The sequence below is a fragment of the Lathyrus oleraceus genome, chromosome 7 (genome assembly GCF_024323335.1).
Source record: "Lathyrus oleraceus cultivar Zhongwan6 chromosome 7, CAAS_Psat_ZW6_1.0, whole genome shotgun sequence".
NCBI lineage: Eukaryota > Viridiplantae > Streptophyta > Magnoliopsida > Fabales > Fabaceae > Lathyrus > Lathyrus oleraceus.
The window spans coordinates 466,181,510-466,253,598 of record NC_066585.1 but is presented as its reverse complement, the minus strand read 5'-3'; the positions used below and the strand labels follow the sequence as shown (position 1 = coordinate 466,253,598).

At 37.0% G+C, this 72,089-nt stretch overlaps 1 non-coding gene across 1 annotated transcript; it reads right to left on the bottom strand.

Moving 5' to 3' along the window:
- Positions 1–56,952: 56,952 nt before the first annotated feature.
- On the bottom strand, positions 56,953–57,059 carry LOC127109826 (small nucleolar RNA R71). Its single transcript, XR_007797076.1, has one exon. It is a non-coding gene; the product is annotated as a small nucleolar RNA R71 (small nucleolar RNA).
- Between the last annotated feature and the right edge of the window lie 15,030 nt (positions 57,060–72,089).

Sequence of the window (72,089 nt, the reverse complement as noted above, 5' to 3'; positions counted from 1 at the left end):
ATTGTGAGCATGACCATGATGGTTGTACAATTTGCAGTGTTAACCCTTGAGGTTGTGTGGTTGTGAAGAGAGACATCCAGAGGTTGATGGATGAGGGTATGGTCTAGATTCTTTAGTCCCGTCACTTGGGTGACGATGTGAATGTAATAGTTCCTGTGTTCAAGACACCAGAGAGAGTGGTGATTCAATTTGACAGCAACAGCAGTAACAATGTCAGCAATAGATCGGTATCCCTGTTGGTTATACGGTTAACGGGTCCCGTCCCATACACATCCGATAAGGTTGTTCTGTACCAGTATAATGCGACTATGTTGGAGAGTGGTCAAGAGGTTCCTTTGCCTACGACCAGTTATATTGTGAGCATTGCTGATGTTACAAAGGTGACCCATAGCGGTCGAGTTTTTGGGCCGGTGTTCCCAAAGAATATAGAAGACATATCTGTCAGTAAGAAAGTTGAAGTACCTGCAGTTGATTCGGTTAGCGCTCCAAAGTGTTAGTCTGGTGAATCCAATAGTTTGAGGCCTAATGATGATGATGAGGTACTCTGGTTGATCAAGAAGAGCGAGTTTAATGTGGTGGAGTAGTTGCTCCAAACTCCCTCCAAAATTTCAGCATTGTCTCTGCTTATGAACGCTGAGGCACACAGAGAAGCATTGCAAAAGGTGTTGGAGCAAGCTTATGTAGAGCATGATGTTACAGTGGATCAGTATGATCATATTGTGGCTAACATCACCTCCTGTAACAATTTGAGCTTTTATGACGAAGAACTTCCTGAAGAAGGTAGGAATCACAATCTGGTGTTGCACATTTCAATAAACTGTAAGGAGGATGCTATGTCGAATGTGTTGGTTGACACCGGCTTTTCATTGCATGTTCTTCCTAAATAAATTCTTTCTAGATTGACGTATCAAGGAGCTCCGATGAGATATATTGGCGTGATTGTCAAGGCATTTGATGGTTCTCCCAAGACTATGCTTGGTGAAGTGGACCTTCCTGTGAAGATAGGTCCGAGTGATTTCCAAATTACTTTCCAGGTAATGGATATCCACCCGACCTATAGCTGCTTGTTGGGAAGGCCATAGATACATGAAGCTGGAGCCGTTACGTCAACGCTACATCAGAAGTTGAAGTTTGTTAAGAATGGAAAACTTGTTATCGTCGGTGGGGAGAAGGCTTTGTTGAAAATCCATCTGTCGTATTTCTCTTATGTAGAAGCTGAGGATTAGGTTGGAACTCCGTTCCAAGCTCTATCTATTGCTGAGGAAAAGAGAGTTGGGGAACCCATGTCCTCCTTCAAAGACACTCTGAAGATTGTTGAAGGCGGTATTTCTGATCAGTGGGGTCGGATGGTAGAGGTCACTGAGAACAAGAGCAAAGCCGGTTTGGGATTCCAACGAGGCTCATCTGAGATTAGAGTTGAAGACGTGCAACCCAGTTTCCGTAGCGGAGGGTTCATTCATGGTAATGAACAACACTTAGCTGTTGTGATCAAGGGAGATGAAGATGAAGACTGCACCAATTTTGTGACGCATGGAAAAGCTTGCAACAATTGGACTGCTATCGATGTTCTTGTTATTATGCATCATTCTAAGTATTTGCTTTTATTATTTTTGAAACTCCTTCTCCTATGCATAAGGGTGAAGTGAACATTGTTGGCATTTTCAAATTTGATCATTAATAAAATTCAATTCTATTCATCCACATCTATGATGTTTTATTTTACCTTTTTTTCTTTTTCTGAAAATGGTAATAAAAAGAACATAAATAAAATATAATTTGTCCATCTGTATAATATTTGGTCACAATTCACTTCTCTTAAATCAAAATATCAAATCATTATGCAGGTTGGTTTCTAAACCCATTGAATATAATGATCCTACTCCTTCGCCAAATTTTGAATTCCCTGTGTTTGAGGCCGAGGAACTGTAACACCCTTCTACCCCAACCGACATATTTAATTAGATTATCAGAGTACAACATGTAGAAGAGTTTACATTTCTTAAAACATAACACTTATCGCATCACAACATAAATCATATTATTTATTTTATTAAAACTTCGCAGCGGACAACAACATAAATGTTATAAAAATGTTTCAACATTATCTCAACAAATTAGTCATCATAAACAACGTAAATAATTAATAATTTAGCTATCGAATCCCATAATTCCCGGTGTCACATGACCAGAGCATTTGACTCGACTCTGTAGAATAACTCTACACTTATTCTTCGATCCTCAACAATAGTTACTCCACTTTATCTGCACATTGCTCATCAGAGATGAACATAAACACATGCAGAAGGGGTGAGAATTACATTATTAAATAATAATATAACGACAGAAATATAAACATAAATATATTTCACATATGCCAACACAATTCATCATAATCATCATAATCCATAAACTCATGAACATCAACAACACAACACAGCAAATGCAATGCACACACCCATGCATGACTCAACACGACTCGGTATACCCATTTTGTGACCAACTACAGGATCACTACTCCCAGATTCATCACCATAGAATCCGAGTTCCCCACAAGGAACCAAGCCTCTCAACAAGCCCGGAGTCAACAACATCATTGGAACTCAGTCCGTTCATCACTAGGCATCGGCCTTTCATGAATGCATGCACATCAAACATGCATCATAATCAACATAGCAACAACAACATCATATAGTCATGTTATCATCATCATTAACACATAACATAGCAACAACAACATCATATAGTCATGTTATCATCATCATTAACACATTCTATCACAAAAGCATATCACATCATGCCACACGATCAAACACAGTATTAGCACGTTCTACTAGTATCTATACCATTCAAAGCAACGGGAAATGATCCCTCGTATACCATGCATCAGCTAAGTTACCTCGCTCAGCCTAAACAACCAAAAACTGCACAACAACAGCCCAGGAGGACCACAAGTCTGCCCATACGCGTATTGCTTATGCCCATACGCGTATTGCCCACGCCTGGCCAAATCCATACGCGTATTGGCCATTCCCATACGCGTATGCTACGCGTATCACTTCCCCATACGCGTACCACCAGAGACCATTTCACGTTCAAAATTCCATCTTCCTCATCCATACGCGTATTGCCTAGCGCCATACGCGTACCAGCCATCTCATACGCGTATTGCCTAGTGCCATACGCGTATGACCAGAGACCAGATTTCCAGATCTGCAATGGCCTTCTCTGCTACGAGATCTATCCAAATTCATCCTTCCATAGTCCAAATTTCGCACAAACTCACTCATATCATCTAATACAATTAGTCTCCTATTCGATTTCACAAATCCTAACATCATTGCATATAATTTCTACGAATTCCTTCGATTAAAATCCCAATTTCGTTCATCTAACATTTCACCATTTTCAGCATATTATTAGTTAATAAGGTTCAGACCCCTTACCTCTTTGGATTGAAGGAAGCTCTGAGCAATCTTTGGCCTTTTCCTCTTCCTTCTTTTTCTCTTCCGCGTTTCCCTTTCCCTCTGACTCTGAGACACAATACGTGAAAAACCAACTCTGAGTTCTCCCTTTGGCCTCTTATCAAATTTCCACTTTTACCCTTCCACTCTTCATATTCCATTTATTTTATTATTTAATTATTATTAAAATAAATAACACTTATAATAATAATAATAATAATTCCCAATATTATTTAGTAATTCCTTTTTACCTTCAAATAATCATATTAAATAATATTTAAATTATTCTAACGATAATCGGGGTGTTACAACTCTCCCCCACTAAAAGAGTTTTCGTCCTCGAAAACATACCTCAAGCAAATAGAGTCGGATACGACTCCTTCATCTGATCTTCACGCTCCCAAGTCAAGCTCTCACCCGCTGGACCTCCCCAAACAACTTTCACTAGAGCAATCTTCTTACCTCTCAGGGTCTTCTCTTCTCGGTCATCTATCCGAATTGGCAACACCTCAACGGTCAAATTATCCCTCACCTGGATATCATCCAACTGAACAACATGCGAAGGATCCGCAATATATTTTCTCAACTGAGATACATGAAACACATCATGCAGATTCGAAAGCGACGGCGGTAAAGCTATCCGATACGCCACTTCCCCAACCCTCTTCAAAATCTGATACGGACCCACAAACCTCGGAGTAAGCTTTTTAGACTTTAAAGCTCTACCCACACCTGTCGTCGGAGTAACTCTCAAGAACACATGATCTCCCTCTTGGAACTCAAGTGCCTTTCTCCTCTTATCATGATAACTCTTCTGACGACTCTGAGAAATCTTCATTTTCTCCTGAATCATCTTAACCCTTTCAGTCGTTTGCTGTACAATCTCAGGTCCGAGTACAACACTCTCACCTGAGTCATACCAACACAATGGAGTTCTACACCTCCTACCATACAATGCTTCATATGGGGCCATACCGATACTAGCATGAAAACTATTATTATAAGTAAACTCCACCAACGGCAAATAACTATCCCAAGAACCACTTTGCTCCAACACACAAGCTCTCAACAAATCCTCCAAGGATTGGATAGTTCTTTCAGTCTGACCATCAGTCTGAGGATGATAAGTTGAACTCAACCTCAACTTAGTCCCCAACGCTTTCTGCAAACTTTCCCAAAATCTAGAAGTAAATCTGGGATCTCTATCAGACACAATACTGGAAGGAATACCATGCAGCCTCACTATCTCCTCGATATACAACTCTGCCAACTTCTCTAAGGAGTGATTAATCTTCATCGGCAAGAAATGCGCTGACTTAGTCAACCGATCCACAATCACCCAAATAGAATCATTACCTTTCACCGTCCTCGGCAATCCCGTCACAAAATCCATGGAAATGCTATCCCACTTCCATTCAGGAATCTTCAAAGGTTGCATCATACCTGTCGGTTTCTGATGTTCAATCTTTGACTTCTGACAAGTCAAACAGGCATACACAAACTTAGCAACATCTCTTTTCATACCAGCCCACCAAAACAACTTCTTCAAATCTTGATACATTTTAGTTGCACCTGGATGGATACTCAATCCACTCCTATGGCCCTCTTCAAGAATACTCTTTTTCAATTCAGACACTTCAGGAACACAAACTCTACCTTTAAATCGCAGGATGCCATTCTCATCAATCTCAAAATTACCACCATTACCTTGGTTAACCATAGTAATATGATCAACTAGGGCGACATCAACTTGCTGACCATTCCGAATATCTTCCAGAATTTCACTAGTCAACTTCAGCATACCCAACTTTACACTATTGGCGGAAACTTCACAACCCAAACTCATATCACGGAACTGTTCAATTAACTCAAGCTCCCGAACCATCATCATAGACATATGTAGAGACTTTCTACTCAGCGCATCTGCAACTACATTAGCCTTACCGGGATGATAACTCAATTCAAAGTCAAAATCCTTCAGTAATTCTAGCCACCTTCTCTGCCTCATATTTAACTCTTTCTGATCAAACAGATACTTCAGACTCTTGTGATCACTGAACACTTCGAATCTGGAACCATACAGATGATGCCTCCACATTTTCAACACAAATACAACAGCTGCAAGTTCTAGATCATGCGTAGGATAATTCCTCTCATGAACTTTCAACTGTCTAGAAGCATAAGCTACAACTTTACCGTTCTGCATCAAAACACCACCAAGACCCATCAAGGAAGCATCACAGTAAACAACGAAGGGCTCACCAGGATTAGGCAAGATCAACACTGGAGCACTGGTCAACCGCCTCTTCAACTCAACAAAACTCGCTTCACAAGCTGCATCCCACACATACACATGACCCTTCTTAGTCAACTGCGTCAACGGCAATGCCAACTTAGAGAAGCCCTCAATAAATCTGCGATAATAACCAGCTAACCCCAGAAAACTGCGTATCTCAGTAGCAGACTTCGGAGTCTCCCATTGTAATACAGCATCAACTTTAGCCGGATCAACAGAAATTCCACCACTCGAAATCACATGGCCAAGGAAACTCACTTCCTTCAACCAGAACTCACATTTAGATAACTTTGCATATAATTTCTTTTCTCTTAACACCTGCAAAACAATTCTCAGATGTCCTGCATGCTCTTCTTCCGTCTTAGAATATATCAGTATATCATCTATGAACACCACAACAAAATTATCAAGGTATGGATGAAATATACGATTCATATATTCCATAAACACACCTGGAGCATTAGACACACCGAACGGCATCACAGTGTATTCATAATGACCATACCTCGTACGGAAAGCAGTCTTCGCAATATCATCTGACTTCACTCGGATCTGATGATAACCCGACCGCAAATCAATCTTACTGAAAACATGAGCTCCAACCAACTGGTCCATCAAATCATCAATCCTCGGCAATGGATACCGATTCTTGATAGTCACCTTATTCAACTGCCGATAATCGACACACAACCTCATCGTACCTTCTTTCTTCTTCACTAACAATACTGGTGCACCCCAAGGAGAAACACTTGGACGCACAAACTTCTTCTCAAGCAATTCCTCAAGTTGCTTCTTCAATTCAACTAATTCAGTTGCCGACATTCTATAAGGAGACATCGACACCGGACTCGTACCTGGTACTAAGTCAATGGCAAATTCGACTTCACGTTCTGGAGGTAATTCACTTACATCCTCCGGAAACACATCCTGAAATTCACAGACAACAGGCAAATCTACACTCACCACTTTCTTATCCGTTTGCAGAGACGCAAATAAAGCGAATATCTGAGCTTCATCTTTCACAAATTCCCCCACCTGCTTAGCAGATAGAAATCTTGCCTCATCATTCTCACCAACTTCAGAAAATTGCACCGTCTTCCTATAGCAGTTGATAAACACGCCATAGCATTCTAGCCAATTCATTCCCAGAATAATATCAATTTGGTGCAAGGGCAAGCACACCAAATCAACCACGAACTCTCTCTCAAAGATCGTCAAATGACAACCTCGACAGACAACAGAAGTTTTCACAGAACCATTAGCAGGTGTATCTATCACCATACTTCCGCCTAGGGACGACATAATCACACCAATCCTGGTCGCACACTCATACGAAATAAACGAATGAGTAGCACCAGTATCAACAATGGCAAGCAATTCAACATTATTAATCAAGCAAGTACCTTTAATCAGATTATCTTCTTTAGGAGTTTCAGTCCCACTCAGAGCAAACACCCTACCAGTAGTATGAGCTGCAGTAGCCGCCTTCTTCGGTTTCGAGCACTGCGAACTGATATGGCCTTTCTCGCCACAATTAAAACATGTCGGACCAGCATCCTTACATTCAGTAACTCTATGACCAGCCTGACCACATCGGAAACATCTCAGCACTTTCTTGGTACAGCTATCAGCACGGTGGCCTGGCTCGCCACACTTGAAACATTTACCAGCTATGGGAGATCCTCCCCCACCTGGCTTCTTCTCATCTACCACTTTCTGCTTACCTTTACCATTCGGAGATGCATAAGGACTACCACGATCCTTATTCTTCTTCTCACTAAGACTCTTGTAATGAGCAGTCCTAGCCTTGCTATCTTCATCAAATATCCTGCACTTATTAACCAGTGTAGGAAACCTACGGATCTCCTGGTAACCAATGCCTTGTTTGATTTCGGGACGCAACCCGTTCTCAAACTTGACACACTTGGATTCCTCAGCATCAGCATTATTATAATGAGGACAATACTGCACCAGCTCCTCAAACTTCGAAGCGTAATCAGCAACAGACAGGTTACCCTGCTTCAGTTCTAGAAATTCCATTTCCTTCTTACATCGCACATCCGCAGGAAAATATTTCTCCAGAAAGGCCGTCTTGAACCTTTCCCAAGTCATCTCAGCACCTGGTACTGCAATTCTCTGGCGAGTGTTATCCCACCAGTTTTCAGCCTCTTCAGATAACATATGCGTACCAAACTGCACCTTCTGTGCTTCAGTACACGTCATCACCCGGAAAATCTTCTCAATTTCCTTCAGCCAAATCTGAGCACCATCTGGATCATAGCGCCCTTTGAATGTAGGAGGGTTATTTTTCAGAAACCTTCCCAAATTCCTAAACTCGTCGACTGGCGGATTCTGCTGCGCCTGCATAGCCTGCGCCATAGCAGTCAAAGCCTCAGCAATCGCACGGTCATTTTCTCCAGCCATACTCTGCACAACACAACCACAACCGTTAAATATCGACAGTGTCATTTGCACTAATCGACCAACAGGGAAAACCTCACATTATGACTCGACTGGACTGACCATGCTCTGATACCACTAATGTAACACCCTTCTACCCCAACCGACATATTTAATTAGATTATCAGAGTACAACATGTAGAAGAGTTTACATTTCTTAAAGCATAACACTTATCGCATCACAACATAAATCATATTATTTATTTTATTAAAACTTCGCAGCGGACAACAACATAAATGTTATAAAAATGTTTCAACATTATCTCAACAAATTAGTCATCATAAACAACGTAAATAATTAATAATTTAGCTATCGAATCCCATAATTCCCGGTGTCACATGACCAGAGCATTTGACTCGACTCTGTAGAATAACTCTACACTTATTCTTCGATCCTCAACAATAGTTACTCCACTTTATCTGCACATTGCTCATCAGAGATGAACATAAACACATGCAGAAGGGGTGAGAATTACATTATTAAATAATAATATAACGACAGAAATATAAACATAAATATATTTCACATATGCCAACACAATTCATCATAATCATCATAATCCATAAACTCATGAACATCAACAACACAACACAGCAAATGCAATGCACACACCCATGCATGACTCAACACGACTCGGTATACCCATTTTGTGACCAACTACAGGATCACTACTCCCAGATTCATCACCATAGAATCCGAGTTCCCCACAAGGAACCAAGCCTCTCAACAAGCCCGGAGTCAACAACATCATTGGAACTCAGTCCGTTCATCACTAGGCATCGGCCTTTCATGAATGCATGCACATCAAACATGCATCATAATCAACATAGCAACAACAACATCATATAGTCATGTTATCATCATCATTAACACATAACATAGCAACAACAACATCATATAGTCATGTTATCATCATCATTAACACATTCTATCACAAAAGCATATCACATCATGCCACACGATCAAACACAGTATTAGCACGTTCTACTAGTATCTATACCATTCAAAGCAACGGGAAATGATCCCTCGTATACCATGCATCAGCTAAGTTACCTCGCTCAGCCTAAACAACCAAAAACTGCACAACAACAGCCCAGGAGGACCACAAGTCTGCCCATACGCGTATTGCTTATGCCCATACGCGTATTGCCCACGCCTGGCCAAATCCATACGCGTATTGGCCATTCCCATACGCGTATGCTACGCGTATCACTTCCCCATACGCGTACCACCAGAGACCATTTCACGTTCAAAATTCCATCTTCCTCATCCATACGCGTATTGCCTAGCGCCATACGCGTACCAGCCATCTCATACGCGTATTGCCTAGTGCCATACGCGTATGACCAGAGACCAGATTTCCAGATCTGCAATGGCCTTCTCTGCTACGAGATCTATCCAAATTCATCCTTCCATAGTCCAAATTTCGCACAAACTCACTCATATCATCTAATACAATTAGTCTCCTATTCGATTTCACAAATCCTAACATCATTGCATATAATTTCTACGAATTCCTTCGATTAAAATCCCAATTTCGTTCATCTAACATTTCACCATTTTCAGCATATTATTAGTTAATAAGGTTCAGACCCCTTACCTCTTTGGATTGAAGGAAGCTCTGAGCAATCTTTGGCCTTTTCCTCTTCCTTCTTTTTCTCTTCCGCGTTTCCCTTTCCCTCTGACTCTGAGACACAATACGTGAAAAACCAACTCTGAGTTCTCCCTTTGGCCTCTTATCAAATTTCCACTTTTACCCTTCCACTCTTCATATTCCATTTATTTTATTATTTAATTATTATTAAAATAAATAACACTTATAATAATAATAATAATAATTCCCAATATTATTTAGTAATTCCTTTTTACCTTCAAATAATCATATTAAATAATATTTAAATTATTCTAACGATAATCGGGGTGTTACAGGAACGAAGTGATGAAGAAGTATCTGATGATTTGTGTTGTCTACTTGAGCACGAGGAAAAAGCCATTCAACCTTTCGAAGAGTAGATTGAGTCAGTCAACTTGGGTTCCGAGGATGATGTGAAGGAAGTCAAGATTGGGTCTCGACTTTGTCCAGGAGTTAAGAAGGGGTTGATTGATCTTCTCCGAGAATATTCAGATGTGTTTTCTTGGTCCTATCAAGACATGCCTGGTTTGGATTCTGAGATTGTGGAGCATAGATTGTCGTTGAAGCCAGAATGCCCGACAGTCAAGCAAAAATTGAGAAGGACTCATCCTGATATGGTAGTAAAGATCAAATAAGAAGTACATAAGCAGATTGATGTTGGTTTCCTTGTTACCGTTGAGTATTCGCAATGGGTGGCCAACATTGTACCTGTTCCAAAGAAGGATGGAAAAGTCCGTATGTGTGTTGATTATAGAGGTTTGAATAAAGCTAGCCCGAAAGATTATATGTTGGTAGACAACACAGCTAAATTCAAAGTCTTTTCGTTTATGGACGGATTTTCCGGATATAATCAGATCAAGATGGCACTCGAGGATATGGAGAAGACCACATTCATTACACCCTGGGGAACATTCTGTTATAGAGTGATGCCTTTCGGTTTAAAGAATGCCGGTGCAACCTACTAGAGAGCTATGACCACTCTTTTTCATGATATGATGCACAAAGAGATCGAAGTCTGTGTTGATGATATGATTGCTAAATCAAGTGATAAAGAAGAACATGTTGAGCATTTGTTGAAGTTATTCCAGCATTTGAGGAAGTACAAACTCCACTTGAATCCCAATAAGTGTACTTTTGGTGTTGGTTTTGGTAAGTTTTTGGGCTTTATTGTAAGAGAAAAGGGTATTGAGGTTGATCCTGCCAAGGTCAAAGCAATACAAGAGATGCTTGCGCCCAAAACTGAGAAGCAAGTCAGAGGTTTTCTCGGTCGCTTGAACTATATCTCCAGATTCATTTTGCATATGTCTGCCATATGTGTGCCTATATTCAAGCTTCTTCGGAAAGATTAGTCTTGTGATTGGACCGAAGACTTCCAGAAAGCTTTTGATAGTATCAAAGAGTATCTGCTTGAGCCTCCGATTTTGTCTCCTCCTGTTGAAGGAAGACCGTTGATCATGTATTTTACTGTGCTTGAAGAGAGTATGGGTTGTGTTCTAGGTCAGCAAGAGAAATTGGAAAGAAAGAATATGCTATTTACTACCTGAGTAAGAAATTTACCGACTGTGAGACCCGTTATTCTATGCTAGAAAAGACTTGTTGTGCATTGGCTTGGGCTGCTAAGCGTCTGCGTCAGTATATGTTGAATCATACCACTTGGTTAATATCCAAAATGGATCTAATCAAGTACATTTTTGAAAAGCCTGCTTTAACTGGGAGGATCTCCCGTTAGCAGAAGTTGTTATCATAGTATGATATTGAATATCGGTCTCAAAAAGCGATCAAAGGTAGTGTTTTGGATGACCATTTAGGTCACCAACCAATTGAAGATTACCAGTCAGTGCAATATGATTTTCCTGACAAATATATCTTGTACTTGAAGATGAAAGATTGCGATGAACCATAGCTTGAAGAAGGGCCAGAACCTGGTTCCCGCTGGGGCATGGTATTTGATGGAGTTGTTAATCAGTATGGTAATGGCATTAGGGCAGTAATCATTACTCCTCAAGGAACTCATTTTCCGTTTATTGCTAGATTGACTTTCAAGTGTACAAATAATATGACTGAGTATGAAGCTTGCATTATGGGGCTTGAAAAGGCCATTGATCTCAGAATCAAGTATTTGGACGTCTATGGAGATTCAACTTTGGTTGTGAATCAGATCAAAGGTGAATGGGAGACGAATCAACCCGGTTTGATACCATATAGAGATTATGCGAGGAGGATTTCAAATTTCTTTACAAAGATTGAGTTTCATCATATCCCTCGAGATGAAAACCGGATGGCAGACGCTCTTGCAACGTTGGCTTCTATGATTATGGTGAAGTATTGGAATGAGGTTTCCAATCTGACCGTGATACGTCTTGATCAGCCAGCTCATGTGTTTGTTGTTGAAGAGATCAAGGATGAGAAGCCGTGGTATTTTGATATCAAATGTTTTCTCCAAAGTCAGATTTGCCCGCCTGGGGCATCTTTGAAAGAAAAGAAGACTTTTAGGTGATTAGCTGGAAATTTCTATCTAAATGATAAGGTGCTGTATAAGAGAAACTTTGATATGGTTCTGCTCAGATGCGTGGATAGACACGAAGCAGACTTATTAATGACTGAAGTCCACGAAGGTTCCTTTGGTACTCTTTTCAATGGACATGCTATGGAAAAAAATATGTTATGAGCAGGTTACTATTGGCTGACAATGGAATCTGATTATTGCAAGTTTGTGAAGAAATGCCATAAGTGTCAAATTTATGCGGATAAGATCCATATTCCTCCGACACTATTAAATGTCATTTCCTCTCCATGGCCCATCTCCATGTGGGGAATTGATATGATTGGCATGACTGAGCCCAAAGCTTAGAATGGACATCGTTTCATTCTTGTAGTTATTGACTACTTCACAAAGTGGGTTGAAGCGGCATCATTTGCGAATGTAACCAAGCAAGTTGTTGTGAGGTTTATCAAAAATCAGATTATATGCTGGTATGGTGTGCCAAGTAAGATCATTACTGATAATGGATCGAACTTGAATAATAACATGGTGGAAGCTCTTTTTAAAGACTTCAAGATTGCATATCATAATTCTTCTCCCTACAGACCTAAGATGAATGGGGTTGTTGAAGCTGCAAACAAGAATATCAAGAAGATTATTAGAAGATGGTTGTAACATATAAGGATTGGCATGAGATGCTCCAATTTGCTTTGCATGGGTATCATACATCCATCCTCACTTCAATAGGGGAAACCCCTTTCTCACTTGTTTATGGCATGGAAGATGTGCTCCCAGTAGAGGTTGAGATCCCATCATTGCATGTGCTGATGGAAGCCAAGTTAACTGAGGCTGAATGGTGTCAGACCAGGTATGATCAGCTGAATTTGATTGAAGAAAAGAGGTTAACTGCCATGTGTCATGGTCAATTATATCAGAAGAGAATGAAGAAAGCTTTTGACAAGAAGGTCAGACCTCGTGTGTTCAGAGAAGGTGACCTTGTGCTCAAGAAAATTCTATATTTCAAACCATATTCTAGGGGAAAATGGACTCTTAATTATGAAGGCCCATATGTTGTTAAGAGAGCCTTTTCAGGCGGTGCTTTGATCCTTACAACTATGGATGGTGAAGAGTTCACTCATCATGTGAACGCAAATGCAGTCAAGAAATACTTCGCCTAAAAAGAAAAGAACAACTCGCTAAGTTGAAAACCTGAAAGGGCGGTTTAGGCAAAAATGAGCGTCTCGGTGGATTAAAACCCGAAAGGGTGATCCAGGCAAAAATTAGAAACATAAAACAGAAAAATTTATCCCGATAAATCTAGTACCCCACCTTGGGGCAATTTATGCAAAAATTAGGGATTATGGCAAGTAACTGCATCATACTAATCTTCGGTTTTGAAGACATTCTTGAGCAAATCGGTCAAATTCTGATTCATCATCTCCAGTCGACGCCCAGAGCACAGTGGATATCAAAAGTTGGTAGAAGAATTATTGGTCATTGTACTCAATGTAGCCCTTTTCCACGTAAATTACCATTTTTCCACTTTTGTAAAGATCTATGGAGTCTTGTCCTTTACAGACTACCATCCTATTAAATAAAGTTGAGCTTTTTATCCAATTGTTTCTACTCGTGTTTATTTCAGCCAAATAGATTTAAATTTTATTATGATCATTTTTGAAATAAAACTTTAAAATCAAAGTTGTGTTTTCTTAAATATATAAAGCAGTTATTTTAAGCAATCGATATCATTTAAAGGAATACCAACAGCGGTTTGAAAAGCGGGAAGCCCTAAATGCGGAGCATTATTGATTCTCCCAAAGCAGTGGGCATGATCCCTATTTCATCCCCGATAGCTTTTCAGTAACCAAGTTTTGTTGGTTTCCCCAGCTGAGTTTGTTGGCCTCCCTTGAGTTGTAGGATTGTCTCCCATTCGATATGGTGTTGACCTAAAAATTCCCCGCAGAGTTTGTAGCAGTTTCCTCAGCAGACTCTCTCCTTGTGCTTTCCCCAGCCAAGATTGAGCCTTCAAGATGTTTGATTCTCTCCAGCATTTGTTTCCCTCCTATGAGGATTGGCTAGGAGTTGTATCGATGATTCAAACCAGTGACACTCGTATCCTTTATGATCGTTTTGTCAGCATAATCATCATATATACATATACATATACATATACATATACACTCATATAATTTTATTATTGCATTATTTCACTTTTTGATTCTCTCTGATCCTCTGCCATGGTGGTATACTTTTCCCCTATGCAGATTTGGTTTGTCTGTCCTCTTTCAATTAAAGAGTGTCAGCCAATTAAGCAGAAAGACTTTAACCTTTCTCTTTCCCCACTGAGTTATTTCCTCATGGATGGTTATTATTTCAGTTTTCTCCCCAGTTGATAGTCTGGATGGAATCATTCTCCTTGAGTTATATCCTCATTGGGCTGAGTCTTTGATTGACCTTTCTTTCTAGATCTTGCCTAGATAAATGCTTTTGGTCCTCTGAGAGCCTATTACCCAGTAACTGGTAATGTTCCTCTCATGTTTTCACTTTTGCCCAATACCCGGCAAGAGCAACTTTTTCTCCCCGACAGATTCGTTTTCATGTTTCCCCAGGAAGTTTATCCTTGATATGTTCATCCTAACCGATGACGGATATTTTCTTCCCTTACTTGAGTCTATCCTTGATATGTTCATCTTAACCGATGATAGATATTCTCTCTTTGGTATTCTACCCAGTAACCAGGTAGTTGTAATCCCTATTTTGTTCCCCAGAGAGTTAATCCTTGATATGTTCATCCTTACCGGTGACAGATTTCCTTCTCTTTGCGGTCTTCTGCCCAGTAACCGGTAGTTGTAAATCCTGCTTGCTCCCCTTTTGCAGAGTCTATCCTTGATATGTCTATCCTAACCGATGACGGATATTCTCTTTTTGGTATTCTATCCAGTAACCGATAGATGTAATTCCTATTTATCCCCTCTGAGTTTATCTTTGATATGTTCATCCTAACCGATGAAGGATATTCTCTTTTTGGTATTCTATCCGGTATTCGATAGATATAATCCCTACTTTTCCAGGAAGTTTATCCTTGATATGTTCATCCTAACCGGTGACGGATATCCTTCCTAATTTCCCCAGGCAAGTCTATCCTTGATATGTTCATCCTAACCGATGACAAATTTTCTTTCCTTTGAGTCTATCCTTGATATGTTCACTTCAACCAGTGATGGATACTCTCTCTTTGGTCTTCTGCCCAGTAACTAGTAGTTGTAAATCCTATTTTGGCTTTTCCCAACAGTTTATTCTTACCCAGTAACTGGTAATGAGTACATCTCCTGGTTGCCTTCAGCAAGTCATCCTTGATATGTTTACCATAACCGGTAACGGATGTCCTCCCTGTCAGATTTTTGTTATCTCCTTACCCAATAACCGATAATGGATAATAGATTTCTACTCCTTCGGTGTTGAAGATCTTTTCTTCCTCAGTTGAGTTTGAGTGTGTATTTCCTCAGTGAAATCGATGTTTCTTGTTTGCTTTGAGTATTTCAGCTTTGTTCTAATCTACCTGTTTCCCCTGCAGGTGTTCCTTTTATTCCCCGACTGAGTCTTTCCGTTGATTTTTTTCATGGAATCCCTCGAGTCCCCCAGTTGTTTTTAAGTCGTAGCCTAGCCTACGCACGACCCTTTACTCCCCCCAGAGTCTTTATCTCCCCAGTAGTTTTCCTTACGGAATGCATTATACTCCTGCGGAGTTTCGGTCTCTCCGGATTCTTTTCCTTTGTGGAAACATTTTCCCCATAAAGATTATTTTCAACAATCATATCATATGCATCACGAGGTCTCTTAGGGACCAAAATTTGTTTCTGTATGTTGTTATTTAAGTCCATTCTACTGAGTCGATGCGAAGATTTTAACCTTCATCTTCTCAGCTAGAACAACCTTAAATAGGGGCAGCTGTAAGACCCCAATTTTTACCCAAAGATCCCTCATGCTCTTCTCATCATATGCATTAGCATTGGGATCACATCTTGGCATTCTCCTTACCCCTCATTCATTCGGTTTGCATTGGGAGAGATCACCAAGCACCATTTGATTGTATCATACTTTGTATTTTATCATGTTTACTATCCAAAATACCAAAAATATGCCATTGTATAGTTTAACTCTTTTGTAGGTAGGGCACATGCTCACCTTTGATTTATCAAGCTCACATCTAGGGTTTAAGACCCTCAGTGCAAGGAGTTCAATCAAGAATTGGTTTACTATGGCTCTAAGAATCATATATGGATCCCCATGATCTTCACATGTTATTTTGATCAAGAATTCATCAAGATTTTGGAGTTTGTTTGCCTTGGAAACCCTAATTCATCTGGGTATCTTGTGTAACTTCTTCAATAAGTTTCTTCAACAATTGATCAAATATTTCAAGGGATACTTCAAATTTCATTATCTTATGCATATATGATCATCCATGAGTCCCAAAAGTCAAGAGAGTAGCAAGCTAGCAAGTTGGTTGATGGTGGTTGACCAGAGGAAGTCAACTGATCAAAACTGGGGTTCCCTAGACCCTATCCCCTACAATTTTTGTCATATGAAAATGATTACAAGATAAATGTTACTCTAAATGACATTCCAAACAACTTTCATGTTTAGGTAAAGATCTAGTTTTGCTTGGAAAGTCATTTTTTATGGTGAACGATTATAGGTCATTTTGTCTAAACCCTAATTTGAAGGTCAACTTCCCAAGACCATCACATGCTCAATGTTTCTGAGATGAAATCTATTTAAGGTGCACAATCAAATTCAAGATGTATACTTCAACTTTGATGTTTGGAGGAAGAGAAAATTCAACTTTTAAATGCATGTGATATGAGGATACATTATAGGTTATTTTGGACCCATGCCATTGAACAAGTGATTTTCCTCAACTGCAAAAATGCATAACTCCTTCATGATAAATCTAAATGAGGTCAAATTTGTGACCATTTTGAAGGACTTTGAGAGAGCTACAACTTTAATGAAGGAGATTTTCTCATTTGAAGCTCAAATAAAATTTTTTCCAAGGTGGAAGAAGTGAACATATGGCTTGACACCTAGAAAAAATTTGATATGTTTGATTTTTCCAACTTCCACCTCAAAATTCATCATGATCCAAGCTTCAAATGAAAAAGTGTTCAACATGAAAGTTGTTCCTATTGATCTAACCTTTCCAAAAGGCCCAATTTCATCCCATTTGGACAAGGTATGAGTGACTTGAACATGGCTTGAACTTGGATCACCATTTGGCATAAGTGAACTTGAATCTTCCATACACAAATACATGGCCTTTCCACATGACTTCAGCAATGTTTGTACTCAATTTTGGACCTGAAGGAATGATTACATGGGCCTATCACATGCCCATTCATCCATGCAAGCAAGTTACTATTTTTGAAAATTTGAATCAAGTGTGCAATTAGCAATGCCTTGGCTATAAATAGAGACCCTTGCCTTCAGAATTGAGGATCCATGCGCGCCAGCTTTGAATCCCTAGCTCCAAACCCTCTCAGTCAAAGGATAACCTTGAGGATTTCCATGGGAAATCGAGTTTGAATCTCCACTATTTTGAGATTCAAATCTCCAAGAGTCCTGCTTCCTTTTTGATTCAGTTCCATTCCATCAAGTGTCCAGAGCAAGGCCAAGAGCAATTGGAAGCAAGATCGTGTTCATCCAGACCTGCAGTGAAGGTGAATTTCTCAATTTTTCATCTCTTCGATTCTCACTCAATTCTCCATAATTCTTCCTGATTTTTGGTTGTCTGAAGTCCTACCAATGTAAGCAACAAGATTGAGTTGCTTTGAGGTCAAATCAAAGCAACTCATATCATGATCCTCAAATTTCAACTCCCTGTATCTTTCAATATACTTGGAGTTAGGAGGAATTGAGGTCAGATTCAAACTCTTGAGCATTTTTACTTTATATTCATTTCCTCCTTTTTTATTTTGGTGATGGTTGAAGGTGGACCAGTCCAGTGAGGTCCACCGGAGAAGAAGACCAAAGTTACAGCTCCGGCGATGCGTTGGCGTGTCTCAGAACCATATGATCCATCCATTTTATTTTAATCTTGAGCGTACAAACTGATTACCACGCGTGTGGCACATTGACCAGGGTCCATCATGGAACGCACGCTCTGATCCACTTGATCTTCCACCTCAATTTTAATGAGGCAGATCAAGTGGTCCACATTTTTTGCTATTTTTTGATTTTTGATTTAATTGACTTATTTTCATTAATTCATATTAATTTTAATATTGATCCAAAAAATATGAGACTTTCACCAAAAAAAATTAACTAAATTCCTCTTTCATTTTCTGAATTAAAATTAATTTTTGGATCATTAATATTTTTCATGATTTAATTGTTTTTGCGAATATTTTTAATGGTTTAAAAATACTTTTAAGTTTCCAAAAATTATGAAATTTTTTCTCCAAGGTCCTTTGACCTTATTTGACCTATGATAAATCTCATGGCCATATATTTGGTGTTTTTATGAGGTTTTAGGATTTTGACCAAACATAATTTGATTTAATGCATTTTTTAATTGATTTTAATTGTTTAATTGCAAAATAAATTGTGTTATGCTTTTGATATTGACTTGTTGAGTTTGACTTGTGTTGTTGGGCCTTGGTCAAGGTTGATTTAACTTTTTTGAGTTAAAATCATTGGATTTAGGGGATTGATGAAATGTACATTTCATCTCCTAAAATGAATGAATGATTTTAATTTGATAAAAGTCCTCCTTCGACCAATTTGTGTTGATTCTATTTCCCCTCCCTCTTCATGTTAATCCCTTTCTCTTCTCATTCATTTTATGGATCTATGATATCTCTGTATCCTAATGCTAGTTGATTGCAAAATCAACCTAAGTATGGATGAGATTAGGTCCACCCCTTTTGCATTTTCTTTTAAGTGTGATATGTTTTAGGAGTATGGTTCATAATACCATATCTCTAACATGTATTAACACTAAAATTTCTATTGCCCGACCTCAAATAGTTGTGACTTCTACATAAGTCCAATTACGATTGCTTAACATAACACTAAATTTTGACACAAAGGCATACCATTCTAGTAAATGAGATTGTAAGTCTCCCCTCTTTCATGGTATTGTATGGAAACTTGGCCTTTTTTCCTTCCTTTAGAAGATGTCTTAGTTCAAGGATCCATGCTTATGAATAGTAGGTTGAGTGTTCTTTAAAGAATGCCTTAAACAAAAGCAAAAGCAATACTAACTTCTAATCAACTAACAATTAAAATTTAATTTCAAGCCATTTACTTTTATGCACTTTAATTTTAAGTCTTTATTCATTTGCCATTATTCATACCATTTAACTTGTTTACTTTAATGTCATTTTCACTTTGCTCACTTGAGCCATACTTTGTGATTATATTGTGATTGTATATACTTGTTTGTATTTGTGGTCCTTTGACTTAAATTTACATAATACAACAAAAACTCTAAAAGACATTTGTGTGGACTATTGGACTTGATCTGAGACATTGGACTTAGAATTAGGCAACACACTCCATGCAAAAAGGACTTGGCCAATGCCAACTTCCATAAAACCAAGTGCTTGTGAATTGAAACTTCATATGAAGCAAATATTGAAGATCCATTTGAGTTCATCTGCTACATGATCTTATTGAAGTTGTTACTTTGAACTTATGCTTAATGCCTATCTCTCAAGTCATCCGATACATGGGAGATTATGAAGAAGACTATGGAATTGCTAAGCTTGGATGTGGCTATCTTTATTTGATGTCTTGATCTTCATCTTGCTATTTGTGTATTGATATTGCTTGATTCTAAAGTCCAAGGGAAAATTGGGTTTCTATATGACATTTTTGTCTATTGGATTGCATCCCATTGGTCAGATCTTTTCAACCCTTAACTCTTAAATTTGTGCTTAGGATTAGTCTCTTCATCTCCTCCCACTTCTTAAATTTCAAATCTCTCCCTCCTTTTAAAATCTGCTTTTGCTTGTGATTTCGAAACTCATACTTGATTGTAAATTAGAAACTTCGGCCTTATGCCATTGCATTTTTAAACTCTTTTCTTAATCAAATTTATAAATGAACTTAAATATACTTGACATAAAATTTCAAAAGACAAAAAGAACTAACACTCATTCAAACCTTTTTGGGCCTTTTGTGCCTTTGTTAAAATTAAATTTTTGTTAAAAGCAATGCATTCACTTCGAAATTGATACCACGAACTACGAGGTTTTGATCCCTAATTTTATGTTTGTACGTAGGCACAAGTCCGAAGGTCTTGTCAAACATAAAAATATAATTAATGAATTCTTTTCTTATCCTGCCACTCCATTTATTGAAAACATCATTTTGTACCAAAACACATATGCACACAAAAAGGGCTCCCTAGGAGTACCTAGGACACTTTGGATGCTAACACCTTCCCTCTGTGTAACCAACCCCTTTACCTGTAATCTATGGCATTTTATTGGTTTTGATTTGAAAAATTCTTATCTTTTGGGTTTTGTTCGTACTTTTCCCTTTTCCCTTGGAAACAATAAAAGCGCGGTGGCGACTCTGGTTTAATTGACGTCTAGTTTATCCATAGCTTGATGGTCATGAAGTTACCGCTACATAAATTAAGTGGCGACCCTGCTGGGGAGTAGTCTCTAGTGGGTTTGGCCTACTTTTTGTGTGTATATAATTGTATATTTGATGTATGTATATTTGTTTGTGTGATATAACCTGCTTGTTGTGCTTGATGGTCTCTGAGTGGTGAGATAAGTTATAACCCGAACTTGAGTGTAATTAAGATAAGAGGAAGGTATAGTCATGTTCGAATTATGTGAAGTAGTCCTTAATAAGTTGGCTTGAGATCCATCTACTCAGTGGAGACCCTTTTGGAGTTATGAATGTCACACAAGTCATTTGTGGTTAGGCATTACTTTCTCTGATTTGGGGTCCGAGAAGCTGAGGACCGTAGAACATTTAACCCCTCTTGGCCTATTTAGGACGTAGTGCGGAGACTGTTCAGGTGTAGGCTTGATAAAATTTGTTACGCGATACTACACTCAGACGAGTTTCTCTTGAGAATATTATGGGTTGATGAGTCAGTCATCCTTACCTGTAATATTCGATAGATAGATTAAGACTCTGGGAACTTTTTAGAACATGATTTATAGGTTTTATACTTAGTACATTATTTTAGGATGGTTCTTACCCAGACCCCATGCTCGTGACTCACAACAAACCCTTGATTCTTGGTTGATCCAATCAAGTCTTGTCAATATCAATGGAACTTGGGTGTTGATAAGGTGAAAATCATAATCCATTGTTTCTCTGATCCTCTACCATTACGGTATCCTTTCCCCCCACGCAGATTTGGTATGTCTGCCCTCTTTCAATTGTAGAGTGTCAGCCCCTTAAGCCGAAAGAATTTAACCTTTCTCATTCCCCACTGAGTTACTTCCTCGTGGATGATCATTATTTCAGTTTCCTCCCTAGTTGATTATCTGGATGGAATCGCTCCCCCTGAGTTATATCCTCATTGGGTTGAGTCTTTGATTGACTGTTTCTTTCAAGATCTTACCTAGATAGATGATTTTGGTCCCCTGAGAGTCTATTACCCAGTAATTGGTAATATTCTTCTCAATTTACAAGTGTTTCAGTTTTTCCCAATACCCAGAAAAAGTAACCCTTTTCTCCCTGGCGGATTCGTTTTCACGTTTCCCAGGAAGTCTATCCTTGATATGTTCATCCTAATCGATGATGGATATTTTCTTCCCCCGCAGTTGAGTTTATCCTTGATATGTTCATCCTAACCGATGACGGATATTCTCTTTTTGGTATTCTACCCAGTAAAAAGGTAGTTGTAATCCCTATTTCCTTTCCCCAAAGAGTTAATCCTGGATATGTTCATCCTAACCGGTGACGGATTTCCTCTTCGTTGTGGTCTTCTGCCCAGTAACCGATAGTTGTAAATCCTGCTTCCCCTCGGAGTTTATCCTTGATATGTTCATCCTAACCAGTGACGGATATCCTCTTTTCGGTATTCTATCCAGTATTAGATAGATATAATCCCTACTTTGTTCAGGCCATTTATCCTTGATATGTTCATCTTAACCGATGACGGATATCCTTCCTAATGTCCCCAGGTGAGTCTATCCTTGATATGTTCATCTTAACCGATGACATATATTCTTCCCCTTTGAGTTTATCCTTGATATGTTCACTTTAATTAGTGACGGATATTCTCTTTCTTTGTAGTCTTTTGCCCGGTAACCGGTAGTTGTAAACCCTATTTGGCTTTTCCCCAGCAGGTTATTCTTACCCAGTAACTGGTAACGAATACATCTCTGGGTTGCCCCCAGCGAGCCGTCCTTGATATGTTTACCCTAACCGGTAACGGATGTCCTCTCTGACAAGACTATGTTATCTCCTTACCCAGTAACCGATAATGGATAATATACTTCTGTTGCTCTTGAAGATCATTTCTTCCCCGATTGAGTTTGAGTGCACATTTCCTCAGTGAAATCGCCATTTTCCTGGCTTGGGTCGAGTATTTCGGCTTTGTTCTGATCTACCTATTTCCCCCGCAGATGTTCCTTTTATCCCCGGCTGAGTCTTTCCATAGATATATTTTCATGGAATACCTCGAGTCCCCCAGCAGTTTTAAAGTCGTAGCCTGGCCTACGCACAACCTTTTTTCCCCCAGAGTCTCTGTCTCCCCAGTGAGTTTTCCTTACGAAATGTGTTATACTCCTGCGGACTTTCGGTCTCTCCGGATTCTTTTCCTTTGTGGCAACATTTCCCCATAGAGATTATTTTAACATTCAATCATATGCATCATGAGGTCTCTTAGGGACCAAAATTTGTTTCTATATGTTATTATTTAAGTCCATCCTACTGAGTCGATTTGAAGATTTTAACTTTCATCTCGTTAGCTAGAACGTCCTTAAATAGGGGCAGCTGTAAGACCCCAATTTTGACCCTAAGATCCCTCATGCTATTCTCAACATATGCATTAACATTGGGATCACACCTTGGCATCCTCCTTACCCCTCATTCATTGGGTTTGCATTGGGAGAGATCACCAGGCATATTTGATTGTATCATACTTCATTTTTTCCTGGTTTACTAACCAAAATACCAAAAATATGTCATTGTATAGTGTAACTCCTTTTGTAGGTAGTGCATATGCTCACCTTTGATCTATCAAGCTCATATCTAGGTTTTAAGACCCTCATTGCATGGAGCTTAATCAAGAAATGGTTTTCTATGGCTCTAAGTATCGTATATGGATCCCCATGATCTTCACATATTATTTTGATCAAGAAATCATCAAGAGTTGGGAGTTGGTTTGACTTGGAAACCCTAATTCATCTGGGTATCTTATGTGACTTCTCCAACAAGTTTCTTCACCACTTGGTCAAATATTTAAAGGGATACTTCAACTTTCATCATCTTATGCATATATGATCCTCCATGAGTCCCAAAAGTCAAGATAATGCAAGCTAGAAAGTTGGTTCATGGTGGTTGGCCAGAAGAATTCAATTGGTCAAAACTGGGGTTCCCTAGACCCTATCACCTACCATGTTTGTAATATGAAAATGATTCCAAGAGCAAAGTTACTACAAATGACATTCCAAACAACTTTCATGTTGAGGTCAAGAGCTAGGTTTGCTTGGAAAGTCATTTTTTATGGTGAAAGATTATAGGTCAATTTGTCTAAACCCTAATTTGGAGGTCAACTTCCCAAGACCATAACTTGCTCAATTTTTATGAGATGAAATCCATTTAAGTTTCATGATCAAACTAAATATGTCTACTTTAACTTTGATGTTTGAAGGAAGTCCAAATTCAACTTGCAAATACATGTGATAAAGGGAAACATTATAGGTCGTTTTGGCCCAATACCATTGAATAAGTGATTTTCCTCAACTTCTAAATGCAAAACTCCTTCATGCTAAATCCAAATGAAGTCAAATGTGTGACAAAATTTAAGGGATTTGGAATATATATAACTTTGATGAAGGAAACTTTCTCATTTGAAGTCCGTAGAAAAAGTTACTCAAGGTGGAAGAAGTGAACATATGGCTTGATACTTAGAATTTGTTTTGATATGTTTAATTTTCCAAACTTCTACCTCAAAATTCATCATGATCCAAGCTTCAAATGAAAATATGTTCAACATGAAAGTTGTTCCTCTTGATCTATCCTTTCCAAAAAGTCCAAATTCATCTCATTTGGATAAAGTATGAATGACTTGCGCATGGCTTAAAGTTGAAGGACCATTTGGAAGATTTGAAGTTCCACTTTTCATACATGATTGCATGGCCTTTCCACATGATTTCGGCATTGCTTACACATAATTTTGGACCCAAGTGCATCATTTGATGGGCCTATCACACGCCCATGCAAGCATGCAAGTGAGATTTCCAACTTTGGCAAAAAATGGAGGTGTGCAATTATCAATCTCCTTGGTTATAAATAGAAGTCCTCTTGCTCAGAATTAACAACCCTAAACTCTCACATTCAAAGGATAAGCTTGAAGATTTTCTTTTAAAATTGAGTTTGAATCTCTCACTGCTTTTGAGATTGATCCTCCAAGAGTCCTTCCTTCTCTTTGATCCATTTCCACTCCATCAAGCATCTGAAGCAAGGCCAAGCATAATTGAGAGCAAGATCGTACCAATCTGAAGCTACATTGAAGGTGATTTTCAGAACTTTTCATCTCTTTGATTCTCACTCAATTCTCAATTATTATTGTTGATTTTTGGTTGTCTGAAGTCCTACCAATGTAGGCAACAAGACTGAGTTGCTTAGAGGTCAAATCGAAGCAACTCAAATCACGATCCTCAAATTTCAACTCCCTGTATCTTTCTATATACTTGGAGTTAGACAAAATTGAGGCCAGATTCGAGCTCCTGAGCATTTTTTCTTTAAATTCATGTCCTCCTTTTTCATTTTGGTGATGGTTGAGGGTGGACCAGTCCGGTGAGGTGCACCGAAGAAGAAGACGAGAGCTCTGGCTCCGGCGATGTGTTGGCATACTTCTGAACCACATGATCTGTTTAAATTGTTTTAATCCTGAGCGTCCAAAGTGATTACCACGCGTGTGGGACATTTGACTAGGGAACATATGGATAGCGCGCTCTGATTCACTTGATATGCCACCTTAATTAATGAGGGAGATCAAGTGGTCCACGTTTTTTGTAATTTCTGATTTTTATTTTAATTGCCTTATTTTCATTAATTCATATTAATTTTAATATTGATCCCAAAAATATGGGACTTTCACCAAAAAATTTCAAATATCTTCCTCTTTCATTTTCTGAATTAAAATTATTTTTTGCATCAATATTAATATTTTTTATGATTTAACTGTTTTTGTGCATATCTTTAATTGTTTAAAAATACTTTTAAGTTTCCAAAAATAATGAAATTTTTTCTCCAAGGTCCTTTGACCTTGTTTGACCTATGATAAATCTCTTGGCAATTTATTTGGTGTTTTGAAGAGGTTTTAGGTTTTTGATCAACCACAATTTAATTTAATGCATTTTTAATTGTTTTTTTTATTGTTTAATTGTGAATAAATTTTGTTGAGCTATTTCCATTGACTTGTTGAGTTTGACTATGTTGTTTGGGCCTTTGTCAAGGTTGATTTTACTTTGTTGGATTAAAATCATTGGATTTAGGGGATTGATGAAATATATATTTCATCTCCCAAAATGAATGAATGATTTTAATTTGATAAAAGTCTTCCCATTACCAATTTATGTTTTTCTCATTTCCCTTCCCTCTTCATCCTCAATCCCCTTCTATCCCATCCATTTCATTGACCTATGATATCTCTATATCCTAAGGCTAATTGGTTCATAAACCAATACAAGTATGGATGAGATTAGGCACACCCTTTTGCCATTTTCTTTTAAGTGTGGAATGTTTTAGGAGTATGGTTCATTATACCATATCTCTAACATGCATTAACACTAAAATTTCTATTTCCCGGCCTCAGATAGTTGTGACTTCTACATAAGTCCAACTACGATTGCTTAACATAACGCTAAATTTTGACCAAAAGCATAGCATTCTAGTAAGTGAGATTGTAAGTCTCCCCCCTTTCATGGTATTATGTGGAAACTTGGCCTTTTTTTCTTCCTTTGGAAGATGTCTTGGTTCAAGGATCCATGCTTGTGAATAGAGGGTTGAGTGTTCTCCAAAGAATGACTTAAACAATTGAAAAGCAAAAACAATACTAACTTCTAATCAACTAACATTTAACTAACTTTTAATTTCAAGTCATTTACTTTTATGCACTTTAAATTCAAGTCTTTTATCATTTGTCATTATTCATACCATTTAACTTGTTTATCTTAATGCCATTTTCACTTTGCTCATTTGTGCCATATATTGTGATTGTATATACTTGTTTGTGTATTTTGTTTGTATTTGTGGTCTTTTGCCCTTAATGTACATAATAACAACAAAAAGCTCTAAAAAAGGATTTATGTGGACTGTTGGATTTGATCTGAGACTTAAATTTAGAATTAGGCAACATTCCCTATGCAAAAGGACTTGGCCAATTCCAAATTTTCTAAAACCAAGTGCTTAAGAATTGAATTTCCATCTGATGCAAGTGTTAAGACCCATTTGAGTTCATCTGCTACATGGTCTTGATGAAGTTGTTACTTTGAACCTATGTCTAATGCCTTATTTTGAGCCATTCAAGGAGTATGTCATCTGATGCATGAGAGATTATGAAGAAGACTATGTAGTTACTTGCTTGGATGTGGCTATCTTTATTTGATGCCTTGCTTTTCATCTTGCTATGTGTGTATTATTATTGCTTGATTCTAAAGTTTAAGGGAAAATTGGGTTTCTATATGACATTCTTGTCTATTGGATTGCATCACATTGGTCAGATCTTTTCAACTCTTAACTTTTAAATTTTTGCTTAGAATTAGTCTCTTCATCTCCTCCCACTTCTTTAATTTCAAATATATCTCTCCTTTTAAAATCTTCTTTGTTTATGATTTCTAAACTTAGACTCGTTATTGCAAATTAGAAACTTTGGCCTTACGCCATTGCATTTTTAAACACTTTTTCTTAATCAAATTTGTAAAGGAATCTAACCATATTGACTTAAAATTTCAAAATACAAAAAGAACTAACACCCATTCAAACTCTTTTAGGCCTTTGGTGCTTCTTTTAAACTTAAAATTTTGTCAAAAGCAACTCACTCACTTTGAAATTGTTATCACGAACTACGAGGTTTTGATCCCTCATTTTTATGTTGGTACGTAGGCATAAGTCTGAAGGTCTTGTCAAACGCAAAAATATAATTAATGAATTCTTTTCTCATCCCCACACTCTAGTTATTGCAAACATCTTTTCATACCAAAACACATGTACACACAAAAAAGGGCTCCCTAGGACACTTTGGGTACTAACACCTTCCCTCTGTGTAACCAACCCCCTTATCTAATGATGCAATTAGTACCAGAAGCTTCGAATATTATTTCCTCCTCTTGTTTTGAAATTTTTCTTTTCAACAGAGTTGTTACTTTCTAAAGAAAATACTTTTTCATTTAGACAGGAAATATCTTTCTCAAGCTCACTGCGAGTTTCAGAAGCAACTAGTTGGACTTTTTTAAGGTCATTGTATTTACTCTGAAGACTCTGGTACATTTCAAGAATTTCAAAGAGACATGATTCAATATTAGAACGAGATAGGTTAGAAAATACCTCTTCAGAATCGGAGTCGGATTCTGATTCTGATAATACCTTGTCTTCTGGTTCTTCAGAACCTTCAGGATCACCTATAGTTGCCATCAATGAAACATTGGATTTTTCTTTGTCATAATCTTCTTCTTCGGATTCTGAGTCATCCCATGTAGCCATTAGCCCCTTCTTACCTTTAGAAAAATTCTTCTTAGGCCTTCTGTCCTTTTTCAGCTTAGCACAATCATTTTTGTAGTGGTCTGGCTCTTTGCACTCAAAGAAAATAACTTCTTTTCCATAACCTTGCTTCTTCTGTCCAGATGAAGAATCAAAGCGACCAACAGTCCTTCTGGCTATTTTGAACCTTTCTTGACCATTTTGCCTGTGTTTCTAGAGTTTGTTGTCTCTCTTAGAAATTAGAGACAGTTCATCTTCATCTACTGAGTCTTCATCAGATCCTTCTGATTTTTCCTCAGATTTATAAGCTCTTGTCTTCTTAGGCCTAGACTTTAGAGCAACAAATTTACCTTGCTTCTGAGGTTCATCTTCCTTGAGCTCAATCTCGTGGCTTCTTAAAGAACTAACAAGTTCTTCAAGACTGATATTGTTTAGATCATTTGCCAACTTCAAAGAAGTTACCATAGGTTTCCATATTTTGGGAAGACTTATGATGATCTTCTTGACGTGGTCAATTGTAGAGTATCCTTTGTCTAGAACTTTCAGTTCTACAACAAGCATCTAAAACCTTGAGAACATAGTCTCATCTGTTTCATCATCTTCCATTTTGAATGCCTCATACTTTTGGATTAAGGCCAAGGCATTTGTCAATATTACTTGAGAATTCCCCTCAAGAGTCATCCTCAGAGAGACACAAAATGGATTTGGCAGAATCTCTGTTTGTTATCTTCTCGTACTCAGTATAAGAGATAACATTTAGCAATATAGTTCTAGCCTTATGATGAGTTTTGAAATCTTTCTTCTGCTGATCATTCATATCAATTCTTGCTATAATATTTCCTTCAACATTAAATGGGTGAACTTAGCCATCAACTACAAGATCCCAAAGATCAACATCGTAACTAAGAAAGAAGCTTTCTAGTCTATCTTTCAACTAATCAAATTTCTCAACGTCAAAGATTGGTGCTTTTGCATTGTGGTGATCTCTTTCATTATTGTTAACAACGACCATTTTTTAGAACTTCTTATAACTGGCGCACAAGTGGATTTGGAACTCATTGTTCAGAAACTAATAACATTGCATGTCAAATACTCAGAATTAGAACTGGTTGTTAAAGCTATACAATAATAAATCATTAGGGTAAAAAAATTGTTCTCAAACAAATAGAACATTGTTATCATCAAAACTCAAGGTATAAATTCATAACCAAATCTTGTTCTAACAGATACATGTTTGACCTAATGATTGCAATTTATTTCAAAGTGACTATATGTCATTAAATATGTGTTCCAACAGTGTTCCCCATGATATAAGAAGAAAGAAACGACTTCTGCCAAAATGTTATGGTATTTTCAAATAACCCAAACATTTAGGTGCATGTGTATAAGAATGTAAAAGATGTAAGAACTTTAAGGTGGCTTGTAGATGGTAGAGTTACCGAGGGAATTCTTTGACATCCTATATATTCTTCTAAATAAACAAAATTTGATAACGATTACCTAAATTTTGGTTAAGAGGCGAGAAACACGAGTCATGCATTGTCTACTAATAGAATAAACATGTATGATATTCAATGTAATTTTCACAGTACATATAGTTGATAATTATGTAGATTTATAGCCTACCGCTATGGCTATAAATAAAGATAGTCCCTCCGTTCCTTTATAAGTGTCACTTTTTTGAAAAAAAATTGTTTCTTTTTAATTGTCACTTGCAAAGTTCAATGTAGTATTAGTTGTACTTTTGTCAAAATTACCCCTATGTAATTATTAGGGAGAGGGAAAAAATAAAATGAATGTAATAAATAAATAAGGGCATTATAGGTCAAAGAAGAATTAATATTTGAAAAGTAACAATAATGATTAACTTTCTTGGTATGTGTAAAAAGTTAAAAAATGACCCTTAAAAAGGAACGGAGTGAATAAAGTTTATCGCATTGACTATGTTAATTTATTGATCCAAGCAACTAATAAATGATATGCACATATACTTTACTCCATTAAATGTGGGACAAACTTAGCCATCGACTACTAGATCCCATAGATCAACATCGTAACTAAGAAAGAAGCTTTATATTCTATCTTTCCTATAATCAAATTTCTCAACATCGAAGATTGGTGGTTTTGTACTGTAGTGATCTCTTTCATTATTGTTAACAATGTTAGCAGCGACCATTGTTTCTCGCACAAACTGGATCAGTACTGAACACGGTGAGGTGTTGATAAATATTTTATCACAATCAGAACCGGAGCTCTGATGCCAACTGAAGGTGTGAAAACACAAGAAATGGGGGTTTGAATTGAGTTTTACAAGCAAAAGATTTTTCCAAAACAAGAATATCACTAACAAGTTAATAACAAAGAGATAAAAACACAAATATTTTTATCCTGGTTCGCTTGAAACTCAAAGCTACTCCAGTTCAACCGCCAAGGTGATTTTTCCTTCTACACAAGGACTTTATCCACTATAACTAACATATTACAATAATCACAAAGAATAACCTTTTTTGTCTTCTCAAGGATCCAACTATACCCTAGTCTCCTTAAGGACTCACAAAAAATAACCTTATTTATCTTCTCAAGTATAACCTCCTCAAGGAATCAAACAAACAATTTGAATAATATTTGTGTGTATTACAAGATGCTTCTATACAAGCAGATTTTACACAAATGATTAAAAAATACTTGAAGAAAAACTGTATAGAAAAATGATAGCTTTTCAAATAAACTTTGTCAAGTTTTTACAGCGCTTCAGTATTCTTATATATGTCTCTTTTCTTCAAGTCTCAAAGTCCCACTTATATAGCATAAGGAGAAGAGCGTTGGAGGGCAAAAAGGGAAAATCTCCTAGAGTGATTGTTCACTGTTGGATGGGAGAGGAATGATACTGGTGTACTGTCCTTCGCCCACAAAATCAGTGATAGGTGTGATGTATAGTACTGTTCTTGCCCATAAAATCAGGTAGTGGAAAGGATATTTGATTTGTACTATGTATTATTTGATCATGTTCCCATTTGATCTTGTCTTCAAGTTCATTCGCTTCTAATGAAAGTTGATTGAAGCATGAAATGAAGAAACATAAAGCTGGATTCATAAACTTCAAAATCTTTGGTCAAAACCTTGATAGCGTCAGTAGTCTGGCTTGAGATCTTTAATATCTTCAGAATCTTTGGAGTCTTCAGAATATTTAGTCATAACCTTGATAACTTCAATCGTATGGCTTGAGATCTTCAGAATCTTCAGCTACGTAATAGAACTTCAGAAGCTTACCATTCTTCAAAAGTTTGGTGATTAGAGTCACGTTCAGAAACATGAATTGAGAGAATATTGCAGCAACAACATAATGTCTCCTCAGAAGCTTCTCGGGAGTGAATCAACCCAGAAGCAAAAAGATCATTGCAACAACAATATTGAACATTTTTAGAAGTTTTTATAACTGCCGTAGAAGTGGATTTGGAACTCACTGTTCAGAAACTAATAACGTTGCATGTCAAATACTCAGAATTAGAACTGGTTGTTAAAGCTATACAATAATAAATCATTAGGGTAAAAAAATTGTTCTCAAACAAATACAACATTGTTATCATCAAAACTCAAGGTATAAATGCATAACCAAATCTTGTTCTAACAGATACATGTTTGACCTAATGATTACAATTTATTTCAAAGTGACTATATGTCATTAAATATGTGTTCCGACAGTGTTCCCCATGATATAAGAAGAAAGAAACGACTTCTGCCAAAATGTTAAGGTATTTTCAAATAACCAAACATTTAGGTGTATGTGTATAAGAATGTAAAAGATGTAAGAAATTTAAGGTGGCTTGTAGATGGTAGAGTTACCGAGGAAATTCTTTGACATCCTATATATTCTTCTAAATAAACAAAATTTGATAACGATTACCTAAATTTTGGTTAAGAGGCGAGAAACACGAGTCATGCATTGTCTACTAATAGAATAAACATGTATGATATTCAATGTAATTCTCACAGTACATATAGTTGATGATTATGTATATTTATAGCCTACCTCTATGACTATACATATAGTTACTCCCTCCATTCCTTTATAAGTGTCACTTTTTGAAAAAAATTGTTTCTTTTTAATTGTCACTTGCAAAGTTCAAGGTAGTATTAGTTGTACTTTTGTCAAAATTACCCCTATGTAATTATTAGGGAGAGGGAAAAAATAAAATGAATGTAATAAATAATTAAGGGCATTATAGATAAAAGAAGAATTATTGTTTGAAAAGTAACAATAATGATTAGCTTTCTTGGTATGTGTAAAAAGTTAAAAAATGACCCTTAAAAAGGAACGGAGTGAATAAAGTTTATCGCATTGACTATGTTAATTTATTGATCCAAGCAACTAATAAATGATATGCACATATACTTTACTCCATTAAATGTGGGACAAACTTAGCCATCGACTACTAGATCCCATAGATCAACATCGTAACTAAGAAAGAAGCTTTATATTCTATCTTTCCTATAATCAAATTTCTCAACATCGAAGATTGGTGGTTTTGTACTGTAGTGATCTCTTTCATTATTGTTAACAATGTTAGCAGCGACCATTGTTTCTCGCACAAACTGGATCAGTACTGAACACGGTGAGGTGTTGATAAATATTTTATCACAATCAGAACCGGAGCTCTGATGCCAACTGAAGGTGTGAAAACACAAGAAATGGGGGTTTGAATTGAGTTTTACAAGCAAAAGATTTTTCCAAAACAAGAATATCACTAACAAGTTAATAACAAAGAGATAAAAACACAAATATTTTTATCCTGGTTCGCTTGAAACTCAAAGCTACTCCAGTTCAACCGCCAAGGTGATTTTTCCTTCTACACAAGGACTTTATCCACTATAACTAACATATTACAATAATCACAAAGAATAACCTTTTTTGTCTTCTCAAGGATCCAACTATACCCTAGTCTCCTTAAGGACTCACAAAAAATAACCTTATTTATCTTCTCAAGTATAACCTCCTCAACGAATCAAACAAACAATTTGAATAATATTTGTGTGTATTACAAGATGCTTCTATACAAGCAGATTTTACACAAATGATTAAAAAATACTTGAAGAAAAACTGTATAGAAAAATGATAGCTTTTCAAATAAACTTTGTCAAGTTTTTACAACGCTTCAGTATTCTTATATATGTCTCTTTTCTTCAAGTCTCAAAGTCCCACTTATATAGCATAAAGAGAAGACCGTTTGAGGGTAAAAAGGGAAAATCTCCTAGAGTGACTGTTCACCGTTGGATGGGAGAGGAGTGATATTGGCGTACTGTCCTTCGCCCATAAAATCAATGACAGGTGTGATGTATAATACTGTTCTTGCCCATAAAATCAGGTAGTGGAAAGGATATTTGATTTGTACTATGTATTATTTGATCATGTTCCCATTTGATCTTGTCTTCAAGTTCATTCGCTTCTAATGAAAGTTGATTGAAGCATGAAATGAAGAAACATAAAGCTGGATTCATAAACTTCAAAATCTTTGGTCAAAACCTTGATAGCGTCAGTAGTCTGGCTTGAGATCTTTAATATCTTCAGAATCTTTGGAGTCTTCAGAATATTTAGTCATAACCTTGATAACTTCAATCGTATGGCTTGAGATCTTCAGAATCTTCAGCTACGTAATAGAACTTCAGAAGCTTACCATTCTTCAAAAGTTTGGTGATTAGAGTCACGTTCAGAAACATGAATTGAGAGAATATTGCAGCAACAACATAATGTCTCCTCAGAAGCTTCTCGGGAGTGAATCAACCCAGAAGCAAAAAGATCATTGCAACAACAATATTGAACATTTTTAGAAGTTTTTATAACTGCCGTAGAAGTGGATTTGGAACTCACTGTTCAGAAACTAATAACGTTGCATGTCAAATACTCAGAATTAGAACTGGTTGTTAAAGCTATACAATAATAAATCATTAGGGTAAAAAAATTGTTCTCAAACAAATACAACATTGTTATCATCAAAACTCAAGGTATAAATGCATAACCAAATCTTGTTCTAACAGATACATGTTTGACCTAATGATTACAATTTATTTCAAAGTGACTATATGTCATTAAATATGTGTTCCGACAGTGTTCCCCATGATATAAGAAGAAAGAAACGACTTCTGCCAAAATGTTAAGGTATTTTCAAATAACCAAACATTTAGGTGTATGTGTATAAGAATGTAAAAGATGTAAGAAATTTAAGGTGGCTTGTAGATGGTAGAGTTACCGAGGAAATTCTTTGACATCCTATATATTCTTCTAAATAAACAAAATTTGATAACGATTACCTAAATTTTGGTTAAGAGGCGAGAAACACGAGTCATGCATTGTCTACTAATAGAATAAACATGTATGATATTCAATGTAATTCTCACAGTACATATAGTTGATGATTATGTATATTTATAGCCTACCTCTATGACTATACATATAGTTACTCCCTCCATTCCTTTATAAGTGTCACTTTTTGAAAAAAATTGTTTCTTTTTAATTGTCACTTGCAAAGTTCAAGGTAGTATTAGTTGTACTTTTGTCAAAATTACCCCTATGTAATTATTAGGGAGAGGGAAAAAATAAAATGAATGTAATAAATAATTAAGGGCATTATAGATAAAAGAAGAATTATTGTTTGAAAAGTAACAATAATGATTAGCTTTCTTGGTATGTGTAAAAAGTTAAAAAATGACCCTTAAAAAGGAACGGAGTGAATAAAGTTTATCGCATTGACTATGTTAATTTATTGATCCAAGCAACTAATAAATGATATGCACATATACTTTACTCCATTAAATGTGGGACAAACTTAGCCATCGACTACTAGATCCCATAGATCAACATCGTAACTAAGAAAGAAGCTTTATATTCTATCTTTCCTATAATCAAATTTCTCAACATCGAAGATTGGTGGTTTTGTACTGTAGTGTTCTCTTTCATTATTGTTAACAATGTTAGCAGCGACCATTGTTTCTCGCACAAACTGGATCAGTACTGAACACGGTGAGGTGTTGATAAATATTTTATCACAATCAGAACCGGAGCTCTGATGCCAACTGAAGGTGTGAAAACACAAGAAATGGGGGTTTGAATTGAGTTTTACAAGCAAAAGATTTTTCCAAAACAAGAATATCACTAACAAGTTAATAACAAAGAGATAAAAACACAAATATTTTTATCCTGGTTCGCTTGAAACTCAAAGCTACTCCAGTTCAACCGCCAAGGTGATTTTTCCTTCTACACAAGGACTTTATCCACTATAACTAACATATTACAATAATCACAAAGAATAACCTTTTTTGTCTTCTCAAGGATCCAACTATACCCTAGTCTCCTTAAGGACTCACAAAAAATAACCTTATTTATCTTCTCAAGTATAACCTCCTCAAGGAATCAAACAAACAATTTGAATAATATTTGTGTGTATTACAAGATGCTTCTATACAAGCAGATTTTACACAAATGATTAAAAAATACTTGAAGAAAAACTGTATAGAAAAATGATAGCTTTTCAAATAAACTTTGTCAAGTTTTTACAACGCTTCAGTATTCTTATATATGTCTCTTTTCTTCAAGTCTCAAAGTCCCACTTATATAGCATAAAGAGAAGACCGTTTGAGGGTAAAAAGGGAAAATCTCCTAGAGTGACTGTTCACCGTTGGATGGGAGAGGAGTGATATTGGCGTACTGTCCTTCGCCCATAAAATCAATGACAAGTGTGATGTATAATACTGTTCTTGCCCATAAAACCAGGTAGTGGAAAGGATATTCGATTTGTATTATGAATTATTTGATCACGTTCCCGTTTGATCTTATCTTCAAGTTTATTCGCTTCTAATGAAAGTTGATTGAAGCATAAAATTAAGAAACATAAAGCTGGATTCATAAACTTCAGAATCTTTGGTCAGAACCTTGACAGCGCCAGTAGTCTGGCTTGAGATCTTCAATATCTTCAGAATCTTTAGAGTCTTCAGAATCTTTAGAGTCTTCAGAATCTTCATCCATAACCTTGATAACTTCAATCGTCTGGCTTGAGATCTTCAGAATTTTCAGCTACGTAACATAACTTCAGAAGCTTGCCATTCTTCAAAAGCTTGGTGATTAAAGTCACGTCCAAAAACATGATTTGAGAGAACATTGCAGCAGCAACATAATGTCTCCTCAGAAGCTTCTCAGGAGTGAATCAACCCAGAAGCAAAAAAATTATTGCAGCAACAATATTGAATATTTTTTTAGAACTTCTTATAACTGGTGCAGAAGTGGATTTGGAACTCATTATTCAGAAACTGATGACGTTGCATGTCATATACTTAAAATCATAACTGGCTGTTAAAGTTATAGAATAACAAGTCATTAGGGTACAAAAATTGTTCTCCCATAAATACAACATTGTTATCATCAAAACTCAAGGTATAAATGCATAACCAAATCTTGTTCTAACAGATACATGTTTGACCTAATGATTGCACTTTATTTCGAAGTGACTATATGTCATTAAATATGTGTTCCCATGATATAATAAGAAAGAACGAATTCTGCCAAAATGTTATGGTATTTTTAGATAACCCAAATATTTAGGTGCATGTGTATAAGAATGTAAAAGATGTAAGAAATTTAAGGTGGCTTGTAGATGGTAGAGTTACCGAGGTAATTCTTTAACATCCTATATATTCTCCTAAATAAACAAAATTTGATAATGATTACCTAAATTTTGGTTAAGAGACGAGAAACACGGCTTATGCATTGTCTACTAATAGAATAAACATGTATGATATTCAATGTAATTCTCACAGTATACATAGTTGATGATTATGTAGATTTATAGCCTACCGTTATGGCTATACATAAAGTTACTCCCTCTGTTCCTTTATAAGTGTCACTTTTTTGAAGAAAAAAAATGTTTCTTTTTAATAGTCACTTGCAAAGTTCAAGGTAGTATTAGTTGTACTTTTGTCAAAATTACCCCTATGTAATTTTTAGGGAGAGAGAAAGAGTAAAATGAATGTAATAAATAATTAAGGGCATTATAGGTAAAAGAAGAATTATTGTTTGAAAAGTAACAATAATGATTAATTTTCTTGGTATTTGTAAAAAGTTAAAAAATGACACTTAAAAAGAAATGAAAGGAGTAAAGTTTATGGTGTTGACTATGTTAATTTATTGATCCAAGCAACTAATAAATGATATGCACATATACTTTACTCCTTTAAATATGGGACAAATTTATGGAGGTATATGATGAGTGCATAAACATCGAAGAAGAGTCACTCCAGTCCCAAGAAGCCCTCTTATTTAACATCAGAATAAAATATAAATCATTGAAAAACAACTAAGAAAAGGAAGTTGGACAGAGTTAAATGTCTTCTAAACATGTCTCACTAACAATCACATGGATGGTTTCAAGAGGCTTCATCCACACAGAGGAAGCCTCTTGTAATTCATTAAAAATAAAGCTAAATGAAATGATGCTACAAGAGCACAAGACAAATCGAGAACCAACCAAAAAAGTCAACCACCAATTTTAATGGTCAACTACGACATTTAGAGAGTCCTAAATAAATCATGGAAAATTCATGTGATTAAAAATGATTTAAACTAATTAAGAATTATATTTAATAAAATAATTTAATTAAATATAACATTATTTTGGAAAGATTTCAAAATAGAGTCTTAGTGTTTTAGTGGTTCATCTCTATTAATAGAAGTGTTAAATATACGACACTCCCTATAATGTAGGCGAATTTCACTTTACCTTCGTGTAACATTTTTTATTTATTTCTCTTTAAATGTATAATTTGAATACAGAATCGGAAAGATAAATCAAATTTCGCTAATATTATTGAGGATAAACCAATTTTAACATTTTAAGAAGATTCAAAAATTATTTTTTTATAGGGAATAAACCAAATTTCACTAATATTACATAGTATATGATATATTTAATCCTAAGTGATAATGTCCATCCTTCATGAGCCGTTAGAATTGTGTTGTGTTTTGTGTTAGTGTGGATTAAGTAGAGATATTTATTTCAAGACATGTGCATGAGCACATGACACTTCTATTATGTTTGGTATCATTTAACTCCGCACACATATCAAGAATTAAACATGTGGTAATATGTTCGCTCACGAAAGAGACAAGTTTAAATGCTAATATACTCACTCGAATTTGCGATGATAAAATAATTTGAAGTTGATTGATTTATTCAATGTCACTTTCACATATACAAGCTAAATATCTTGCGTATGTGACAATGCAAGAACAAAACAAAATTCTAATTTTATTTGCTCGCAAGGGCGAGCAAAAGTTCTCAAACATGCTAGTAATGTCAAAATGGGTTGTTTTCTAATTAAAAGTTTAAAACCCTTCTAAACCATTCTAAAATTTCTCATTCTAATTTTTAAAGACGACACTAACTTGAAATGCAAAAAAGTTCCTACAGAAAAACTACATTATCCATTACACAAATTTTATATCATGTCCATTCACAATTACATGTGTGTCAAACACAAGAATATTTTACAAAAAAACAAATATTATCTTTACATAATAAAATAGAGGAAAATGGGTGTTATAACTAGATTATGGTCAAGATAACATAATCAACTTATAAACAATTATCCCATGTAGCCTCTTCGATCAAGCTGTTCTCATTTTCTCATTTTTGAAAAGGGTTTTCGTAAACATACATATAATATTGAGTGTCTTACGCGTGTACTTAGACGTTGAATTTATAAATTTATGAGCATTAAATGTCCATCTAAAATAATAAGAAAAATGGAATAAAGTAAATGCTAATAAATATAAGGGAAATAATTTCACATAGAAAGATTTATTCACATTCAAAGTTTCTATAAAGAGTTAAGAACATTAATTCAACAAAATGACAAAAGAGGATAAAGTGTCATATGGACAAATGTGGTGGTCTCAAGCATTATGCAACTTGTTTTCTCCATAAACCCTGACTTCATGACCGATAGCGTAGAGGTAGCTTGTAGGTGACACTTGAGCACCCGACTCCGGTAGGCGGCAATCTGCCTTCGACAGGACTCACTATTGCTCTCGTATTGGTCGAGCACTCGTTTGATTTTTGAATTCGAAAAGAAGCAACACTTGTTGCCGAATGAAAATAGACAGCGCTTGAAACAATGCAACTTTCAATGGAAATACTCTTAAAAGGTGTTGTTTCATCAAGGGTGTGAAACAACACATGCATGTCTTATAAATACATCATTCTTAATTCAGAAAAACATCACAAACATTGAATATCCTTTTGAACAAAATCCAAACACTTTTCGCTACAAATTGAGTTTTTGTTGGTCTTGCGCAAATTCGATATAAGGTTGAATTATCCTGAGTATTTCTGCATTCCAACTCTAAGACATAAAAAGAGTGTTTAAAATAATTTTAAGGAAAGCGACTTCGTCTACGATTCATTTTTAAATCCATTCAACTTTACCAATTTATCTAACAAGATCTCTTAAAGTTCATCATCGTTCGAGTTTTGTTAATAAGATTTCATAGATTTGAGTTTTTTTTATAACTAATAATTAGTTCGTGCGATACACAGAAAGTTAGTTAACTTATTCTTTAATTAATTAATTAAAAAGTATAATAGAGTATATAATTAACTTAATTTATATTGTAGTTTTTAGAACGATAAAATACATATAAAATTATTATCTTAATAATGTATAATTTATCTATCTCAAATTCTAAGAAATTTTTAATAAAATTATATTCCATTATAAATTTTGTTGGATACATGCAGTTTATCATCACATATAAGTATTTTCGATCTTATACGATTAGATGCTTTGAAAATCTTCCTAAAAGACTTATGAACCGGCTTCAAAGTAATGCATACGAACAATATTGGAGTTTCATTCTAAATATAAGTTTTAGCTTAAGTGTTGGGATAATTTTTTTTACTAGGGAGCATTGAACATTGTGAGACTTCTTCTTTTTGGAGCAACACCTTTGTGAGAGACACACCACATATTCATCTAAGACCTATAGATTGGTAGGTTATGTCACTTATAAATGCTCAAGTCTCCACATTTTCAACCAATGTGGGACTATTAACCACACTACTCACACTTGATACATTCTCAATACTCCCCCTCTAGTGTGAGTCCACAATGCCCCCCCCCCCTTCAAATGGAAGCTCTTCTTACTTCCACAAACTATTGTACCGCACATAACGTTTCTTATTCACTACCCTGGCACCGTTGACACTCTTTAACGGAACGTTTCTTATTCACCACCCTTGTGGCGCCGTTGACTTTCGATACAAGTAAGCCGGTCCATTTGTTGGGAGAGTTTTTCACTAGGAGTATTGAACATTGTGAGACTTCTTCTTCATGTTTTGCCAACTTTGCATAAGTTTCTTGATTCTTCTATTTTTCTAGAGAATCACTAGAATAATGACCATGCTTCTAACAATTGTAACACTGAATGTGACTTTTATCTATCTTTTGACCACCACCTTTTCCTCTACCTACAACACCACCTCTTTGGTTTTCTTGTTTCTAGGATTTTCTCTGGTTCGACCAGTTTCCTTCTTGCTGATTTTGACCAGTCGAGTTGTTGTAGCCTCCTCTGCCTTTGTTGTCATTCCAACTTTCTTTGTCTTTCCTTTCTTTTGCTGATTGCGCCTGCAAAGCCATATCACTCTTCGACTTTCCTGTAACTCTTTCAGCCATGCTTTGTTCATGAGATTCAAGCGTTCCTTGAAGCTCTTCCTTTGTTAGTTTTGACAAATATTTCGACTCTTTTATGACTACTACCACGTGGTAGAACTTTGGAGCCAATGACCTCAAGATCTTTCCAAAAATAGATCTTGATGTCAGCACTTCTCCACATATCTTGATTTGATTCACCAGTTTCATAACCTTAGTGAAGAAATCAATTATGCTTTCATTGTCTTCCATCTGAAGCAATTCATACGTCCTTTTGTGAGTTTGTAACCTCACCTCTTTCACCTTCTCCGCGCCTCCAAACGACTTCTCTAGAATTTTTCATGCTTCTTTCGCTGACTCTACATCACTAACTTTTTCAAAGGTATCTGGATCAACATATTGATGGATTATAAAGAAAGCTTTATAATCTTTCTTCTTCAATTCTTTATGTGCAGTCCTTTCTTGATCCGTGGCGTTTTCTGCAAGCATTGTTACTCTTTCCTTCACAAGATCCCAAAGATCTTGATAATAGAATACAACCTTTATCTTTTTGCACAAATTCTCAAAATTATTTTTCTTGAGAATCGAAAGATTTGCTGGAAAATGTTTGTTTGGATGATTCATTGCCATCATGATTTTCTTTCCACGAATCGCTTAAACCGGAGTTCTTGACATCCGATGGTTCTTGATACCATCATGGTTTTTTTCCACGAATCGTTAGGATTCTGTTTGTATGTTTATATAATATTACTTTCTCCGTCTTAAAAAAAATGTCTAATTTACAATTTTTTCTGTCTTAAAATAATTGTCATTTCATAATATCAATGTAGTATTTATTAATATTTTTTCACTATTATATTCTCATTTATTAAGTTTCATTTTATTCAATCGCTTTTTTAACTATAATTAATAAATTTTTTTTTATAAATAATCTTAATTTTATCATTAAAATTAACTCACATCTAATATTTTTAAAAAATTGTAAATTAGATAAATTAAATATTTTTTATAAGATTGAGAGAGTAATTTTGTTTCATCGTCCTAATCTCTCCATGTAGATTCGAAGTTATGATAATTACTTAATTGCGGTTGTCCTCTCCTTATCGTGCAACAGTGTCAGTGATCTGTCATTCGTGAAATGAATGGATGGTGGCAGTGTGTCACTACTTACTTTCAACTGAAATTTATTTTCCTATGTGTGAATCTGGTTCATGTAGTGGAATAGTGAAACTGGAAGGTAATCTATATGGTTGAAAAACAAGTACTCTTATTAATTCCATTTGATTTCACCAGAAAAAATATTAACTCTTTTCAACTACTTTCGAAGAGAGTTAGTTTCTCCTTTTAGTTTGATGTAATAAATGTAATATGTAACAGATTTTTTTGCCTATACGAAATGGTAATATAGCTGAAAAAACTCACAAACAAGACAGTGGTGAGGTTCTACACTTTATCTTATATCGTTAATTTTCTCAGTGAAAAATAGTACAGCTTTAAATACCAAGGTGGTTTATTTAAGAGAAATGATATTTTATACCATATTCTCTACATCTACACCGAATTGTATGCGCTTTTAATTTATCATGAGTAATATTATTTCTAAGCCATTTTCTATCAAACACTTTTATCTTATAAATAACAGTATTCTTTTAATAAAATAATATTAAAATTTTATTTTAAATTAAAAAAAATTAATTTCATAATAAAAATATAATATTTATCATTAACCAATAATAAAATTGCATTAGTCATACAAATATATATTATTAATCACATATTATTTTGATAGATTATTAATCAACTTCACTACTTCATTAACCAATAAAATATATAATATTAATCAAATTCTGATATTAATTTATAATTTGATTTATAATATTAATGCCAAAACTTGATTAATATTATGTGTTTTATTTGTTAATGAAGTAGTGAATTTGGTTAATAAGATATCAAGAAAATATGTGGTTAATAACTTATATTTTTGTGGTTAATGCAATAATAAAATTGGTTAATAACAAATATTATATTTTTATTTTGAAATAAATTTTAAAAGAAATAGTTTTTATAAATATTTTTTATTTAAAATAAATCTTTAATATTATTTTATCAAAAGAAGCACTGTTCACCGTATTTATGTTTACCGTATAATTACGATGAACAATATTTGATGTAAGTAATGATATAAGAAATGAGTGTAAGAATAGTATTACTCATTTGTTATTAATAATTTCTCTCTCCTGTTTACCAATTAAAACAAAAAGCTTAGTTATTTAAATGGATAATATATATATATATATATATATATATATAATATATATATATATATATTATATATATATATATATATATATATATATATATATATATATATATATATATATATATATATATATATATATATATATATATATATATATATATATATATATATATATATATATATATATTTGAATGAAATAATTTTAAATAAATATTACATATATATAATATTTATTTAAAATATTATAATAATAAATATTTTAAAATATATATATATATATATATATATATATATATATATATATATAAGTTATTATTATTATTATTTTCAATTTAAGGGGTATCGATATAAAAATGTGTGATTAACTAATTTTATAACTTTATTAATCAATATTTTATATTTTATTAACCAATTTTATTTTACTAATAAAAATTATTATTAATATCGGAATGTTTATTAACCAATTTCATCACTTTATTAACTAACGTTTTTACATTTCATCACTTTATGCACTACTCACGAATATTGTTTATGGTTATTATTCACGTGCATGACACTGTTTATGATAATTATATTTCATAGTTTAATGTTAGAACTTGCTTAATATTATGTACTTTATTGGTTAATGTAGTATTTAAGTTGATTAATGAATTATAAGTAAAATAAATAGTTAATAACTTACATTTTTTGGTTAATGCTATAGTGACGTTGGTTAATGACACAATTTTATATTTGTAATATTAAATAAATTTTAAAAAATATTTTTTTTATAAAAAAACAATATTCAATTTAAAAAAATACTATTCACCATATTTATATAGTAAACACTATATACAGTTTAAGTATTAGTACCAAATTTAAGTGTAAGAATAACATTGCTCTTTATTTTAATATAAATGAATGACAACTCACAACAACCGCGCCCTAGAGAAATAATGAACCAAGGTGTGTGAAGGCTTTAAGAAATTAGAAAGCAAATCAACATCATGTACCATATTGTAAACAATTCAATGGTTCTGGATATATAAATTAAGACAATTAAGGCATTTCTTAATACATCTTATATATTATTAGAGATGTATCTTCAGACGCACCTTAAATACACACATCCTAAACCAATTCTAAATCATATCTTAGGAGTGTGGCTTTTTTAGATCCAGATATGCATCTTCGTAACCTGTCCGTAGATGCATCTCTATATCATACTAAAATAGATATAGAAGCAGAAAACCAGAAATTTGTATTTTGATAAAATAAAATTATCATTCATAACATAAAATCAACATTAAATAAGTGATGTTAACATAAAATCAAACATTATATTTCAATATTCAGGTGGACGTTTCAACATCTTCACAATATCTTCGATCGAATGAAGATTTTGAGCAAAAATGTTGATTGAGAATGAAAGGATTTTTGGAAAGGATTTGGAATGAAAAAGAATTACGAGTCTGTGATCATGCAGATGACTGTTTTATCAAAATCATATTTCCTTATTCCGGAGATGCATCTCCATAAATACCTGACATGCAAAGGTGACCGATATTTCAAAATTCTGCCCCAAATGTTTGAAGATGCATCTCCGAAATATGCACTACGCTGCTCAAATATCAATATATTTATTGAAAATACCCGGAGATGCATCTCCGGAATAAGATTTTGCTTTACTCTAGGGTGGCACTCATTTGATACGTCATACAAAAGATGGTGCAAGGGTGCATCCGGAGATGCATCTCCGAAATTTGAGGGGTATTTTGAGTTTTATATAGGGTGTTTTTCCACCTGATGGGATACAAAATTCCCAATAAATTATCCTGGACGACTGCAAGGCCTGTTAAGAAAGCCCAATAATAAGGATAAGTGATTTGTTATGGGAAAAATATATGATTCAATTTTTTCTCCAGGATACATAATTTCTCTCACGTAATCACCATGTTCCATCTCATAGAAATTATCGAACGGTTACCCGGATCTTGCTTATATGTAGTTGCCAACCATCTCTCTTATTCAAAGGAGAACGCACATAACTATCCAAGTATGATATATTCCCTATTCAAATTTCATTTCTCATTCTCTTACTGATTTTGTTAGAACAAGATTTTGGTTCTGCAATATATCTCTAAATTTTGATGATAACAAAGAATGAAACAATCTGGTACCCTAACAAATTTCTCTAAGTATGCAGGATTCTAAGGAAAGTTAAATATGATGAGAACAATATCTAACAACTAACGAAATCCAGAATAGCTAATCCAGCATTGAAGATATCATATATGACTTCAGACGAGAACTCTTCTGAATAAATTACATATAAAATCTATCATTAAATCTTACATATGAAGACTTTGAAGATGTTTACATCTAAAGAATCTGAAAACTGTACACCTGAAGATTCTGAAGACTTGCACACCCGAAGGCTCTGAAGACTTTATATTTGAAGACTCTGAAGACTTCACATCAGAAGACCTCCATCTGAAGATCGATCAAGATAACACTGAAGACTACCTATCAAACAACTATCTGAAGAAACAAGCTCTGCTCAAAGACTCTGAACTCCACTCACTCTAATTCACGCCAGATAAATCATCTGACCTATCAAAATCAAAAACTTAATCAAGAAGTATTATGAGTATGGTATGATTCTATATAAGGATAGTATTGACTATGCTCTAAGACTGCTATGGAAAGGACAATATAATTAATGTCATTAAGCCCCATAATTGGCAAGATATCTCCATCAATTTTCTCTCCAACGATATCATCTCCAAGCTCTATATAAAGGCCTCACTACCATCATATGAAAATACGAAGCTATCACACAAGAATTCTATAATACACCTTGAACAATATATTGAATACTTGTTATTGTAAAATGATGACACTGAAATTCACCGTATTTTCGACTCCGATTTCGCATGCATTTTAGTAGTTTTATTGTCATTTTGTTGTGTTATTACTATGATTATCTTTGTTTTCAGGTTTTTACTTTAATCGGAGCCCCGATCGAGAAAAGGACTGAAAAAGAGCTAAAAACCCTAAAATTCAGCATTTTGTACTTGTGGCTCCCACTGTGGCTGGCGCCATAGACCCTGTCATGACGTGTCCTAGCTCAACTTCCCTCAACTGCCACGTTCCCCACTACTTCCACTAAGGCGCCTCAGATTGGCCTTGTGGCGGGCGCCATGGCCTTGTGACGGGCACCACAAGAGGAAAAGTTTTCCCTCCCATTTTCAAGTTGAAGGGCATCCTTGTCATTTCCATCATTTTACTTTCCTATAAATAGAGACTCGAATTCACTTGTTTAGGCATCCAAACTTAGAGCAGAGGAAGATCCAACCTTAGAGCAGAGGAAGATCCAGAGCAAAATTAGTTTCACTTAGGCATATATTCAGTATTTTAAAGTGGTAATCGCTTCGCATTGGGGTGTTACCACAATTGTGTAATCGAGTTTTGTGATCGAGTCTGTAATCGAGTTTGGAGCACTTTGGAAGGAAGTTAATCCTGCCTTCATTTTCATTTCCGCTTTGCATTTTATTCAACCCTCCGATTGGAGAAGGTTTTTATTACTTTGCCTTTATCTATTTTATTTTCTCGCACTCGCACTTTACTTTATTTATTTCCCGCACTCGCTTTACTTTATTTATTTCCCGCACTCGCTTTACTTTATTTATTTCTCGCACTCGCTTTACTTTATTTATTTCTCGCACTCGCTTTACTTTATTTACTTTCCGCACTCGCACTACTTTTATTTACTTTCCGCACTCGCACTACTTTTATTTACTTTCTACACTCGCACTACTTTTATTTACTTTCCGCACTCGCACTACTTTTATTTAAATTAATGCACTTTTACTTTACTATGTCTAACTAAACCTATAAGGTTAGAATGTAAGGATCGTAATTGAACCGATAATCCGTACAATTGTTCGTAGAAACACTTAAGGGCTATTTTAACTTTCAACTTAACTTTTCCCGCACTTAATTTTCGTTGGGTAAGATCGAAAGCCGTCCAACGTCTATCTAAACTTAATTGTTTTTAACTATTTCAAAAACAGCGAAAGCGCTTTGTTTAGTTCATTAGGAGTTTTTAACTTAAGAAGAAAAGAGATTTTAAAACTATTTTCGGATGCGTTTATAAGTTTAGAGTCTAGTTCGTGAGAACCTCTTTTGGTTAAGAAATCCAGGTTAAAATACTTTTCAACTTAGTCAGGATACTATATTTCTTAAAAATAGGTTTACTACTCTAAGCAATGTGCGCCTTTTTATAAGTGACAATAAGAGGGTTTGATTAGGGAGTACAACTCGGTTCTGAATACGCGAAAGCGACAATTCCTGTTAAATTAGTTCTTTTCAAAGTAGGAAATGTAACACCCTTCTAATTGCCCCAAAATTTTATAATTTCAAATAACAATATATTCATCAGAGTAATTATGCCCCGAAGGGTGTCACACAACCATTTCACCACAATTATCAAAATGTCCTGTCATGCTCATTTATTAAATCAAAATAAGGTTCTTTTGCATAATTCGCAGCGGAATAAAATCCAACATCAATGTAAAGCATGTAACACGATACATGTAAATCATTCAACAACCAATACCAAATTAATTAAAAACACCCCCTCCCGATGTTACATCTATCAGAGCATGACCCATAAGAACTACTCTAGACTCCAAGCATTAGCTTCTACTCGATTCATTTCTCGTTACCTGAAAAATAGGTGTAAGGGTGAGTTCCTCAATCGATAAATAAGCATTATACAACATTATGTAATGTTAAGTAATTAACGCATTAAATCACCCTAATCATACTACGCATTCAGCAACAGCAATATCCGTTCCAACAACATACTTAACAGTAGATTCTTGACCACAATCAACATCAACAACACAACACCACACACATATAGTACTGGAATACATCCATTCATATTATGTGCCATACATTCATTATGCCATGAGACTCTACACATGCGGTACCGACTATTCTTGAACATATAGTTCAAGCTCACCGATCCCTCCGGATACGGCTACTAAGCTCATTAGTCCCACTCGTTGAGATCTAATGACTCACTCACTAATTCCTCACCATGGGAATTAGCTACAGCCCCGAAGGCTAGACTATGCACACTAATCATCTAGTATGCAAACATCAACGACAACTCCACAATGATTCACTCACTAATTCCTCACCATGGGAATTAGCTACAGCCCCGAAGGCTAGACTATGCACGCTAATCATCTAGCAATGCAGCATCAACAACAATTCACAACGGACATAAGCTCACACATATAAGCCATACAACAGTCCATTCACAACACAGGCATAATATATACATTCACATCACTATGCATGCCATCATACATCATCAACACATCATTATTATGCAATTCAATTAAACACAGTATTAGCACTCTCTACTAATACTTATACTGCTCACAACAGCGGGGTATAATTCCCTATCACATCGTATACCAACATAGGTCAGCTCTCAATTATGTACACCACATTGAATATCCAATTTTTCCACTCTGCTCAACTGGAGGGAGTCAGCGCGAAACTCCTTTGCGTCGACGCATGCAGTCGGCGCATGCCTCACGGGTCAGCGCACAAGTCCCTTGCGTCGACGCACGCAGTCGGCGCATGCCTCACGGGTCAGCGCACAAGTCCCTTGCGTCGACGCACGCAGTCGGCGCATGCCTCACGGGTCAGCGCACGCCGACCCTATGGTCGACCGCTCGCGCGCAGACTCAGATTTTCTGCATTATTCCAGGGTTCTGTCAGCTTACGCAGATCCGGTTTTTCCGGCCGTTTCCTCATCTGAAACCATCTCTAAACATAACAATTTGTTTTGGTAAATTGGTAGTACCGATTCAAGTTTTTGGTTGGGGTTCTTGCCCTAGTCTAACATTCAAGACTCACACAACTACCGATTAAATTTACAGATTTTACACAGTTTAACCAACATCAATTTCAGCATATACAGTTCCAATTAGGGCTAACTTAACGGCTTATCACTACCCACGACATATTATCCCATAATACCCATTAATCGACGATAAACCCCCCTTACCTGAGTTAATCCGGCGATTCTAAGCTTTAGCTTTTCCGTTCTTCAACCGTGCTCTTCAGTTTTTCTCTTGCCCTTTTTCCTCTTCTCTGCAGCTTCTCAACTTTTCACGTGAAAACCCTTCTGTTCCAAATGAGGCTCTTTTCTCTTATTTCCAACTTATATATTTTCCAAATAATAATAATAATAATAATAATCCAACAAATAATAGTAATAATAAAATTCCCAATTATTTAATTAAATTAATAAATAATTATTAACTCAATTTTAAATAATTATTTTATTATTATCGGGGTGTTACAACTCTCCCCCACTAAAAGAGTTTTCGTCCTCGAAAACATACCTCAAGCGAACAACTCTGGGTAAGATTCCTTCATCTTACTCTCCAGTTCCCAAGTCACGTTGCCACCTGCTGGCCCTCCCCAAGCTACCTTCACCAAGGCAATCTCTTTACCCCGCAACTGCTTCAACTCTCGATCCTCGATCCTCATAGGTGATGTTTCAACAGTCAGGTTATCTCTCACCTGTACATCATCTACTTGGATTACATGCGACGGATCATGAATATACCTCCTCAACTGAGACACATGAAAAACCTCATGCAAATTCGCAAGCGACGGCGGTAAAGCGACACGATAGGCTACCTCTCCTATCCTTTCTAAAATCTGATAAGGACCAATGAATCGAGGTGTCAACTTCTTTGACTTCAAAGCTCGACCAACGCCAGTTATCGGAGTAACACGAAGAAACACATGATCTCCCTCTTGGAACTTAAGTGACTTCCTCCTCTTGTCATGATAACTCTTCTGACGACTCTGAGCAATCCTCATCTTCTCCTGAATCATCTTAATCTTTTCTGTAGTCTGTTGAACAATCTCTGGTCCAACCACAACACTCTCACCGGACTCATACCAACATAAAGGTGTCCGACATCGCCTACCATACAAAGCTTCAAACGGTGCCATACCAATGCTCGAATGAAAACTATTGTTGTAGGTAAACTCAATCAAAGGCAAATAACAATCCCAAGCACCTCCTTTTTCCAAAACACAAGCCCTCAACAGATCCTCTAATGACTGAATCGTCCTCTCAGTCTGACCATCAGTCTGCGGATGATATGCAGAACTCAATCTCAGCTTAGTTCCCAACGCCCTCTGCAAACTTTCCCAGAACTTCGATGTAAATCTAGGATCTCTGTCCGAAACAATACTCGACGGAATACCATGCAAACTTACGATCTTCTCAATATACAACTCGGCTAATCTTTCTAACGGATAATCCATTCTGATCGGAATGAAATGAGCCGATTTCGTCAATCTGTCAACAATCACCCAAATAGCTTCAAAATTCTTACTCGTCCTCGGTAAACCAGAAACAAAATCCATACTGATACTATCCCACTTCCACTCTGGAATATCCAACGGTTGCATTAGCCCAGACGGCTTCTGATGCTCAATCTTTGACTTCTGACAAGTCAAACAGGAGTAAACAAAACTCGCAATTTCTCTTTTCATTCCCGGCCACCAAAATAACTTCTTCAAATCATGATACATCTTCGTAGCTCCCGGATGAATACTCAATCCACTACGATGTCCTTCCTCAAGAATACTCTTCTTAAGCTCAGTAACATCCGGAATACACACCCGATTACCAAATTTCAAAATACCATTCTCATCAACTCTGAATTCACCACCTTGGCCTTGATTCACTAGAGTCAACTTATCAACCAAAAGCATATCAGATTTCTGACCTTCTCCAATCTCATCCAGAATACCACTTGTTAACTTCAACATTCCCAATTTAACACTATTGTGAGTGCTCTCACACACCAAACTCAAATCTCTAAACTGTTCAATTAAATCCAATTCCTTAACCATTAACATAGACATATGTAATGATTTCCGACTCAATGCATCAGCCACTACGTTTGCTTTACCCGGATGGTAATTCAAACCAAAGTCATAATCCTTCAGAAACTCTAACCATCTCCTCTGTCTCATATTCAGCTCTTTCTGATCAAACAGATACTTTAAACTCTTATGGTCACTGAAAACTTCAAATCTTGACCCGTACAAATAATGTCTCCATAATTTCAGAACAAATACCACAGCTGCCAACTCTAAATCATGCGTCGGATAGTTCCTCTCATGAACCCTCAGCTGTCTCGAAGCATAAGCTATAACCTGCTTATTCTGCATCAACACACCACCCAAACCCAACAATGAAGCATCACAGTAAACCTCAAATGGTTCCGACGAACTCGGTAATATCAGAATAGGAGCAGTAGTCAACCTCCTCTTTAACTCTTGGAAACCTTCTTCACATTTTGAGTCCCAAACGAACGCTTGCCCCTTTCTGGTCAACATCGTCAACGGTAACGCCAACTTAGAAAATCCCTCAATGAACTTCCTATAATAACCGGCCAAACCAAGGAAACTTCGAATCTCAGCAACAGACTTAGGAGCTTCCCACTTAGATACCGCTTCTATCTTAGAAGGATCAACAGCAACACCACCTCTTGAAATCACATGACCAAGAAAACTAACCTCTTCTAACCAAAATTCACATTTAGAGAGTTTAGCAAACAACTTCTTTTCTCGTAGAACTCCTAAAACCAATCTCAAATGCTCAGAATGCTCTTCTTCAGATTTCGAATACACCAAAATGTCATCAATAAACACCACAACAAACTTGTCCAGGTACGGATGAAAAACCCTATTCATATACTCCATAAATACTCCAGGCGCATTAGTCACACCAAAAGGCATTACAGAATACTCATAATGTCCATACCTTGTTCTGAAAGCAGTCTTCTGAATATCCTCAGTCTTCACACGTATCTGATGATACCCAGATCTCAAGTCTATCTTGCTGAACACACTCGCACCAACCAACTGATCCATCAAATCATCAATCCTCGGCAAGGGATACCGATTCTTGATCGTCACTTTATTCAGTTGCCTGTAGTCCACACACAACCTCATAGTACCTTCCTTCTTCTTAACCAACAACACTGGTGCACCCCACGGTGATACACTCGGACGAATGAATTTCTTATCCAATAGATCTTCCAGCTGACTCTTCAATTCAGCTAACTCAATAGCAGACATACGATACGGAGCCATCGATATCGGTCTAGTACCAGGTACCAAATCAATCGAGAACTCAACTTCACGCTCTGGCGGCAATTCATTCACTTCTTCCGGAAATACATCAGGAAAGTCACACACCACTGCTAGATCACGAATCACCAGTTTATCTTTAGCCTCCAAAGTCGCTAACAGCATAAACAATTCTGCCCCATCTGCCACTTCCTCATTCACCTGCCTCGCTGATAGAAACAAACTCTTTTCTTCCTCAACTTCAGGAAATATCACAGTCTTATCAAAACAATTGATAGAAACCCGGTTAAACACCAACCAGTTCATACCCAAGATAACGTCAATCTGTACTAGAGGAAGACACACAAGGTCTATCCCAAAATCCCTACCAAAAATACTCAAAGGACAACTCAAACAAACTGAAGTAGTAGTCACTGAACCCTTCGCAGGAGTATCAATCACCATACTACCCAACATCTCAGATATCTCTAACTTAAGTTTCACAGCACAATCCAAGGATATAAAAGAATGAGTTGCACCTGTGTCAATAATAGCTACAAGAGGAAAGCCATTAATATAACACGTACCTCTGATCAAACGATCATCTGCAGAAGTCTCAGAACCTGATAGAGCAAAAACCTTGCCTCCTGACTGATTCTCCTTCTTCGGCTTAGGACACTGTGGACTGATATGACCCAACTCTCCACAGTTGAAACAAGTTACAGTCTTCAACCGACACTCTGCAGCCAAATGACCACCCTTGCCACACTTGAAACACTTCATCTCAGCACTGGTACACTCATGAACACGATGTCCAGCCCGACCACATCTATAACACTTAACAGGAGCACTAGAGTCTCCCCCACTAGGCCTCTTCATCCCACTCTGCTTCTGAAAACCTCTGCCAGCTGCATACGGTTTTCCACGATCCATCTGATTCTTACCCTTCCTATCAACCCTCTGCTGATAGCTCTCTGCTCTAGCCTTGGAATCCTGTTCAAAATTCTGCAACAGTCAACCAAGTCAGAAAACACTCTGATCCTCTGATATCCAATAGCTTGTTTGATCTCAGGACGCAACCCGTTCTCAAACTTCACACATTTCGAAAATTCTCCAGCAGCATCATTATAGGGAGTATAGTACTTTGACAGCTCGGTGAACTTCGCAGCATACTCAGTAACAGTCCGGTTACCCTGCTTCAATTCCAAGAATTCTATCTCTTTCTTTCCTCTGACATCCTCGGGAAAATACTTCCTCAGAAATCTCTCTCTGAACACAGCCCAAGTAATCTCAGCATTCCCAGCGGATTCCAACTCAGTGCGGGTAGCAACCCACCAATCATCAGCTTCCTCTGACAGCATATGCGTACCGAACCTGACCTTCTGGTTATCAGCACACTCAGTTACTCTGAAGATCCTCTCTATCTCCTTCAACCACTTCTGAGCGCCATCTGGATCGTATGCTCCCTTGAACATTGGAGGATTGTTCTTCTGGAACTCACTCAACTGACGAGCAGTTCCCATTCCCATAACATTTGGATTCCCTCCAAGTACTCCAGCTAGCATACCCAGAGCCTCAGCAATCGCAGCATCGTCTCTACCTCTTCCAGCCATCTCTATTCTGAAACCCAAACAAACTAAAACAATAAGTACTGATAGGGTTACACAACACCTATCCCGTACAGGGGAAACAGAATAACTACGACTCGACTCGACCGACTATGCTCTGATACCACTAATGTAACACCCTTCTAATTGCCCCAAAATTTTATAATTTCAAATAACAATATATTCATCAGAGTAATTATGCCCCGAAGGGTGTCACACAACCATTTCACCACAATTATCAAAATGTCCTGTCATGCTCATTTATTAAATCAAAATAAGGTTCTTTTGCATAATTCGCAGCGGAATAAAATCCAACATCAATGTAAAGCATGTAACACGATACATGTAAATCATTCAACAACCAATACCAAATTAATTAAAAACACCCCCTCCCGATGTTACATCTATCAGAGCATGACCCATAAGAACTACTCTAGACTCCAAGCATTAGCTTCTACTCGATTCATTTCTCGTTACCTGAAAAATAGGTGTAAGGGTGAGTTCCTCAATCGATAAATAAGCATTATACAACATTATGTAATGTTAAGTAATTAACGCATTAAATCACCCTAATCATACTACGCATTCAGCAACAGCAATATCCGTTCCAACAACATACTTAACAGTAGATTCTTGACCACAATCAACATCAACAACACAACACCACACACATATAGTACTGGAATACATCCATTCATATTATGTGCCATACATTCATTATGCCATGAGACTCTACACATGCGGTACCGACTATTCTTGAACATATAGTTCAAGCTCACCGATCCCTCCGGATACGGCTACTAAGCTCATTAGTCCCACTCGTTGAGATCTAATGACTCACTCACTAATTCCTCACCATGGGAATTAGCTACAGCCCCGAAGGCTAGACTATGCACACTAATCATCTAGTATGCAAACATCAACGACAACTCCACAATGATTCACTCACTAATTCCTCACCATGGGAATTAGCTACAGCCCCGAAGGCTAGACTATGCACGCTAATCATCTAGCAATGCAGCATCAACAACAATTCACAACGGACATAAGCTCACACATATAAGCCATACAACAGTCCATTCACAACACAGGCATAATATATACATTCACATCACTATGCATGCCATCATACATCATCAACACATCATTATTATGCAATTCAATTAAACACAGTATTAGCACTCTCTACTAATACTTATACTGCTCACAACAGCGGGGTATAATTCCCTATCACATCGTATACCAACATAGGTCAGCTCTCAATTATGTACACCACATTGAATATCCAATTTTTCCACTCTGCTCAACTGGAGGGAGTCAGCGCGAAACTCCTTTGCGTCGACGCATGCAGTCGGCGCATGCCTCACGGGTCAGCGCACAAGTCCCTTGCGTCGACGCACGCAGTCGGCGCATGCCTCACGGGTCAGCGCACAAGTCCCTTGCGTCGACGCACGCAGTCGGCGCATGCCTCACGGGTCAGCGCACGCCGACCCTATGGTCGACCGCTCGCGCGCAGACTCAGATTTTCTGCATTATTCCAGGGTTCTGTCAGCTTACGCAGATCCGGTTTTTCCGGCCGTTTCCTCATCTGAAACCATCTCTAAACATAACAATTTGTTTTGGTAAATTGGTAGTACCGATTCAAGTTTTTGGTTGGGGTTCTTGCCCTAGTCTAACATTCAAGACTCACACAACTACCGATTAAATTTACAGATTTTACACAGTTTAACCAACATCAATTTCAGCATATACAGTTCCAATTAGGGCTAACTTAACGGCTTATCACTACCCACGACATATTATCCCATAATACCCATTAATCGACGATAAACCCCCCTTACCTGAGTTAATCCGGCGATTCTAAGCTTTAGCTTTTCCGTTCTTCAACCGTGCTCTTCAGTTTTTCTCTTGCCCTTTTTCCTCTTCTCTGCAGCTTCTCAACTTTTCACGTGAAAACCCTTCTGTTCCAAATGAGGCTCTTTTCTCTTATTTCCAACTTATATATTTTCCAAATAATAATAATAATAATAATAATCCAACAAATAATAGTAATAATAAAATTCCCAATTATTTAATTAAATTAATAAATAATTATTAACTCAATTTTAAATAATTATTTTATTATTATCGGGGTGTTACAGGAAACACTACCCATAAGTAGTTCTATTAGCAAGTACTTGGATTATTAATTGATTATGTGAATTACATTCGAGCCTGTTTTTATTAATTGAAATTTATTTAATACTTTACGTTTTATTGCACACTCTAAAAACCCCTATTTTGATTACTTAAGATAAACACCATAACAATAGATAACGATAGATTGAAACTTGGTCTCTGTGGATTCGACAATCTTTTATATTACTCTGACGCGTTCGTATACTTGCGAAAAGCACGCATCAAGTTTTTGGCGCCGTTGCCGAGGATCAATTTCGTCAAATTTCATTACCCTGTTGTTATATCGTTTAGACTTAGGTTAGTACCCGCCGGTTAATGCGAAGAACTCGCAGCACCAGAAGTTTAAGCTTAGTATACCCTCTGGCGGAACCTGAACGTTACGCTCGCGCATGTTTATTCTTTCATAGAATTAGGAGAGCTATGGCCGAAGATCAAAACCAAAGACCTCTTAAGTATTTCGCTCAACCATCCAACGAAGAACCTAGTTCTAGTATAGTAAACCCAACTATCCCAGCTAATAATTTCGAACTTAAACCATCCCTGTTGCAACTAGTGCAACAGAGACAATTCGCAGGTCTCGCTACTGAGAACCCAAACCAACATTTAAAAATCTTTCTTCAATTAGCAAACACTTTTAAAACCAATGGAGCTTCTCCTGAGGCGATCCGTTTAAGATTATTCCCTTTTTCCCTCAGAGATAAAACCCTATCGTGGTTAGATTCCTTTCCACCAAATTCCATTACGACTTGGGATAACCTTAGAAGAGTATTCCTTGCAAGATACTTTCCCCCGAGTAAGACCGCCGTTCTTCGAAACCATATAACTAGATTTACCCAGAACCAAGGAGAATCGTTGTTCGAAGCTTGGGAGAGATATAAAGAGTTGTTAAGAGCATGCCCACATCATGGTTTAGAAAATTGGTTAATCATTCAGACCTTCTATAATGGACTTCACTATAACACTAAGATGACCATCGATGCTGCCGCAGGCGGTGCTCTGATGAATAAACCTTATCCTGAAGCTAGTGCCCTCATCGAAGATATGGCTCAAAACCATCAATCATGGGGAGTCGAACGAGCGAAAGTTGAGAAGAAGGAAGCCCAAGGAGGAGTGCATGAACTAAGCTCTATAGACATGATGCAAGCTAAAATGGACGCATTAGCCCTCAAAGTAGAGCATATGTGCATAAACCCGAATACTGTAGCCGCAGTTTCATCGGATTGTGAGATATGTGGAACCAAAGGACACCAATCTGCAGAATGCAGTCTATTAAACGAAACCCACTCTGAGCAAGTGAACTACACCCAAGGGAACCCATATTCGAATACCTATAACCCTGGATGGAGGAATCATCTGAACTTCTCCTATAAGAACAATAACCCTATCCAAAATAATGCACCTCCGAGACCAGGTTACCAAGCCCCAAGACCAAATCAACCTATGCAACCTGTACCACCAAAGCCGAGCCTTGAGAAAATTATGGAAAATTTTATCACTGCTCAAACTCAACAAAACAAAGAGTTCATGAACCAGAACATTCACGTTAATGAACTGATTACCCAGTTAGGAACCAAGGTTGACCAAATAGTTACTCACACCAAGATGCTTGAAACCCAGATCTCTCAGGTAGCTTTAAACCAAGCCCCCCAAACCACACCTGGAGGACAGTTCCCTTGACAACCTCAATAGAATCCGAGAGGGCAAGCCAATGCCATTACCCTACGAAGTGGGAACGCTTATGATGAGCCACCAAACCCAAGATTGAGTGAACCCGAAACTTCTAAGGAATATACCAAACCCCCAGACGAAGTAAAGGAACCAGAGGAATCTGAAAACCAGGAAGGTCAAGAAAAAGGAGAAGAACCTAAAGATAAAACTTATGTACCACCCCCGCCATATAAACCACCTATACCATATCCGCAAAGACTAAAACAAACCCAGATCAACAACCAGTATCAGAAATTTATTAAAGTTATAGAAAAACTTCACGTAGAAATCCCTTTCACAGAAGCCATCACCCAAATACCTTCTTATGTAAAGTTTCTCAAAGACATCCTTACCAACAAACGTAGACTTGACGATCCGAAACCCTTGGAATGTAATTCCATTTCCGAGAATAAATTAGCCAAAAAAGATAAAGATCCTGGAAATTTCTCCATTCCTTGTCTTTTGGGAAGTCATGTCATCGAAAAAGCTTTTCTAGACTTAGGAGCTAGTGTGAACTTAATGCCTTTAGCGGTTTGTGAGAGGTTAAGCTTAGGAGAATTACAACCTACTAAGATGTCACTTCAGTTAGCCGATAGATCTGTTAAGTATCCGATAGGCATTTTAGAAGATGTCCCTGTTAGGATAGGTCAGTTATTTATCCCTACTGATTTTATTGTCATGAACATCAAAGAGGACAATGATATACCAATCCTTTTAGGTAGACCATTCTTATCAACTGCAGGAGCCATAATAGATGTCAAGAGAGGAAAGTTGACCTTTGAGGTAGGTGACGAGAAAATAGAATTTATACTTTCGAAATTTCTTATGGCACCTGTGATGGGAGACGCGTGTTATGCCTTAGATATCATTGATGAGTGCGTTAGGGAATTAGAATAAGAAGAAATCATAAAAACAATTAAGTTACCATCAACCCCCATAATGGAAGATGATGACTTTAGAAAACCCTACATCGATGATAACCTTTACGAATGTTTATCCCTTACCCCATATCCTATGCCATGCCCTAAGAAACCAACCTTAGAACTTAAGGAACTGCCTAAGAACCTGAGATATGAGTTACTCGATGAAGAGATGAACCGTCCAGTTATAGTCAGTGCTGCCTTGAGCCAAGAGGAAACGAACCAACTTTTAGACGTTTTACGAAGATATCCCTCAGCCTTAGGATATAATATCTCTGACCTGAAAGGTATAAGCCCATCCGTATGCATGCATCAGATTTCGCTCGAAGAAGATTCCAAACCCTCCAGAGAACATCAGAGAAGAATAAACCATATAATGAGTGATGTTGTTAAAAAGGAAGTTCTTAAGTTACTTGAGGCAGGTATAATATACCAGATCTCGGATAGTAACTGGGTGAGCCCTGTGCATGTAGTACCTAAAAAGGGAGGCATCACAGTCGTGCAAAACGATAAAGGCGAACATGTAGCAAAACCTTTAGAAGGAGGATGACGGATGTGTATAGATTATAGAAAGTTAAATAAAGCAACCAGGAAGGATCATTTCCCTTTACCGTTTATAGACCAGATGTTGGAGCGTCTAGCCAGACACTCTTACTTCTGCTATTTAGATGGATACTCTGGATTCTTCCAAATACCTATCCACCCCAAAGATCAAGAAAAAACTACCTTTACATGCCCTTATGGAACTTTTGCCTACAGACGAATGCCATTCGACCTCTGTAATGCCCCAGCCACTTTCCAACGCTGCATGATGTCAATCTCTGCAGATTACCTAGATGGTATCATGGAAGTGTTTATGGACGATTTCTCAGTTTGCGGATTTGATTTCCACAATTGTCTTGCTAACCTTGAGAAAATCCTAGAGAGATGCGTGGAGGTGAACCTCGTGCTAAATTGGGAAAAATGTCATTTCATGGTGACCGAAGGAATTGTTTTAGGACATATAGTTTCCGAAAAAGGTATAGAGGTATATAGAGCTAAATAGAAGTTATAGAAAACCTAAAACCCCCAAAAACTATCAGAGAAGTCCGAAGCTTTCTTGGACACGCTGGATTCTACCGGCGTTTTATCAAGGACTTCTCCAAAATAACTAAACCTTTAACTAGACTTTTAATGAAAGCTGCTGAATTCATTTTAGATGGAAAATGTAATGACGCATTTAATCTTTTAAAACAAGCATTAGTATCAGCACCCATTATGAAACCACCTGATTGGTCATAACCTTTTGAAATAATGTGCGATGCTAGTGATTATGCGGTTGGAGCCGTTCTAGGACAAAGGAAAGATAAAAAATTACATGCCATTTATTATGCCCGTAGAACCCTAGACGCTGCCCAACTTAACTACGCAACAACTGAAAAAGAGTTACTCGCTGTAGTTTTCGCTATAGACAAATTTAGCTCTTATCTAGTAGGAGCCAAAATTATAGTTTACACCGATCATGCTGCCATTCGTTACCTATTAAGCAAAAAAGATGCCAAGCCCAGGTTACTCCGATGGATTCTGTTACTACAAGAATTTGATTTAGATATAAGAGATAAAAAGGCACTGAAAATGTAGTGGTCGATCACCTTTCTAGGCTAGAACATCTAAAACCAGATTTAGTACCCATAAATGATGATTTTGCCTATGATAGATTGATAGCTAGACTAGAAACCATTGAAGATGATAACCTAGGCACTCATGAGCACTTCCAAAATTCCTTAGCAGTAAGTAACGTACTATGGTATGCAGACATTGTTAATTACTTAGCTGCTGATATCGTACCCCCTGATCTTGACTACCACCGCAAAAAGAAGTTCTTCAACGATGTGAGAAACTTCTATTGGGACGAACCGCTCCTTTTCAAAAGGGGTAAAGATGGCATTTTTCGTTGTTGCGTTCCAGAAGAAGAGGTAAATAGTGTAATAGAGCATTGTCATTCTGCACCCTATGGTGGACATGCGAGCACCTCTAAGACATACGCCAAGATTCTTCAAGCTAGCCTATTCTGGCCTACCATGTGGCGTGATGTCTACGCTTGCATTGTCAAATGTGATAGATGCCAACGCACTGGAAACATTTCAGGGCGTGACAAAATGCCTCTAAGAAACATTCAGGAAGTAGAACTCTTCGACGTATGGGGTATAGATTTCATAGGACCTTTCCCACCATCCTTAGGAAAAAGATATATCTTAGTAGCTGTAGACTACGTATCTAAGTGGATTGAAGCCATAGCTGCACCCACAAACGATACTAGGGTAGTGATCAAGCTATTTAAAAACTATATATTCCCTAGATTTGGAATACCACGTTTAGTCATAAGCGATGGAGGATCACACTTCATATCGAGAATATTTGATAAAATTTTAAGAAAATATGGAGTTAGGCATAGAGTAGCAACACCATATCACCCACAGACTAGTGGCCAAGTAGAAGTATCCAACAGGGAGATAAAACAAATCCTAGAGAAAACAGTTTCAATATCTAGGAGAGACTGGTCTCAGAAGCTTCAAGAAGCACTATGGGCCTATAGAACCGCTTTCAAAACCCCTATAGGAACAACTCCCTACCAACTAGTCTATGGAAAATCTTGTCACTTACCGTTCGAATTAGAGCATAAGGCCTATTGGGCCATTAAAACTTTGAATTTAGACTACCTGACCGCCGGAGAAAAGCGTATCCTTGATATTCATAAACTAGAAGAACTTAGGCAATCTGCCTACGAGAATGCAAAAATATACAAAGAGAGAACAAAAGCCTGGCACGACAAAAGAATAGTAAAGAAAAACTTCAATATAGGCGACCCTATTCTCCTTTTTAACTCTAGGTTACGACTCTTCCCTGGGAAGCTACGCTCAAGATGGACTGGCCCTTTCGAAGTATCCAAGATTCTGAGATCTGGAGCCGTAGAAATCAAGAACGAAACCTGTAGCCCATTCATTGTAAATGGACAAAGACTGAAGCTCTACGAAGGAGGAGACATTCCAGCATACTACTCAAGCCACACTCTGGTTGATCCACCAATTCCTACTACTACAGGTGTATAAATTCTGATAGTCAAGCTAATGACGTTAAACAAGCGCTGCGTGGGAGGCAACCCATGGTTTTTCATTTTACTTTTACGCATTTATTTAATTTAATTTAATTTTATTTTCACCGAGACTAAATATTTAAATGGTTTGTATTTTCAGGATCCCTTCCTAACTTTTACAGGATGCAGAACTTCGACGATATGCACGTGGCCTATAGAGATGATGCTCAAAGAGAGCGCTACATTGCTCTTTATCAGCGCCCTATGGCGCCCACACATTATCCAGATCAGCACTGCATGGAAGCACTGGGCATTGAGCCAAGTATCCGATTTCTGAGCCACCAGCTCCACTGGGACGAGTTCGCCGACGATCTAACTAACACCTACAGGAACTTGACATTGGAGTTCCTCAGTTCATTTGACTATGACCCTTACTCTGTGTAGCGGTGTATTCGTCACTTTATGATTTATTGATTAAATCAAAAGCAAAGCATACAAAGATAGAGTCGCCACCACACTTTTATTTATCCAAAGGAATGGCTAAAAAGCGAACAAAAAGCCTAAGAAGTTTTACACATAGAAAACTAATGAAAAGATCAGAGATCTGGGTAAGGGGTTAATTACGCAATGGGAAGGTGTTAGGCACCCAAAACGTCCTAGGTACTCCTAGGGAGCCCTTTTCACAACTTGTTGTATGAAATGTTATTTGTTTATGAAATATTTATTGTGCAAACATGATTGAGGGGATGAGAAAAGAATATACAATTTTTATTGTTTTTGTGTTTGAACGGATGAACCCGTTGCCTACGTACCTTTCCATGGAAGGTAAGGATCAAAACGCCGTAGTTCGGCTAAAAGATTTCCAAAAGTAAGTGAGTGGATTGATTTTAAACAAAAGCCCTAAGGTCTTTCATTATCCACGGGAGAAAACTCAACCTATAAAACAACAAGTCCACCATGTGAGAATAGCTTCGACATACTAGAGGGGTTAACCCTGTTTTCAGTATGGAAGTCTTACAGTTCGATCACTAAGGACAAAAGGCGAGATTAACATCAACCACTAAGATAATTGAGATCTATGGCTAATGTATGAAAACTTGATCAAGAAGTGGACTTAGGCCACAAAAGCAATTGAGTGAGTGAAATTAACTGGTTATGAGTATTCACAAAATATGGTCAAAGTATGATTAAGATTCAATTCAGAAAGAAGTATTGTGAAAGTGGAGTTTGAAAATCAGAGGCTTAAGGCCTAAGTTTCTAATTTGAAAAAAAAACAGATGAAAATGTCTGCACAATAGTCTTTTGGTTTTTGGGTTAACATGCAAATGGAGGTTTAAAGAAACAAAAGATGGGAGGGTGAGGAAGCAAAACTTCTTAGATGTTCACCTCTTGAGATCATATGTAGATGATTCAAGTGATTCCTTTGGAAAAGGCAACACAAAGCAAAAAGCAAATAGAGCAAGATGGATACCAGATGCCAATCTATGGACTTATACTAGTCTCACAAAGCAAAGGAACGAGGATACCAGATGCCAATCAATGGACTTATACTAGTCTCACAAAGCAAAGGAACAAGGATACCAGATGCCAATCAATGGACTTATACTAGTCTCACAAAGCAAAGGAACAAGGATACCAGATGCCAATCAATGGACTTATACTAGTCTCCTACCATATCACAGGAAACAACTGCCAATTGATGGACTTATGCTTGCCTCCTCAATGGTCACAACAAAAATGTTACAAAGTGATGAACAATGTTTATGAAATGATATACAAGTAATGATGATAAATGCACAAAGGTACACTCAAGCAAATATGCACAGATGAATCAAGTAAGCAAACAAACAAGTCAATTAGCACACACTATACACAATCAATTAGGCTCAAGCAAGGTTAGGCTTTACAGCCAACTGGAATGGGGTGTTTTGAGCTCTTAACCCAAACATTGAGAGTTAGGGTGAAGCAGATGAAATGGAGATGAGGGGTGTGCCTCATAGCTCTTATCCCTGGTCAGGGAGAGCTTTGATCAATGGAAAGTGTGGGAGTTCAGAAAGTTGGAACTCTTCTCCACAAATGATTGACTCTATAAGATCTTGGGTTCTTATTCACCATGCATCAACACATTGTGTGAGCAAGGTGAATAACACACTGAGTAGCAGGAGATGGATTACACATCTCTTTTATCTGCCAATTGCCTCTAAAGAGGACTTAACCTGCTTGGCACAAAATTAAACAAGCACAAACATTGCCTCTTAAGGAGGGCTTCAGACAGGTGCCTGCCAAAGTAACATGACAGGTCTTCCAGACTACATGAAGATTAGGGATTATACCTAAGTGGTTAAGCAACCAAGCAAAGCAAAGTTCTAATGAACTTAAAGCAACTTAGGTACCTGTGGAAACAACTAAACAAATCAGTACAATGCTCAGACAAACAGACAACAGTCAATAAGCAACAGACAATCCCAATGTACAAAATGTGTAAGCCATAAGGCAAACTCAAATGAGTTAGCATCAACCTACAAAACACACAAGTGTTAGTAATCAAAAGCAAACATCAATACTCAAATGATGAAGCATCATCAACTAAAGAACTTGGATGCTTAAACCTGAAATCAAAGCTCACATGTAAGCAACAAACCACTAGGTCAAAGCCTAGGGTCAAAGATGGAGAAAAAAAATTCAAAACAGGGACTGAAATTTAACACAAAGCAACTTCAAGCACATATTGGCGTATCCCAAAAGGGCTCTCATCAAAATCAATCATCAAATGCATTTCATGATCAAAAGAAGTCCAAGGCAATTTCAAAGTTCATATGTGATCATTATGAATGAAAAATTCAAATCAAAATAGAAATGATTCAAATAAATCTGGAAAACTTCATGCATTTTCAAGACATCTAACATGATCAACATACAAAAAATCAGAAGCATCCAAAATCATTTAGCATAGAAATTAAATGGTACAAGTTGGACAATCAAAGGTGTGACACAAATTGTCACACCAAGTTAACACAAGCATAAAACAGAAATGGTAATTGAGAAAAATGTCAAACCAAGACCAAAATGTCCAGCAATGTGTCTAGAATCAACATGCAAAATTTCACATTCATTGGATTAAAAACAAGCATTTCACAAAGGGATAAGCAAGGCAAGGTCACAAATGGATACATGCTCACATAACCTAGCACCAAATAAAATCCAGCCATGCACAATTTTGGAAATTATCATGATAAAAAACTAGATAGAACAAGGATCAAGATGCAAAAAATTGGAGATGAATTGATGCATTTTTCAAATAGTTATGATTTTTCTAAGTTGAGGAAAAAATTAAAAATGGAAATAAGCATGGCATTTGAAAATAAGGAGGGAAAGGCAAAAATCATGAAGCATTTGAAATAATCCCCTCGCTGGGAATCGAAGCCAGTAAGGATTTGAATGTTGGCGCGCGCCAGGTGCTAAAACGCACCGTTTCATTAATGATTGGGACGTCCAGTCACCAGTCAGCGCCCAGTCAAACAATGTGGATCAATGAAACTGCAAACAAGGCGAAAACGTGGACCAGTACATGACAAACCCTAGCACAGCGTGGACAAAACCAGGAAAAGCGTGGCCAATGCGTAAAACCGTTGCTGAATCATGAACTTCATCTTCTTCATGAGGAAGAAGGTGAAGATTGCAAGAACATTCATGCGTTTTTCCAGAATTCTCAGCAATTGTCCAGAAAATTACAAACAGCATACCAAATTAATCTTCATGCAACATAGAACATGGATCAAGCAAAATCTAAGCATAAAACATCATGAATAGAGAGAATTGATCAAAATCATTTCAACATGTCAAATTTCAATCTCACATATCTTGCTCAAAAACGCACCAAATCACATGATTCTTTCACCAGAATTACCAGGAGAACAAGATATACAATAATATGTACATGGATTTCAAAATTAAAAGGTTCAAATTATGACCTCTTGAAGTGCAGAACCTTTGAATTCACACGATCCACAGCTTGTACTGGTCCAAATCTACTCCACAATACTTGAAATGAAGTTTGATGAAGCAATTGAAGCTTGAAAGGTACTAGGTCTAGCTCAAAACAGAAATTCCATTCTCATCTTCATGAACTTCCACCACTTGATTCTTGCACGAATTCAACAAAACAGCACTTGATCTACACTAAATCCAAGCTAGGGAACAAGAATATGAAGTCAAAATGCAATGCTATTTGGAAGAAAATTGAATTATGAATGAGAGAAAAATTTGAAGTGAGAGAGAATTTGGATCTTGAAATGTGAAAAAATGATTAACCTCCCTCAATTCTGTTAGGGTTTAGGTATTTATATGAAGCCCTAATCACTTTGCTAATCCATAATTAACTTGGTTAATGATAATAAGGTGTTTTGCCTAAAATCCAAATTTGCATGGTGCATGTACCATTTACACGTGAACAGCACCAATTGCTTCATCATTTTCACTTAAAATCATTTTTTTAAAACCAATGGCAATGGTAGAAAGTCCATACAATGCACCGTTTTTGAATTTTGCAATTTCCCTCCAAAAAAGGCATGGATTAACAAGTGATTATGTGATGAGATTTTATGTAATGTGATGCATGATTTGGAAATTAGAGGTCAAGAGGAGAATATTGCAAAAATAACCACTCATTTTGGAGCTTTGAATCAAAAGATATGACCATTTGAAGTCCCATGCATATTTGGCAATGATTTGATCATATCTCCTCAACCACACTTCATATGCTCATGATCTTGGATATTTTGGAAATGGGAGAGAAAGATCTACAACTTTCATGTTTAACAAAATTTCATTTGAAGCTTTTTTGATGATGTAATATTGAGTTGAAGTTGGTCCAAAACCCTTCCATTTTTGGAAAGTTCAAATTATGGGTCACTTTCTATTTTGGGAAATTTTTGAATGGACCTCAAATTATTCAATGTGAGTGTTTGAAATGTCAAATGAGACTTGTTTGAACATGAATGAAGTATTTCTAGTCACTTCCCACCTCCAAATCCACAGTTGACTTTGCAGTTGACTTTCCAGGTCTTCAGATGACTTGGAAATGTTTTGATGAGATTCAAGCCTCTACCACTTGGGATTTTGCTTCAAAATGACATCATAATTCATATGAACTCTTGTGAATGATTGTGGGGTCCAAATCTCAAGAATGACCACCATCTATTGCTCAATGAATGCCTTTGATGCCTTGACCTGTTATTACTTCATCTGCAAGACAAAGGTTATATGACATATTTTTGTACTTTTGGTTAGTGATTAAAAGAAAAGCAATGACATATAGATGCAAGGAATGCTTGGTGATCAAGAACCACTCAAAAGAGGATATCCCACCCACAAGGAGGAAACAAGGTGTCCAATGATCCTTGAGGCAATGCAATGATATGATATGATGCCATGAGGGATCTTAGGGACAAAATTAGGGTCTTACAGATGCCCCTATTTAAGGTCATCCTAGCCGGAGAAGTGAAGGTTAAAATCTTCATCTCGACGTGGTAGAATGGGCTTAAATAACAATAATGAGACAAATTTTGGTCCTTGAGAGACCTCATGATGCGAATGTATGAGTGCAAAACAAACTATCTCTGTGGGGAATATGAGTCCACAAAGAAGAAAAGACGATCCATCAGAGTAATACACTCACCAGGAACAGAGACTCTAACAGGACTCTCATGGGGATAAGAAAAGAAATGCGTGAGCAGGACACGACTCTGAATTAGGGGAAACTGACACGGCGTGAGCAGGACACGACTGGACTGGAGACCTTACTGGGGAGGAAAGAGTTCCAAAGGAAGACACATCCATTGGAAAAACTCAAGCTGACTCAAACTATCCACAAAGGACACTTCGGATGAAAATCCGGCCTCAGAATGGGGAAAAGAGCTAACAAGACAACTCTGCCTGTACAGCACAAAACGAATTATAACCACAATTCCGCTGGGGAAATCTAACGAAGACTTTCCAGGGGAAGCCAAAGGATGGGATGTTACCGGTTAGTGAGTAACATGCTCGGGAAGAATGAATATCTAAGACCTGTGTACGGGTGAGAGATATCAATCGACCAAATCATCTGAGGAAAACCTGAAAGAGGTATACTTCAACTCAGGGAAATCTGACTCCGCAAGGGACCAAAGTCATAATAGGGAGCAGACAGGAAGGAACACCAAGGATACCAGGTTGTAGGCATATAACAGGTGACCGACCAAGGCGTGAATTGGTGTGTGTTCCAAAACACTCATCATCCTGAAGAAAGCTAGAAAAGCAAACTTGTTTATAGGATGGATATTCGATTCTGTAAAGAATGCAAATCTTACTCAGTTGGGGAAACAAACAAAGGATTCAACTAAAGAGTGCATGAGATATATTATCTATAGCCGTCAAAACGTAGATAATATACTCGCATGGAAGATTATCCATAACCGGGTTGTAGGTTGTTAAAGGATAAAATCAACCGAAATCGTGAATTGGTTTGTGTTCCAAAACACTCATCATCCTGAAGAAAGCTAGAAAAGCAGACTTGTTTATAGGATGGACATTCGATTCCACAAGGAATACGAATCTTACTCTGCTGGAGAAAACAATCAAAAGATTGACCAAAGAGCGCATGAGATATATTATCTATAGCCGTCAATACGTAGATAATAACCTCGCATGGAAGATTATCCATAACCGGGTTGTAGGTTGTTAAAGGATAAATCAACCGAAAAGAGAGACAATCGTTACCAACAACAGTAGGGTAGACGAAAGATGACTCACTGGGGATAAATTGCAAGCATCCGGCAATTATCCATGAGGAAGGGGTGAATATTCGGTTCTGCAAAGGGACAACGAATCTTACTCGACTGGAGAAACACGAAAGGCTTCGACCGAAGAGTGCATGAGATATATTATCTATAGCCGTCAAAACGTAGATAATAACCTCGCATGGAAGATTATCCATAACCGAGTTGTAGGTTGTTAAAGGATAAATCAACCGAAAAGAAAGGCATCGGGATACCACACTGGGTATTTAATGATGACCGATCAAAAGGAGCAACAGACATTACCAACAAAAAGGTAAATGAAAGAAGACTCACTGGGAATACATTGATGAAAGTCAATGATCCAAGGAACACAATCACTGGCAAACGGTGAAAGGACCTGATGGGGATAAAATTGCTTACTCAGAGCAATTACCCAGAAGAGAGAGGGAAAATCAACATCAAATACTGGATGCAGATAACCACAAAGAGGGGATTACATCTACCAAATACTGGGTAGAAAACCACAGAAGAGTAACTGTCATCGGTTGGGATGAACAACAAAGTTAACTCTGCTAGGGGAGAAAATAGGGTTTTTAACTACCGGTTAGTAGGTAATAAACCACACAAATAGGACTTACGACTGTCGGTTTGTAGGCAGAAAGCCAAGAGTTCCACTGAGGATAAGATGAATGAGCGCATGTTAGTAAGCAGTTATTCATTTATACCACAGGGAAGCACGAGAGACAGTTGAAGAAGGCCGATTTAGGATCAAACCAAAAAGGCGAACTGAATCAAGACTCGTCCTAATGAGGATAGAACTCAAAAGGAAAACCCGTCCCATTATGTGTGTTGGGAGGGAACGGAAACAACCGTCATCCACGAGGATGTATCTCAGTGGGGAAATGGCAGGAAAGGATAAACACTTTCTGCTTAAGGGCTGACTCTATATTGAGAGATTAGACACCCGACATCCGCTTGTGGAGATCTACTGGGGAGATCTATATCACCATTAGCAGGAGACAACAAACAAAAGATATATGGCAAAAATGCAACATGAATATCTGTATGTTTATGATTATGCATGAATATGCGTGATTTATGTTTGATGAATGCTGACAAAATAGACATTTCTAACACAAACAGGCCCAGGGAACAAACGCCCGGGACTACACCACCAGAGGAAAATCCAAGAAATCCAACTGGAAAGCCAATCTGCTGGAGATCGGAATGCTAAAAAGCAAAGATCTGCGAGGAAGCAAGAGATCAAAGATATTAAAGAAATCATAAAATCTCTGAGTGATGAATCAACAATCCACCCTACTGGGGAACAGAAGTTCACAACAGGCAGAAACTGCCACGAAAGTAACTCTGTTGGAGATGTAGAGAAATCATGAGACTTCTGCAAGAGATTATCATTCTCAAATGAGAAAAAGGAGCTCACTGCACAGGTGAAAACTTTTACAAAACAGACCACTCAAGTAGAATCTGGCCGCGCAAGCAACTCTACTGGGGATACTGTTAGCGACTCCATTGGGGAACAACCCACTGAGGGAGAAAAGATCACACAAGTAGATTCTGCCACACAAGCCACTCTACTGGGGATCAAAACATCAGGAAATCACCCAATCTCTGCCAGGGAGGAATCGACATATATACAATCCACCATGCCACCAATCTACTGGAGATTTGCCTGAGAAAGAGAAGGAGAGCTGGGGGATGAAAATCTCAGCAAGCACCTCTGATGGGGAGAGTCCTAACAAAGGCTCTGCTCAACAAACTGTATATTCCGAGGACAATCTCAACAGAAACTCTGCTTGGGGAGAAACCCCAACAACAATTTGGAGAAAGAGGATACAGCCATACCAGGATTAATGAACGAATGTCTTACCCTGTTGGAAATCATGCTACCCTTGGGAGAGCACTGAGAAATTCTTAAGTATCCTTTCATCATTGTGAATGTTCACTTTGTTTAAAACAACAATTTGAAAAATTCATTTGTTTAAACAATGACATTTTATCAATTAAAACATGCAAAACATTTGTTGATTTGAAACAAATAAGAGTGCAAATAATTGGATAAAAGCTCAAATTGATTTGATGGAATGGTAGTCTGCGAATGGCAAGACTCCATAGATCTGTACAAGTTTGAAATCAGTGATATGTATTGGAAGAGGGCTACATTGAACATAATGATCCTTTCTCTACCAATTTGAATTTCGATGTATTCGAAGCTTCAGTGGACGACGAATCGAGAATCCCTGACGAAAAGACAACTGCAGAACAGAGAGTCTTTTCAGGATGCAGTTACTTGCCAAATCCCTAATTTTTTGCCTAGATTGCCCCAGGGTGAGGTACTCAATCTAGCGGGATGCAAATTCATTTTCTTGTCTCTAATTTTTGCCTGATCGCCCTTTCGGGTTTTCCACCGAGACGCTCATTTTTGCCTAAGCCGCCCTTTCGGGTTTTCAACTTAGCAAGCCATTCTGTTTTTCATTTGCTCTTTTTTTTTTAGGCAAAGTATTTCTTGACTGCATCTGAATTCACAGGACGAGTGAAATCCTCCCCATCCATAGTTGTGAGCAATAAAGCTCCGCCTGAAAAGGCTCTCTTAACAACATATGGACCCTCGTAGTTTGGAGTCCACTTGCCCCTGGAATCGGGTGCGAAAGACAAAACTTTCTTGAGCACGAGGTCACCTTCTTATCAAATGCTTTCTTCATTCTTTGTTGATATAACTGACCATGGCACATGGCAGTCAATCGCTTCTCTTCAATCAAATTCAACTGGTCGTAACGACTCTGAATCCATTTAGCATCAGTCAACTTGGCTTCCGTCAAGACTCTCATTGATGGGATCTCCACCTCTACTGGGAGAACAACCTCCATGCCGTAAACAAGAGAGAAATGGGTTTCCCCTATTGAAGTGCGAACAGATGTACGATATCCATGCAAAGCAAATGGCAGCATCTCATGCCAATCTTTGTACGTAACAACCATCTTCTGGATAATCTTCTTGATATTCTTGTTAGCCGCTTCAACAGCCCCATTCATCTTTGGTCTGTAAGGAGAGGAGTTATGGTGTGCAATCTTGAACTCAGCGCACAACTCTTCCATCATCTTATTATTCAGATTAGATCTATTATCAGTAATGATCTTATCTGGCACACCATAACGGCAAATAAGTTGATTCTTGATAAACTTCACGACCACCTGCCTGGTCACATTCGCATATGATGCGGCTTCAACCCATTTGGTGAAGTAATCAATTGCTACGAGAATAAACCTGTGTCCGTTGGACGCTTTCGGTTCAATCATGCCGATCATGTCAATTCCCCACATAGAGAAAGGCCATGGTGATGAAATCACATTCAGAAGTGTCGGAGGAATATGAATCTTATCCGCATAAATTTGACACTTGTGGCATTTCTTCACATATTTGCAGCAGTCAGACTCCATTGTCAGCCAA